Consider the following 72,089-nt stretch of genomic DNA (forward strand, 5'->3'; position numbering starts at 1 on the left):
TATTAATCAAGTTTAAAAACTACTTTCATGCTAATGGTCAAGAATACTTTAAAAAATAATTAATTAATAAATTAATTATGTAACTGTAAATCATATCTCATATAAAATAAAATTTTCCCTAAATTTCGTATTTGAACATTTCAAATTCTTACTTCACCTAGTTCTTCAATTTTGTCTGTAATGAGCTAGCAAAGAGTTCCGATGGACTACAAATCACTCCAACGATATGAGACTAACTGGTCAAACTCTTTAACCTAGTTAATCAACATTTGTTAAGTAATAGGATTGTCCACTATATCCTGTAGTTTCACTCCCCTCACTATAGATATATTATGTGTCCATTTGATATAACCGTCATCAATAAGTTGATCCTTCATAGGTTGTTTGTTACCTCAACTAGATCAAAAATCGAAATACCCCAGAGTTACATCTTTTCTCCTGAAGTACCACTGTCCCTTTAATGAACAATTGATTTAGGATCATAAACACTAAATCCATTCCCTCTCAGGGCAACGAGAGGATGAGGCCCCTTGTTCAAAACCCGGGATCAGCTCTTAAGGGAACAACCTTTATACTATCCCTAAAATGGGTAGGAGTGAATTCCATCTTGCAAATTCTATGTTCCCAACCATCTACCCGGTCTTATCCCTGAAATGGGAGGCATGCTAAGTAGCTATGTTGAGCTTACCCTCATCTATGTAGATCAAGGGACAATCACGAATAAATAGGAGTTCATAGACAGCTGAGGATTCAAATCAAGTTATCTAGGTCATCAATAAGTGAAATTAATCAATGTTAACTGTAAACGGTGTTAATACGTCATAGTGATTATTTCATGGTCTGTCTTACACAATATCATTGTGTAGAACACTCTCGTTCACATGTCTTTGCATGAAAAAACTGATCACATCGTTTATGAAACTTTATAACATTTTTAACAATCATAAAGTGGGTCGTATTCAATAGTATCATAGGTACCCAATCTAATCCAAGTACTATAGACGGCTTAGGCTCTTTTACTCGAACTTGATCTAGTTTATGTCTCCACATAAAGTCCAATTATTTATTATAATAGCCAAAGGTTGAAATTTTATTGGATTTAGAGTTATTAAACAATCAACAATATTTGTCTTAATAAACTTTGTATGTTTACTATTTACAAACTATGAATTTTAGGACATACAACCCAACAAACTCCCTCTATGCATGCTTATTCTTGTTTTTTATGTAATTAGAATGTTATCAATCATTGCTTCCGTTGTGCATGTGTTCTTTATATTCCAACAAAATCACTCTCACCTATGCAGATCAAAGGATAATCCAGAATAAACAGGAGTTCATAGTTAGCTCAGGACTAAAATTGAGTTACCTTAGGTCATCGATTTGAAATAGTTAGTTTTAATAGTAAATGGTTATTATAAAGAAAAATGACTATTTTGTGGTCCAGTCTTATGCAAACGTCTTTTGCATATGATGCCCCCACTCCCATGTCTCCACATGAACGATTTTGGGTTCACATTGTTTGTGTGAATATACAAAGTGGGTCACATCTATAGTGTCCACAGGATGAGGTACCTAATCTCATCCATATACCTATAGACCTTTTTGGCTATATACTAAAACTTGATCCTCTTTTATGTCTCTACATAAAGTTAAAGTATTCATAGTATAGCCTTGGATTTGTCAATTGGATTTTATAATAGAATGCAACTTCAATAACACTTTTATTGAATGAAGTCTCAATAATTCTTTTATTACAAAATAGAATATGTTTAAACAATATGAACTGCGAGCTTTAGGACATTCCCAATAATTTTTCCCTCGAGACATGATTCATGTGGAGGTAAAGAATTATTTACTAGATTTAGAAGTCCATTCTTTACTAATTTCACAATCCTGTTGAGATTTATGTGTCCACGTCTTAAGTACCAAAGATAGGCAGTAGGAGAAATTTTTTGTTTCTTATTTTGAGTTTCAATTGTTTTAAACATCTCAATATTTAAAAGTTTTTGCCTAAGTTAGTTTTAACACATATAAGTTATTTTTAAGTTTAGCATAACATATTTGAATAACTCTAGAACTAATGAACGCTTCATTTATATCAAAAGTAACTCCGTACATATGCTCTAATAAAAAAGAGATAGAGATCAAGTACATTTTCATATCTGGTACAAAGTATACATTTTCCAAAAAAATGTTACTATCTCCAAAAAGTACCTTAAGATCTCCCACTGCTCGAGCCGAAATGACTTACCTATTCCCACCTTGAAAGTCATCTCATTCTCTGTTAGCTACCTCGAGGAACTAGTTTCCTGAATGAAAGTGCGAATATGATTAGCGGCGCCTGAATCCAGTATCTAGATTAAATGAGAACTTTCCACTAAACATGTTTCAATTATAAGTAAATGAAATTTACCTTGGTTTGCCTTTCCAATGCCCATCCTCTTTGCAATGGAAATATTTTTTTTTTTTTTTTTTCAACTTTTGTCTTGCTTTTCTTAGCAGGAGCTTTCTTCTTCCCTTTTCCCTTCTTTTCCATTTGTATACTCTTATCCTTTGAAGGACCAAACTTCTTTTCAAAAGGTTTCGTCCCAGATGTCAATCCCTTCTGAAATTTCTTTTGGGTAACAACATTTGCTTCCCCTTCTTGATTTTATTTTTCATCAGTGGTTGGTAAGTCTGGAATTCATTGAAAAGAGTTGTCAAATGTATTTGATCTTATTCATCATAATGGCTGTGTGAAAGGTTAGGAAACTCTTCGGAAGAGATTCCAAGATCATTCTCACTTGACTCGTTTTGTCTATGACAGCACCGATTGCTTTTGCTATATTGAAGTCGTTGGGAATGTCCTAAAACTCGGAATTTGTAAACATTAAACATATTCTATCCACAATAAAGATATTATTGAGATTTCTTTCAATAAAGATGTTATGGAATTGCATTCATTCCTAAATCCAGTAAACTAACCCATGGTTATAACATGAATACTTAGACTTTATGTTGAGACATAAAAGAGGATCAAATTGTAGTATATAGCAAAAAATGTTTATAAGTATATGGATAGGATTGGATACCTTATCTTGGGGACACTATGGATATTTCCTGCTTTATATAATGATATAAATGATGTAATCCCAAAGTCGTTCATGTTGAGATGTATCCTATGCAAAAGATGTTTGCATAAAAGCGGACCACGAAATAGTCATTTTTATTTATAATGACCATTTACTATTAAAACTGACTATTTCAAATTTGATGACCTAAAGTAACTTGATCTTAATCTTGATACAACTATGAACTCATGTTTTTTCGGGGTTATCCTTTAATCTACATAGGTAAGAGTGGTTCAACATCACCACTCTATAAGCCTCACATTTTAGGGGTAAGATCGAATAGATAGCTGAGGACATAGTTCTCTAAGATGAAACTCACTCTTACCCATCTCAGGGTCAGCAGATAGGTTGTTTCCTTGAGTATTGACTTCTAGTCTTGAACAAAGGGGCTCCGCCCTCTCATGGCTGGGAGGGATTTGGTTTATTGGTAGGAGCATAAACCAATTGTTCATTAGAGGATTAGTAGAGACTTGAGGAGCAAGATGTATTACAGGGATGAAATGGTAATATTGACCTAGCTATAAATATGAATGACCTGTGAATGATCGACTTATTGATTATGGTTAAATCAAGTGGACAAAAATATATCTACAATGAGAAGAGTGCAACTACTGAGCTATAGTGGTGTGTCTCGGTAGTTAACGAATATTGATAATTCAGTTTAAAAAGTTTAATTAATTAATGATTAAACCTTAGAATAGTATGTTGAGAGAATTTGAAATGTTCAAGCTCAGTTTAGGGTTTGGATTATTGTATTTGATCTAATTGTTTAATTATCAAATTAAATGTTACAGTTTTAGATAGTTGACAATATTTAAATATGATTTAAATATTTTAATGAGGTGTTGCATTAATTTAATATTTGATATTAAATTAATTGATTTAATTAATTATCCAAATTAGATTATCAATTTTTTAATTTATGAAATTTAAAATTGTGAAATTAGTTTATTATTTTTGAATTTATGAATTTTAAAATAATAAAATTTCTTTAATTAGTTTTATTTTTGAGAAATTCAGAATTTTAAAATTGATTTTGTATTCAATTTAACCCAATTTCACATTTAAAATATTAGGATTAAATAGAAAGTAGGATAATCCCACATTTTCCCTTACAAAAACCACGTACCTCATGCTACTAACGGAATGGAATATTAATTGACATTTTCATATTAATTCTGATTTGCATAGTAAAGAACTATAAATTGATATTTTGATTTCAATTTCGGGGTTCATGCAATCAAAAATCAAATATTAGAAAAATCTGTTTTTTCTTCTCTACTTCAACTCTCAAAACAACATCAATAGCTTCTGCATGTTGAATGTCAACTCCATTAGAAGTGGACCATCATATCCAAGATGTGTTCTCTAACAGAGGTCCCTTCCTTCATATGGGAATTGTAAACGTATTTGATAGCATCGTGTCATACTAATGAGGACGACTTTCCAAAAATCGCCTGTAACAACTCCATGATCTACCTAGTGGTAACCATGTTTTCATGCTTTTTAGTAAGCACATCAGATATAGTCGCTAAAATATAGGCTCGGGCCTTCTCATTAGCCCTGAACCACCTATCATAGGTATCCTGAACACTTCAGTTTGCATTAGAACTGAGAAGAGGAGGAAATTCCTCTGTTAAAATGAACCTCAGATCATCTACAACTAGTGTTGTACTAATGTTTGATTTCCAATTTGAGTAACCCTCGCATTGAATTTATCGGAAGCTAATAGTTGGATAATCAAATTCGACATGTTGAAACATAAATAAATTCTATTAGAAAAGTGCATTTAAATCCAAATTCGTATTAGCAAATATAATAATGTACCCATATTTCATTGTTTATTTACAACGATGCTTTACGGAGTCAGAATAGATGCTATAGAGGGGCGGTCATATAATCCTTCACTGAAGCAAGACATTCTTGATTAAATACTAATTCCAGAATAACTCTTTATTCTATTAGTTATTTAGTTACCATTTTCGATCAAGAACTTACTAACTTTAGTAACTCTTGTAAGTGTGACCCTCCATTTTTAGTTTTCATAGAACAGTATCAACAAGCCCATGAAGTGAAAGACAATGTTGAAGACGGAACTAAGAAGACTTTATTCATTCCCGAAGTTTTAGTTGTTTTGAATCCTATGTTATAACCTGGCGAGGGGATAGTCACAAAAAAAAGACTAACTAATGCCGCTTAAAAACGATAGCAAGCGCAACATAAGAATCTTACTGTTCAAACTAATGGAAGAGACTGTAGGATATGCTGGCATATTTCCTGCACCCACTTACTATGAACTACTTCCCCTATTCACCTTGTTATTGATCCATGCAAACACTTTCTGAATGAAGTAGTCGCGATAAAGGCAACAAGAAGTCAAGCACGGATCTCACGGTTTAAACTCTTATGGATGTGAGAGCTAAAAATAATATATCATATATATTATTAATCTCCCATTGAAGTGTTCAGATCATTTTGGTATATTACTTAGGTATATTCCGGCTAAAGAAAACATCTTAAGTTTAGGTGGTTTATCCAAGTATAATGTTTATATTTGGATTTTAGCATACAATGTCTACATGCTAAAACTATTTTATTACTTTATACTACTCCCGCTTGCTCATAAAACAAGGTTAATAATGCTCAATAATTCGACTATAATCCCTAGGTAGAAGGTGTTCCATAAACCATCAACCTAAGTACCTCTAGCCTTAGATAGGATAATAGACCGATTGAGTTTGTAACCAAAATTTTATAAGAAAACGACATATTCTAAATATTAAAATAAGTTGTTATTCGTTAACCCTAAGTGGGTATGCTTCTTATCTTTGTTATAGATTTTAAATGTCTAACCCATTTTATAATACTTTATAAAACTATAGACATGCTATAACATACATCTAACATTCCACATTTTAATATAACAATTATATTAATTAGATGATGAAATAGTAAACATGCAGAAAACCAAAACTAACAAAATCACTAGGCACTCTAATTACATTAATTTGAGTGATAAGCATGTAGAAAAACAAAGTTTTAAAGAAAGAGAGTTCTAGTTATACAACCTTTGTAAAAATCCACAGAATCCTTGCAAGTTTCACGAAATTGACCTTCAATTTCTTCAGTAGACCACAAAGAGTATCTTCTCTACTGTTCCAAGCCTTGGATTGAGTGGTGGAGCTCTGAACTGAAAGAAAAATTGAGGTGTATTGGAGAGGGTTTGAGAACAAAAAATTTCTGCAGAATTTTTCTCTAAAAAACTGATTACATGCCCTTAAATCTCTTCAAATTAGAAGTATTTAAGCATCTTGATCATGCAAGCACCCACTTCATTAGCCATTTGACACCTCAAATAACATTAGCAAAGTGGTCTAGGTATTGATTTAGGGAGAAATCCACTAAGAAATCAAAAATTGGATAAATCCACTATAAATCTCAATTTTCAATTTTAATTATATTTAATTTAAAACTAAACTAAATTAAATATAATTTAAGTTCAATTTCAAATATTTGAATTTTTTTAAATTAAATTAAATTAAATTAATTAAATAATAATAATTTAATATCAAATATTAAATTGATAAAATACCTAATTAAAACATGAAAGCCTATTCGTGTAATCATTATTTAAATACACGAACTCTCCAAAAACGTTAAATTTCAATCAATTTAAATGTTTAATTATATCGAATATAATTATCCATACCCTAAATTGAATTTGAACATTTCAAACTCACTCAATAGTCTAGTTCAAGGTTTAATCTTTTACGAGCTAATAAATGAACCTTATTGACCTACAGATCATGGGCTCCAATGATTTAAGATTAATTGACTAAACTCTTTAAATCAAACTAATCGATATTTGTTAACTACCGAGTCATATCACTATAACTCAATAGTTGCACTCTCCTCACTGTAGATATATTTCTGTCCACTTGATTTAACCATAATTAGTAAGTTCATCCTTCACAAGTCGTTCGTATTAACAGCTAGGTCAAAATTACTGTTTTACCTCTATAAATATATCTTGCTTCTTAAATCTTCACAAATCCTCTATTAAACAATTGATTTATAGTCCAACCAATAAACCAAACCCCTCTCTACCATGAGAAGGCGGGGCCCCTTTGTTCAACACTAGAAATCAGTACCTAAAGGAACCAAACCCCTCTCTACTATGAGAAGACCTCTTTGTTCAACACCAGAAATGAGTACCTAAAGGAACAACCTATCTGCTAATCCTAAAATGGGTAGGAGTAAATTTCATTTTTAGGTAATTTACATTAAATTATCTTGAAATATTTGGGCATAATTTTGATAAATTGGGGCTAAAATTTTAATTTGGGAGGCAAAACAATTAATTTTAAAAATATTTGTAAATAATTGGAATTTTAATTCAATTTAAGGGAAAATTAGATTAATTTATTTTGGGGAAGTGTGTTTTTAAATTGATTAAATATGTCAAAGGATGTAATTTATCTCAACTATTGGATTGTATGTTCCATTTAAATTTAGTTTGGAGGAAAAATTAAGTTAATTGGGTTGAAATTAATTTGATAAGAAATTTGAAACTTTTGGATTATTTTGGATAAAGATTTGAAAATAAAGAAAAGGAAAGAAAAGAATATTTTGGAAATTAAAATGAATATGAAATTTAAGAAGGAAAGGGGACATTGTGGTTCTAAATTTTTCATATTTAATTTTGGAGTTCGGATCCAAATTATAGAAGATAATTAATTTAAATTGAGTTGACAAGAGAAAAATAGATTTAATTTAAATTAATTAGACGGTGGATTTTCTAATTAATTAAAATATGGATTTCCTAATAAGAGAAATATCTTATTCAAAAAGGAAATCTAATCTATCAACTACTTCCAAGTTATGAAATCTCAAATAATTTAGGATTAGAAGTATTTTTGCTCTAAAAATACAACCATCCACTTCATTCCAAAGGGATGTCAATTAGAGAGAAAAAATCATGTTACTTTCATATTTTTTTTAACTATTCACTCTTGTGCATCCGCTGGTGCTGGGAATTTTTATTTAGTGAGTTATTGATGATTTTTTATTGGATTTCTTGATTGGTTCTTTAGTACACATTGAATTTTTGGGCAACTTGATTTACCTATATAATTTGGAGCATCGATTCAAGTTTTCTAAAGTAGTTAGTGTACTATTCGACAAGTTTCAGAGCCTTGGAGTGCATAATTGGTGAGTATTAAGACTATGAAACTTTTTGGACTAGTTATAAATGTTGAAAATTGGATTTTAATTCCTAAATTATGGTTTATGTATAGATTTAAATCTTTGAACGAAATTCGGAATAAATTTGGAGTAAACAAAGTGTTTGCAACATTAATTAAAGTTTTCATTTGATGTTGATTTCTTGGATTAAATTTAGAAATTTCAATTCGAGGTAAGTAATCTTATTACTGGAATCGTCTATGTGCCAGAAAATAGATTTAAGATTAATTTTGAGGATTCTAAGACTTCTTACATAAAGATGCATACGGATAAATAAGTTGACCTTAGTTATGTTTTGAAGTATGTTATGACTACCAGCATGAACTAAATTAATTTGTTATTATGATTTGCTAGATGAACATTGAGCTTGATGATACGTATTTGCATGTTGTGGGACTTCGTTTTATGTTGCATGTTATGTTTATGATAGTGGTAGTTACCTCTACCCATAATTAAACATCCACCAGAGGTGGTGATCTCCTTCGGGATTTCACTAGTGAACAATGTCCTAAGACATCTCAAGATGTTGAGGAAATAAGACAGATTCCCTATGCATCTATAGTAGGTAACCTTATGTATACCATGTTGTGTAGTAGGCCCAACATCTACCATACAATGGGAGTGGTCAGCAGATATCAATCCATCCAAGATTTGATCACTGGACAATGGTTAAAAATATTCTCAAGTATTTTAGGAGAACGAGAAACTATATGCTTGTGTATGGTGCTAAGGATTTGATCCTTACAAGATACACTAACTCTGATTTTTAGACTAATAAGGATTCTAAAAAATCCAAATCAGGATTAGTATTCATTCTAAATGGAGGGGCTATAGTATGGTGCGACATTAAGCAAGGATGTATTGCGAATTCTACTATGGAGGCAAAATTTGTAGCTGCTTGTGAAGCTACTAAACAAGATGTCTAGCTCAGAAAATTTCTGACGGATTTGGATGCCATTCCAAACATGACCTTCCCATCAACCTCTATTATGATAATAGTGGTGTTATTGCAAATTCCAAGGAGCCTCGAAGCTACAAACGAGGAAAACATATTGAGTGCAAATATCATCTCATTAAGAAGATTGTGCAATGAGAAGATTTGCTGGTCACAAAGATCGCTTTGGGGCACAATGTTGCTGATCCATTTACAAAGGCTCTCACGGCTAAAGTTTTATAGGGTCACCTGGAAAGTCTTGGTCTATGGGATATGAGTCATCTAATCTAGGGCAAGTAAGAGATTTTATTGTGTAAATTGTATACCCTAGTTTATTGTATTGCATTTGAAACTGCACAGCCGACTCGATTTAGAATAATGGGGAGATTATTGGACTTAGTGTCCTAAATCTTGTATATCTTGTAGTTTGTATTTTAAAAGTACATATTACTTATTTAATAAAATAAGAGGTATTTTATTTGACATTCAGACTACATTAATTTAATCCAATAAACTAAGATCCAATGTTATGTGATGTCATTTGAATAATATATGGTAGACATACAAGTGGTTCATGTTCAAGTTATAACCTAAAAGGTCTACAGTAAATGGATAAGGTTAGGTGCTTTATCTTGGTAACACTGCGAATACGACTCACTTTGTAATTGTTACACGGGTTATAAATGTTACAGACAATATGAGCCATATTGTTCATGTGGAGACATATGAGTAGGGTATTGATATGTCTTGAAAAGAGCTATGTGTTAAATCCCTCAATTTTACTTCAATTGTTTGTTTAAAATGTCTATTTTATAGGTAAAAATCCAATCCCAACATGTTTGGAGTCATCATGAGAAATTTAGAGCTTAATAGAGTCAAAAGAATCACCTAAGAATAAAGGAGTTGAAAAATTACCATTCTACCCCTCAAAAGAACCAATTTACATACTTTAGCATCACTCGGACCATCGCAACGCTCTCACTATAACATGGTCTAATTCTAGCTCAACGCTGTAAGACAGAATGCACCAAAATGCTGCAAAATAGGACATCATTGCAACGTTATACCCAACATTGTAATGCTTCAGACATTGATGGAAAAAAATAAATAAAACGTGTGTGCCTTTCGCAACGCAATGCTATAGTAAGTGTCAGCCTAGGGTCACAACACTGTGACCCTCAATAGATAAAAACTCAAACTTTTCAAGATTTCTAGAGGAGGAAGATTTTAAATTTTTTATAGAGAAGGGATTTTCAAATTGAATTTTGAGAGAAAACCCACGAAATTTCTTTTGCGTTGAGAGATTTCTTGTAAAAACCACAAGTCTTTTTGTGAATTCCTTAATGTATTTTATCAATTCTTCAATGGATTCTTTCAAGATTTCTCCAATTTTTGTAATTTTCTCGGAAAATCTTTAGCCTAGGTTTAAATTCTTGAGATCTTTTGTGTAATTTTCTTGAATATTTTGCATTCTTGAATGTTCTTGTGTTGAATATGAAGAGAATTTAATGGAAAAAAGTTGACGTCTTGATTCTGTTAGTTTGTTGTTAGCAATTCTTGCTTGGCATAATTATATAATACTAAGATAGATTGCAAAAATTAAGATTTCTTGTTTTAATTAGGACTTCTTTTCCAAAATCAATTCTTGGATTTCTTAATTTAGAGCATTCAGACAATTGTTCTTGAAATTTACTCTAATATGTTTCTTGAATGTGATAGTCACAAGAATCCTAGTTTCTAAAGCAATCTATAAGAACATGAATTTGCTGAATTTATGTTTTTTTACTTAGATTATGGCTAATTGATATGGTACGTGTTTCTTGAATGTCATAATCACAAGAACCCTAGTTTCTAAAGCAATCTATATGAACATGAATTTGCTGAATTTATGTGTTTTTTACTTAGATTATTGCTAATTGATATGGTATATGTTAATTAGCTAACTGGGTCTTTAGGGTTTTTACCCTATTGGATTATGGGATGTTTAATTTTCATGTATTTGTCGAGATCAATGAAAGAATTAATCTAGCTAATAAAGATTTCCCAAGAATCTCTCTCTATCGAATCTTTACTCTAAAAAAAAAAAAAAAAAGGAAGGTTTGTGTTACAATTCTAGTTACAATTGCTTTTATTTTAATTTTACTTAGTTCTTTAAAACCAACAACCCCCCCTTCCAATACCAATTTGTTATAATTTTGAATTCAAAAGTCAAATCTTACTAATTAATAGAGGTTCCTTGTGGATCGATCTCTTACTTTCGCTATAACTGCGTGTTAGTTTTAGTTGTTGTTTTAGTATTATAAATTTCATTTTTCTTGAGTTAAATTGAATTAACAACACCGGTTTTATCTTGGACAGGTATCCTGTATAAAGAGTATATACAAGACCGCACCACAAAATGATTCACTTCTCTTTATAACACCATTACTTGAAGAAACCAATATTTCACTAGGATGACCATATGTGACTTGACCTTAATCCTGATTGATTTGTGAACTCCTATTTTTTAGGATAATCCTTTGATCTGTATGGGTAAGAGTGGTCATGTTAGCCAACCCAACAAGCCTACCATTTTAGGGATTTGTTCGAGTAGAGAGTTGGAAACACACCTACACAAGAAGGAAATCATACCTTTCCAATCATAGGGAAAATAGATAAATTGCTCCCTTAACTACTGATTCTGGGTCTTGAACAATGAGGCCTTAACCTCTCACCGACCCGAGAAGTGTTAGTTTATAGTTGGACTATAAACTGTTTGTTCATTAGAGGAATCAGTAATATGTAAGGTGTTCGATATAACTACAAAGGTAAAATGGACCCAACTGTAGTTATGAGCAATTTGTGAAGGGTCGACTCGCTGTTGATTGGTTATATCCATGGACTCATAAATACATCTACAATACAAAGAGTGATGTTATCGATTTGTAATGGAGTGACCGGTAGTTAATGAATATTGATTGATTTAACTAAAAGAGTTTAATTGAATTATTCTCATGTCATTGGAGTTTCTAATTTGTCGGTCCATAAGGTCATTTTGTTAGCTCGCTGAGGATAGTAAAAAGAAATTATTTGAATGTTTAAAGTAATTAAAGAAATTTTATATTAATATGATTAATATAAAGTATAGTGATTTTTTATAGATATGATCTGTAATCCAAACTATATTATAAGAGAGATATATTTGAATAAGATTTAAGTATTAGATTTATATGAATTGAATCCATAAAGAGATATGCACGTACATATGTGATATTTGTATGTTAATTACTTAATTAACTTTACATTAAATTTGATTTAATATATAGTTATTTAATTTGTATGCTAATTAATTAAATAATAGTTAATTAATTAATTGGCTAAAAGGTGAAACTAGAAAAGCTCGGAGAAGGGGTTACCCTCTCTCCCTATAAATGTACTATTATAACCTTTTTAGAGTAAGGTTTGTTTTTGTGAAAAATGACCTAGCCTCCACTCTTCCTCTCTAATCTCTCTTCTCCAAAAAGAATTTCTCTTTAAAAATTTCTCCATCAAAAGGTCTTGGATCCCACACTTCCAATCCAATCCAATACTTTTGTTTTTTTTAATTCCAAGAGAATAACAAGGTAGCTTTAGAGGTGTTGTTCTTGTTTGTTGAGAAGCTTGAGATTGTTCGTGACCTTTGGAGGGGAAAACGTGAAGACGGAAAAGAATCCACAAGAGTGAGTTCATTTCTTCCCTTCTTCTTCATTATAAGCATGCTTAGGTCCTTTTGTATGTTTATCCTTTGAATATTTCCACGAGTTCACTAATTTTAGTATCTCACAAAATCGTTTTTCAAAATTGTAAGTCCATCACACGCTTTGAGCAGGAATTAAATTCCCTTCAATTGGTATCAGAGATTAATTCTTGTAATTTTTATTTTCGGCTTTTAGAAGCAAAAATTAGAGAAAATGGTGGGTTGTTTTCACTGCATTATGAATGTGGGTTTGCAAATAGACATTTTTGAATTTGGCACTTTAGATTACTATTTTTACTTGATTTGATCATGTAAGGGCCCATTTATTTTTGGCATTTAATTAGTAATCGAGTCTATAAATCTAGGCCACAAGTTTTGCAAGTGTTGCTGATGATCGGGATGAAAACAGAAGATTTTGATGTAATTTTGAAGAAAATTGTTGCATTCCATTCAATAAAATGTGTTGTGTAGTTGAAAATGTTTGAAGCATAATTTCATAGAGGGAAATATAATGGTAGAACAAATATATTTTTGTAAATATTATACATTAAGTTAAGATTAAATAAGGAGATTGTTGAAATGCCTTGAATCTGTTTATGACCCTAGGGTTTAGAGTAGTCCGCTATATAAACTCTCTAACTCTAGAGGCGCCGTTATGATGCAATTTTTCTGAAAATATTCTCTCTAATAATACTGTTCTCCCTTTGCCCGTGGACATAGCTAATACACTGTTAGTGAACCACGTATATCTGTGTGTCGATCTTCTTTATCTCTACGTTTCTTTTTGTGTTCTTTAATTGTTAAATTTCCAACAAACTGGTATCAGAGCCTTGTTAGGGTTTCTTCAAAATTCTGCATTTGTTTGACAATTGAAGATGTCTGGCGTAAAAATAAAGATCAAAAAATTTACCGGGAGGAACAGTTTTGGTTTATGGCAGATCAAGATGCGATCCCTGTTAAAGCAGCAAAGGCTGTGGCCGCCGCTGACGGGTAAGTCAAAGAAGGCTACCGTGGATGACGAAGAGTGGCATACTCTTGAGGAGAATGCTCATTCGACGATCATGCTATGTTTGGCTGATGACGTCATCATCGAAGTCGCAGATGAAGAAATTGCCGCCGGTCTTTGGTTGAAGTTGAAAAGTATTTACATGACAAAATCTTTAACCAAGAAGTTGTTTTTGAAGAAACGTCTGTATGATCTACGTATGCAGGAAGGTATGTCTCTAAGAGACCATCTTGATCAATTAAATAAAGTTTTATTAGATCTGTGTAACGTATAGGTTAAGGTTCATGATGAGGGTGCTGCCCTAATTTTGTTGACATCTTTGCCCCCATCGTATGAGACTTTCGTTGACTCGTATATTTGAGGGAAAGAAACTCTGATCTTAGAAGATACAAAGTTCATGTTTCTTATGAGAGAGGACTGTCAGAATGCAGGAAGTTCAGTTACAGGAAGTTAGGCATCTGGGTTAGCTGCTATAGGGAGCAAGGGACATAAGAATTTTGGTAAGTAGAAGTCGAACCAGAATAAAAAGTCTTTGAAGTCAAAGGGTTCTAGGTCAGATGATATTTGTAACATTTGTAAAGAAAAGGAACATTGGAAAACCGAATGTCCTAAGATAAAAAGGAATTAGGAAAAGAAGGAAAAGAGTGACAAAAGGGAAGCATCCGCCTCTGTTGCACAAGTTGAGATTGATTCTGAAGAAGTCAAGATCAATTCTAAAGGAGATCTAGATTTAGTTGTGAATGAACATTCACATTCTGATGATGTGTAGGTTCTTGATTCTGGGGCATCTTATCATATGTGTCCAAATAGAGAGTGGTTCTCAACCTATCAATAAATAGATTGAGGGAATGTTAGCATGGCTAATGGTGTTGTCTGCAAGATAGTTGGAATCAGCTCAGTCAAGATACGAACACATAATGGTTTCTTCTACACTTTAAAAGAGGTTAGGCATATTCCACTAATGATGAAGAGTTTGATATCCTTTAGTGTAATAGCAAGGGTTACAGTTTTGAAGGTAAAGGTGGAGCAATGTATGTTTATAAGGGTTCTAAGGTAGTTCTGAAAGGAATAAAGAGTGAAACACTGTATTTTCTATTAGGTTCCATGATAACAGGTTATGTTGTTGTTGAATCGTCGGTCGTTCATAAGGATGATATGACTAAGTTATGGTATATGAGACTTGGTCATATGAGTGAAAAAGGGATGCAAATTCTGTCAAAAAGGGATCTTCTTTGTGGGCACAAGGTGCAGGATTTTGAATTCTGTGAACATTGTGTATTTGGGAAGCTTCATCACAGCAAGTTTCCAAGAGGTGTTCATCATACAAAAGAGACACTTGATTATATTCATTCAAATTGTTGGGGACCTTCCAAAGTTGAATCTATTGGAGGTAGTAGGTACTTTTTGTCAATAATTGATGATTACTCAAGAATGACTTGGGTTTTTATGATGAAACATAAAAGTGAAGCCTTTAAGAATTTCAAGTAATGGAAGATATTGATTGAAAATCAAACTAGGAAGAAGATCAAAAGGTTGCAAACGGATAATGGTCTGGAATTCTATGGATCTGAATTTAATGAGTTCTGTAAAGCTGAGGGGATTGTTCGTCATCTCACTATTAGGGATACTCCACAACAAAATGGGGTTGCAGAACGTATGAATCAGACGTTGTTGGATAGAGCAAGATGCATGCTCTCTAATGCAGGGCTGGCTAGAAAGTTTTGGGCAGAAGAATTAAATAGATCATGTTATCTGATCAATCATGGACCTCACACAACTATTGATTGTAAAACACCTTACGAGGTGTGGTCTGGTAACCATGCAAATTATTCTTTATTAGAAGTTTTTGGTTGTACTGTCTATTATCATGTTAATGAGGGTAAATTAGAACCGAGAGCTAAAAAGGGTATATTTGTGAGTTTTGGAATGGAGTTAAGGGATATAGAGTCTAGTCACCTTCTGAGAATAGAGTCATACTTAGTAGGACTGTGATATTTGATGAAAATTCCATGCTTAACTCAACTGTAAAGCCTTTTGTGATGTCTATTGATGTGGGAGAAAGTAGTAGTGTTGATAAATAGGTGGAGATGTAATTCACTTCGGCTGTGAATGAATTATAACATCAAGGTGGAGAAGATCAACATGTTACAGAAACTGATGTGCAACCAGAAATTAATGTGCCTAGAACGTCAAAAGTTTCTTTGCCTAAGAATTCTAGATCACTCGTGATAGAGCTAGAAGAGTTAGTGTTGGACCTCCTATGAGGTATGGTTTTGAAGATATGGTTACTTTTGCATTGTAGGTTGCTAAAGAGGTGGATCCTCATGAGCCATCCACCTATAGAGAAGTTGTGTCATATGGTGAGTCTGCTCAATGGCTTGCTGCTATAAGGGATGAGATGAAATTTCTTGACAAAAATCAGACTTGGGAATTAGTTAAATGACCTAAGGAGAGAAAAATTGTCACTTGTAAATGGGTCTTCAAGAAAAAAGAGGGAATATCACATTCAGAGGGCATTAAATATAAAGCTTGAGTTATTGCTAGAGGGTTCACACAAAGGGAAGGAGTTGATTATAATGAGATCTTTTCACCAGTAGTCAGACATACTTCTATCAGGGTGTTACTAGCTATAGTAACACATCAAAATTTGGAACTTGAACAACTAGATATGAAGACAGCTTTCTTACATAGAGAGTTAGAGGAAGAGATTTATACTACCCAACCAGATGGGTTCCAGTGTCCAGGTAAAGAAGATTATGTTCGCAAGTTGAAGAAACCTTTGTATGGGTTAAAGCAGTCTCCAAGGCAATGGTACAAACGTTTTAACAACTATATGATTGGACTTGGCTATAATAGGAGTCCGTATGATTGTTGTGTATATCATAACAAAGCTAATGATGGTTCGATGATTTATCTACTTTTATATGTAGATGATATGCTCATAGTTGCAAAGTCCAAGTCTAATATTCTGAAATTGAAAAATCTTCTCAGTGCTGAGTTTGATATAAAGGATTTGGGTATTACTCAGAAAATTCAAGGTATGGAGATTTATAGGGACAGAGATAAGAATAAGCTCTTCTTGTTGCAGAAAGGATATATTCAGAAAATATTGTCCAAGTTTGGTATATCATCAGCTAAGCCTATAGATACTCGTAGTGCTGTAAATGTTCATTTGTCATCTGTGCTTTTACCACAGTCTGAAGCTGAGAAGGAGTACATGTCTCGAGTCCCTTATGCTAGTGTAGTGGGAAGTTTAATGTATGCTATGGTCTGTACTAGGCCTGATCTTGCCCATGCTGTTAGTGTTGTCAGCAAGTTCATGGGTCAACTTGGGAAGGAGCATTGGCAAGCCGTTAAAAGGATTTTTCTTTACCTTAGAGGTACATCTGATGTTGGTCTTGTTTATGGGAATTGAATAGAGTGTTTGGTGATCGGTTATTCTGATTCTGATTATGTTGGAGATGTTGACAATAAGAGGTCTATGGCTGGCTATGTGTTCACTCTTGGTAGTTCTGTTGTTAGTTAGAAGGAAACCTTATAGCCTACAGTTACTTTGTCTACTACTGAAGCAGAGTACATGGCCTTGACAAAAGCTGCTAAAGAGGGACTATGGCTGAGGGGGTTAGTGGGTGATCTTGGTTTGCATCATGACCAAGCTATTGTATATTGTGATAGTTTGAGTGCAATATGCCTAGCCAAGGATCAAGTTCATCATGAGAGAACTAAGCACATAGATATAAGATATCACTTCTTAAGAGGTGAACAAAGAGTTAAAGTGATGAAAATTGGTACTGTTGATAACCCTGCTGAGGCATGAGGGAGAAGTCTGAGTACGTCAGGCAATATTGATTTATGTTGCATTTGGTACATCTGTTATCTGGGAGAGAATTTAAGTCAAGGTGGAGATTTGTTGAAATCCCTTTAATCTATTTATGACCCTAGGGTTTAGAGTAGTGCGCTATATAAATTCTCTAATCCTAGAGATACCGTTGTAATGTAATTTTTCTGAAAACATTCTCTCTAATAATATTGTTCTCCCTCTGCCCGTGGACGTAGCTAACACACTGTTAGTGAACCACATATATCTGTGTGTCGATCTTCTCTATCTTTACGTTCCTTTTTGTGTTATTTAATTGTCGATTTCACAACAAAGATAAAATGGAGAAATACATTTTTGTTTATATTTAAATGATTTTTAGTAAAAATAAATTATCTATAATAATATACACTAGAGATTTTTATGAGAAAAAAAAAAGGACCAACATTGTATCATCTAAAACATGGTGGTAGTTTATAGATTGGACAATTTTTCTTTTTTTCTTTTTTTTTTTTTAATGAAAAATTAATAATTCAAAAAAAAGGAATTAATATTTCAAACAAAATATTTGAGGACAAAATAAGAATCGTTGAAGAACAGAAGAAGAATGCAAAATTAAATGAAAAAATAAAAAGAAATGACGTGAAAGGTAATATGGTAAGAAACAACTTGCAAAAGCTTCTAACTTACAACCTCCTCATTCCTGAAAATTAAGAATGAAACCTCCATGAAAACTCATACTTAAAAGCTTAAATAGCTCAAGATTTCTTTATAAATGACTTACCAACACAAAGTATTCGCCCAATCTTCATTCCGTTTTTTTTCTCCCGAATTATCCATATGAAATGCTCTGATTTTGTGTTTATTATTATTATTTTTTAATTAAAACAAATTAGCTTCATTATTTATTCATTTATATAAATTCTTATTCAATTCTACCATCAATTCCTTTTTATTTTACCAAAATTGTTTAATCAAAAAGTGGAAAGACAAATTTATCGTTAACATTATGGAAATTCCCCCCTTTTTGTCCCCTTAGCATCAATTTTTTTTTTTTTTTTTTTTTTACTTTTCATTTCTAATTAATTACAAACTCTTTTCTTCCAACAAAATATTTCAAAATTATGAACAATCCAAAATATACCAAGTTGAGTAGGTGATGGTAAAAGTAAGTCTTACAAGTTAAACCAAATTTTGATTACTGATAATTAAATTATCTCCTCTCGTATGAATACTTAATAAATATTAAGCAACCAAAAAACGATATAAACAAACACATAACACCAACAATTTTTAATGTGGAAAAATTTTCCCAAATTGCGAAATAAAAAACTACGTGACCATGGTCAGAAATTCCACTATCAATATTAATAGTCGGTACACTACATATATATATATATCAATTGAAAATATTACATTAAAAAAAAAAAAAAAAAGACAATATTACTTGAAAGAAAATGAAAAAAGAACAGTCTGTTAAAAATGGCACCCAATTACTATCATCTCATTCATTTACTTTGCTTTGAGTTCCTTCCTCCACCTATGCTTCTGATATAGAACAAATGACTTTATCCTCCTTAATGGAGCACTGTAAGACTAAAAAAATTGAACAAAAAAAAATTGAACTTAGTAATCCTTCAATTTCATTGTTAGATATTTGATTTAAAGTTTACAAATAAACACCTAAGCCAAAATAATTTCATTCTAAATTGGTAGGTTGTTAATCTAGAGAAAAAAGATGAGCAATTTTATCATTAACCACCATTTTGTGTTTGTTCTCAGATGACTTTTTAAATGTGAAGTTTTGGGATTTGACTTGTGCTGATGAAATCGGTCAAAGAATCAATACTGAATATTGCTTGGTGTATAAACTTTTTAAAGAGAAAAAAAAGGAAAAATGAATGAGAAGAAACATTCCATTGAGGAAAAAAGGTAGAAATTCTTAAATAACCAATGAACAAACCTAGTAGGTAAAGATGAATTTAATTATATATCACCAACAAAAATTATAACATGGTGTGAGTTGGAAGAGAAAGCAACGAGATAGACTATATATGTGCGTACCTTTATTCCTTATAGTGGTTAGATACACCAATATTGTTTGTGCCTGTAATGTGAGTAAAAAATATTGATAAAAAGGAAATGATTGTTTATATAAAGAAAGTAATTATAATAGGAAATAAATTTGCATTACCTACATCCCGTCAATAGATGGGTGATTTCAGTCCAATCGTCTTCATCTTCCTTTTCTTCATTCGTTTGAATCCGCAATTTGGGACAGTTTGAAATTCTCAACCCTCCTCCTCGTAAGGAGTGGTGGTGGAGAAATCCTTCCGGCAACGAGGTTAAATTGGGACAATCTTCAATAAAAAAATCTGACAGTGAAGTGAGGCGAGTGACTCCTTCTGACAACGAAGTTAAACTAGGACAATCCCAAATATGCAAGCGTGATAGGGAAATGAGGCGGCCGATATCTTCGGACAACAAAGGTAAATTTGGACACCTCAGAATTTCCAAACGTGATAGTGAAGTGAGTTCGCCAATTCCTTCAACACTCACTAAATTTGGACAATTTGATAGTGTCAAAGATTCAAGAGCTGGGATATATTTCAAACTCTTGGGAAAATACTCCAATTTGGGAATGTTTTCAAGCCGAAGTGTGCGGAGATTACTGAGTTTCTTCCATACTACATCATTATTATCCTCATCAACGTGATGGGAAGAAGACAATTGTAAAATTTTGCAACTTTCTATCGTAAGATACTCGAGATCTGTCATATTGCAGAATAACTCTTCTGGCAAGAGCTCGAGATCAATTTTTCCAATCTCCAGAGTACATAATTTAGACCGGGTTGAAGAAGAAGAAGAAGAATCTGTAGCCATTCTTATTACCATCTCAAAAAGTTGCACACTAACACCACATATTCTCAATGATTCCAAAGATGGATGTTGGGGAATAGAAGCCAACTGAGGACAATAAAAAATACATAATTGTGAAAGTTGATGAAATTTTGCTGGAAATGAGATTTTTGCCTTCCACCACCCTTTCAACTGAGGCATGCTCTCAATCCGTAGTTTCTCAAGGGATGGAAAGGAAGCTGATGAAGAAACAGAATTGCTGTTATCAATTATGTATTCGATATTGGGTAAGTATCCAAGTAGAAGATGCTTGAGATATGGAAATTGATCAAATCGAGGGAGATGCTGCAATTTTTCACAGTGTGAAAGCTCTATGCTAACCAAACCTCCCAGGAAATCAAAAGATACCCAATCACATAACTTCATTCCTCTAAATCCTTGTATACCCATTTTGCGAAGATTTGGATGTGGTTTTAAACAGTCCAAAACCCCCTCATCTTCATCATCATCATCATCTAAGGCATCAGCATCCGTGTCCCAATGTAATTCCAACTTTTGAATTCCAGACTTTTCTTCCAAGTATTTTGCATATTTTAAAACAGCAGTTGTGCAAAATTGTAAGTTTCGAATACATAATGATCCCTTCAAGCTTTTAAGTCCATTCAATTCACTTAAATCACCACCAATCTTATCCCTTCCTAATACAAACAAACTCAGTGTCTGAAGGTTAGTCATTCCACCTAATCCTTTAGGCATGTGCGTCAAAGCGAGGCAATTATATATATCAAGATGTCTAAGATTGATCAAATTATTAATATCTCTCGGCAATTTTCTTAGCCAAAAGCAGTAGCGAAGGATAAGTGTTTCCAAATTATACAATTTGGTAATAGAATTTGGTAGGAAATGTACATACATACCAGAAAGATTAAGATATCTCAAATGTTTCAACTTATCAATAAACTTGGGAGGATGACAACAACATCTGTCCAAATTCAATGTTCGTAATCGAAACAGGTTGTTATGATAAGTTTTCTTGAAAGAACGGAAAGAAGCACGACTATCAATATCCAATGTTCTCAGACTCTTTGCCTCAGTGAATGATTTTGGTACAACTTCCCTTGATACTGACCCTGAGCTTAAGAGAAATGAGACGTGTCGAGTCCTTTTGTCAATGGATCCAACGCCATCACTTACAACCACACATTCATTTTCTACTATTGAACATGCAAGATCATGTAACAAATCATGCATCTTGCACTTCTTGATGTCTCCCCATTTGTTTTTTCTTATGTCTTGAAAGAGTGACCTCCCCACTAACTCTTTAAAATAATCATCACCAACATCTTCAATTTCCTTCGTATTATGTGGTTGAATGAAACTTTGTGCCATCCATTGTTTTACCAATTCATCCTTTTGAAACTCATAATCTTTGGGAAACAAAGCACAATACATAAAACATTGCTTCAAATTAGGCGGAAGGTGGTTAAAACTTATCTTCAATATTGGTTGAATTTGATTATCTTGTTGGAAAATTGTGCCGAGTTCGTTGTCCTTTAATGATAACCACTCTATTTCCGTGTTTTTGAAATATAACAGACACCCAACTATTCTTATTGCAAGAGGAGAACCTTTCAACTTTGCTACAATCTCCTTACCAATTTTGACCAAATTTGAATTCTCAAGCTCTTCTTGGTTGTTCAAGAATGTCATTTTTCTAAACAAAACCCAAGAGTTGTCCTTGTCAAGTTCTTTTAAATGATGAAACCAAACTGTGTCAGAAGTCTGTGCAACTTGTTGGCTACGTGTTGTGATCAAAATCCTACTTCCGTTGGCACCACCCATTAGAAATCTTTTTAGACCAATCCATTTTTCATGGCTTTCATTCCACACATCATCCATGACCAACAAGTACTTTTTTCCATTAATTTTCTCTCGAAGCATACTTTGTAATTTATCCAACTGAAGGGGCTCAGGTTTCTTTTCTTCGATAGACTCTAAAATCTTTTCGACAATTACTTTAACATCAAACTCTTCAGAAATACAAACCCATAGTTTCAACTTAAAATGTTCGTTTATCTTGTTATCATTATAGACAGATTGAGCAAGTGCGGTCTTTCCTAATCCTCCCATGCCAATTATTGAAACCACTTCAACATTATCCTTTTTGGTGCTTGTATCCAATAGAAAATCTATAATAATCTTCTTATCATCATCCCTACCAATCACTTCTCCCTCAGAAATAAAAGAGGAAGTCTCTGGTATCTTCCTTAACTCAGTATCTGGAATCTCCCTCATACGCACAGAAAGGTGGAGTTGAGCTTTATCAGCAGCAATAGCATCTAGTTTCTCCCTAACTTGTTTAATTTTTTGACCCATTTTGAAACCAAATGAAATCTGATTAGATTTGGAGAAGAAGATACGTACTTGTTTGGTGATTCTTCTATCTTTGGTAAGAATTTGTCTTCTCAAGGTTTCATAGGAGAATTCATCAATCAAATCATCAATATCATAGAAAACCTCTCTAAGCTTTGAAATCCAATCCTTGACTGCGTGGCTCATGGATTGCTGCTCCTCTGCATCGAGAAGCACAGCTTTAATGACCGAAAGAGTGTTTTGGAGTTTGTCAAACTCATCATTGACTCCCCACAACGATGCAAGCTCTCGAAGTGCAGAAGAACCCACTTTGGTTATAACATTTGCAGCAACATTAAACAGAATAGAATCCGCCATGAATGAAAACTGATCCGTTTTAGGTTGTACAGATCAAATTTTGGAGGAAGGCCGAGAAAAGGTTATGGAGTGGGAATGAGGACTTTAGGCTGGGCAAATATTTGTATTGTGCAATTATTGTTGCAAGGCTAAAACAAAAGTCTTGGTCTATTTAAAAATGTGCGGTGGGGTGGATACAACAAAAGTCTTGGTCTATGCACACAAATAATAATAATATTGTTCGTACACCACTTCTGTGAGATGCTTTTCTTTTGTTTGGGCATCTTTTTGTTTCTTTCCAAAATGGAGATGTTGGTTTAACTAAGCACATTTAAATCCCTCATGTTTGAATTAATTTTTTAAGAACTTAAAAAGCTAATCCAAACAAATTCTTAGGAAAAAAATTTTAAATTATTACTTCGATACGAAAATGGTTTCAATACAATGGACTTAAAAGAACAAATTAAAATAATATTTTTAAGTAAAACAAAGTCTGGCTAAAGAGCCGAATCTGACGAATTAGCCATGGATGAAAAACAAGTGATCAAGACACGTGAGGTTGAGTTAATATTTGAAGTATAATTATTATTATTTTTATTTTTAAAATGGTGTAATTATTATAGGAACAATAGAGTAGACTTATGTGCATCTCACTTTAATTATATATAAAAAAAATTAAAAATATTTTAAAAAGAAAGTGAGAAAGGTATCTATTAAATAATATTCATATGAAATTATGATAGGACAATTGAGTGAATACACCTACAAAATACACTAAAAATTTTATTATTATTATATTACAAGGATACTTGGATTTAGCTGATTTTTTAAAAATATGAAGTCTCGGTTCATGCACTTAAATAATGGTCCTTCTTTTAGAAGTGGATGTGTTAGATTTTTCAAAAATAAATCAATTTCAATATTTTCCATATTTTCCAAAGTGGCGGCTTTGTGCATATGACATACTTCTCTCTTTCTTTCAGCTTGGTCTCATGGACAAACGATATTTTTTCATTGTCCAACAAGAAATTAGGAAGTAATAATTATTATGGCCAAAGAAAACAAACAAGCCAACTTTAAATAATGAAAAAAAGATTAAATCATTATCAATTAAAGTAATAGAATAAAGTGTTACTTTCATAAAAGTCTACAATAAAAATAGTAACGTCTACAAAATAAACATAGTTTTAAAAATTCTAACTATTAAATGAGTCTAAGTTAGTTTTTGAAGTTTTTTTTGTTATTAATTCTATAAATTGCTTCACATTTCCAATGATATGCAAACTATTTTTTATGATTTTTTAGTATAATAGAGGTGGAGATTCTAACCACATATCTTTTGGTCGTAAGTATATACTATACTAGTTAAATTAAGTTATTTTGATGGTTATTATTTATAAATTATTGCATCCAAAATTAGTCTACCATTTGATATTGAATTAAAACAAATTCGACATGCGTGTGAGAATTAAAGAAATTAAATATAGAACCTATTGATATACCCTAGTAACCTACATTGGATTCATTTCTTTTAACAAATTCATTATTGGTTATTAATATTAGACTGATTTATCTATTATAGTACTTCAATTTTTTAAAAAATACAATTTGAATTTTTTAAAAAAAACAACTTGATAATCAATTTAACATAGTTAAAGAATTTTTAGACAAAAACAACTTAGACAATTTTGATGCTTTTGATAACTGCAAAGACATGTTGCATGATATTTTGTCAATAAAAAATCAGTCAACTTTATCTATAGTAACAACATGGAATTGAGTCTTTACGCCTAAAATTTGACTTCATTTTTTTCCTTTTTAGAAATTGCCGTTCCTTCGACATTAATGGGTTAAATTGAGAAAAAGGGGAAATATGGATGCAAAGCTAAGAAACTAAATAAATAGCATGCGTTCTAATTTTACCATTCCTTGGACTACCTCTTGCATGAGTTAAACCAAATTTAGCTATTAATTAGATTATCTCTTCTCGTGTGAATATCTAATAGGAGTTAAGCAACAAAAAAAATGATATAAGCAAATACGTAACACCAACAATTTTAACGTAGAAAACCGTCTCCAAATCTCTTTCCTTCCACCATCTATGCCTCTGTTATAGAGCAGATAATGGTCGTCTCCTCCCTTTATTTAGAAACAAGTGCAAAAGCACTGAGAGATTCAAACACATAACACCAATAATTTTAACGTGGAAAAACCTCTCCAAATTGAAGAGTAAAAAAACCATGTGATCGTAGTCGAAAACTCCACTACGTCATTAAATAATAATAGACAATACACAACACATATTGACAATGTTACGTTCTCTTTTAAAGAAAAGAAAAAAAAATTACAAAATTAATTGAAAGGAAATGAAAAAAAAATAGGAAAAAAAAAGTCTGTTAAGGTGGCACCTAACTATACATCTGATTCATTTCACTTTATGCTTTGGGCAAATCTCTTTCCTTTCGTCACCTGTGCCTGTGTTATAGAGAAGGTAATGGTTGTCTCCTCCTTTTATTTAAAAACAAGTGCAAAACATTGTGAGATTCAAAAAAATCAAACTCAATCGTCCGTCAATTTCAATGATAGAGACGTGGGGTAATATTTAAAGAATAAAAAAAAGCTAGAAATTGTATATATAACAAAGGTGGGGTTGTGTGAATTTGAAGAACACATATTCAAGGTAAGAATGTATGCATACCTTTATTACTTCTAGTTGAGGTAATATCAAGCTATCACTACTACAAAAACCACATTACTTGACATTTGAAATTTTTTAGTACTTGATGTTTCTTGTCCCAGATAACTATGATCTTCTCTTTCACAGTCACAAACTACTAAGAATTAACGGTCAGGACTCAGAGGAGGCTGTATGCTTAAGGCTTGAAAACTCTTCTGTTGTTTACCTGATGGTAGCTCAATCGTGTAGACAAAGCTCCAAAGATGTAGACGATAGTTCAATTATGTAAACGATAGAATGAAACACTAGACGATCATGTAGACGACAGTTGATTAGAGCTAAACGATTGTATAGACGATAACTAAAGAGCTAGACAATAGGACGCAGACCTAAATGATCTTGTACACTATGCAATAGGAACTAAGAGATCGTGTAGAAGATACCTAAGTAAATGCTAATTGATCGTAGAGTAAGAAAGGAGGAATGCAAGAGTCTAAGTGGTACGGCCAAAGGCCTACGTCCACTGTGCAAATTGGGAGGGTCTCTTTTATTACTTCCTCTTCAAAGTTATTACAAAATAAATGTCTTACTCTCTCTCCTTTTTTCTTACGTTCTTCTCACATTCGTTTTCCTTTTATACATAGGCATTCAAGGTTAACAATGAAGCTCTAATGATTACAAGAATATAATGAAAAGAAGACGAAAACGTTTCAATTACCTGCAATCTTATTTTCTTGTCTTCGGTTCCTTCTATAACAATCTCCACCTTTATAAGCATCTAGAGTACCTTTCCATCTTTTCTTGTTGAGCTGACTTGAGCTAACCTTTTTCATGTAACTCAAATCAGAGAAGGTACAAGTATCGACCAAGCTTGCTTAGTGGAATTGTTTTGGTCAGCATACCAGCTGCATTGTCTCAGGTATGCATCTTCACTACCTTAACTTCCCCTTTCTCAATCTCCTGTCTGATAAAATGATACTTAATATCAATATGCTTGGTTCTGTTGTGAAACTGTTGGTTTTTAGATAATTAGATTGTGTTTTGGTTGTCACAATATATTCCGACCTTTGTTTGTTGATAATTAGTAGAAATGCAAGTTGTTATACCCTTTTATTTAGAATTATGAGGGCTAGCAAGTAGAATATGCGGTGATTATACTAAGAATTCATATGAAAAGTGAGCTTGCGTCGATCAGCATCGAAAGTCTCAACTAACCCAATATTATGCGTTATTCTGCGTCAAAATATCTATCTTTTGTAGCTATCTCAGGAATTGATCGCATATGGAGTATCCTGCCATTGCAAATGCGATCGCATATGTTCATCGAATGGATGTTGTGGCCATTAACCGGATGCGTTCATCGCATAGAGGTTGCAGCTACAGAGTAATAACCATAATAAAGGGATGAATGCAAGGGTGGTGGAATGCGATGGTACTTCGGAAAGCAAGCATGAACACATACCTTGGGAGTATCAAAAGATGATGTTGCCATTTCACCTATCACGCCGTTAGTAGCAGAGATTCAGAGCAGGACCATTAATTCTATCGGTGATCGAGCTTTATAAATAAAGCCTTTGAGCCCAATTTCAAATCATCCGAGCTTCTGCCTTAAGGCAGATCCTTGTGATCACAGATGAGAGCGTGAGAAGACATTCTTTAAGAGTTCTTCATTCCTTCAACCATTTCGAGTGACGACCAGAGCTTTTCCGGAGATAGATCTCGAGAGAGACTACTCCACCGCCCTTCCATGACACCACCGGCATCCTTGACACACATTTGATGGAAGCAAGATATTGCCTACATCTGGCCCTTCATCTCTCTTCTATCTCTGTATTGTATTACATTTTGGCTTAAGATATTAATACATTTTGTAATCAATGCATCTCTTTATTTCCTTTATTTCCATCTTCATTTACCTCTTCTTTATCATCTGTTACTTTCATTACAACGACTAAGTAAGATTGCTAGAGTATCGCATACTTAATCATCCGACATAAACATATGAAGCATGTAGCGAACCACCGAGAGGTGTGCGTTGCGCGAGTATAGTGAGTAAATCCTCTTTGCTTGGTGTGAGGCTATAGCAACGCTTGTCTATGAGCGGTCGCAATGTTTGTCTATGAGTTGATCATCGGCAACTAACTGCCTGAGAGGGTAAGTAGTGGAACTCACCGAGCAAAGTAAGCAGTGTTTCTAGAGATAGGAATAATCTTATGTCAACCATGCTTTATTTGATCATCTTGTCTTATGAGTGCATCATTCATCATTTGGACATACTTGAGAGAGTAGTCTAAAAACCAAATCTAGGCTTGAGAGAGTCAGATTGGATTGCATGAGCAAGAGTAGAGGCTTAGGAATAAGTTCTATTTGCTATTACATAGCGCATGTGCCCTAAAACGAGGATATGGTGGTATGCGGTCACCTTATCTTATGTGTGTTAGCTCGCATAAGCAAGAATAGAGACTTAAGACATAAGTCCTATCGACATTATCGCATATGCATCGCATGTGTCCTAGACAATTGTATATAACATGATCGCATAACTTGTGTTGGCTGGGGTTACTCTTGCGATCAAGCTTAGTGATGCGGTGAAGTCATCCCCACCACCATTTTATCTATTTTTCCTTGCATCTTATTACACGTTAACAATTGTCGCGTCTCTACCAACTTTCATAGTCTTACTTCCATTGCTTAATCTATTTAGTTAGGAGTAGGAGTAACGCATAGTCCTTAAACTTCATTATTCTTTTATTCTTCGCCGCAATCACATCACTTCACAACATTTAGCCACAAATCCCTGAGCTCGACATCGGATCACCTGAGAAACTTGCGATCTCGTGATACTTGGCGAGAGAGTAAGAAAACCTATGGCAGGAACACATGGTCATCGCATAAGTTCTTAGACGCATATTGCATATCCCTTAGTCCAACGCATGACCAGTGACGCATGGAGAACGAATGCATACACATATATTTACTCTCCATTTTCCATGCATCATTTGTATAATGGCAAAATCGTTTATTAAACCTTTCAGCCACAAACCTTCTTTCACAGCTTCAGACCACTACAAGAATTTTGGACTTCAATGTCGGTTGGAAAAAGTGAAACCAGATGTATAATGTCGGTTTTATTTTTTTTTTAAAAAAAACGGATGTTTAATGTCGGTTTTAAATCGACACTGTAGGTATACCTTTAATGTCGGTTTAAAACTGATATTAAAGATCCACTTTTTTTTTTTTAAAAAAAAAAAAAACCCACTCCCCCCCATTTTTTCATTTCCCGCTTCCCCACCCCAATTTATTTTTCATCTCTTTTCTAAACCTATTTTCCCCATCAGCCACCTCCTCACTCCCTGGACCTCGCCACACCTTAGATCTAGTCGTGGAAGATTTGTCGTTCTTCACGTGTAGCCATAGTAGATCTAGTTGTCTTCTTCTAGGAGATCTGCCATCCATTACGTTGAAGCCCAACGTTCGTTCCGTTGTTGAAGGTACAAGCCCAGCCGTCCATTCAGTTGAAATCGAGCCATTAAAGTACGAGATCAGACTCATCAGATTCAGAATAAGTTAACATTTCAGGTGTTGGAGAGCTTACTGGTATGTCGTTCTGTATTAAAATTTGAGAGTATTATCAATATCTGCAAGTTTGATTATGTCTTTACAATCATTCCATGAATGGCAGAAATGTGGCATTTTTGCTTGTATCAGTGCACTGAAGCACATTTTTACTTCATGATATCTCTAAAGTTCTTGCAGTTGCTGTTTATTAGGAAGATAAAGTTATCATTACCATATTCAAGATTGATTTTGCTCCTAATAATTTGTTTTCAAGTTTGATCTCTCTGGAAAGTGTCAAGTTGAAGAAAAAGAAGAAACACAAGAGTACAGAAAGGCCCAGGTTAGTAATTCTTTTGACATTTTTCCAGCACCATTTGTTACATAAGTGTGCCATATTCAGATATTCCAATCCTGCAGACCACAACATATATTTCTCCGCCCAAATCCCTCTTGCTCTCGCTCATAAAGGCCAAATCCCTCCCCTCTCGCCCAAGTCCATCCCTCTCACTCTCACTCATAAAGTCCATCGCTCTCGCTCATAAAGGCCAAATCCCTCCCCTCTTGGCTCTCGCTCAAGTCCATTGCTCTCGCTCTCGCTCATAAAGTCCATCGCTTTCGCTCATAGTCTCTGTAGCACAGCCGTCTCGCTCTCGCTCGTCCCTCGTCCCTCCGCTCGCACTGGCGCTCGATCTCGCTCATACCTCCCCTCTCGCTCTTTCACATAAAGTCCCCATCGCTCTCGCTCATACCTCCACTCTCGCATATTGTGTGGTGGTTTAATATTTGGTGAAATTTTTCTAAAACATAAACGTCAAGTGAGTATCCCTTATGCACATTCCCAATAAACACGGTTAGTTGAATATGAATTCTTATAATATTCACTTTCAATCCTTTGTCTTAAACCTTTTTTGTTTGTATATTTTTTAGGTGTTTGGAAGGGATGGGGAGGAGATGGATTTCTTGCAACAGTAAGGGATTCAGGTGAAAATTGTTCTTGGTAAGTGCATTTTTGAATGCTTGCAATTTGTAACAAAAAGGCTATTGCTGATCGAGAGCGCCATGTTGCACCAAAAAAGGAGATTTGTGTTTCTATTGTTTTGTTCTAAGTAGAAGCTTTCATGAACATTGAGGCATATTAGTATTTTCCTGCTTTTTATTTGAAGAGCAAGGATGTTAGCTGTTACCTGTTCATGAAAAACAAGTTTATAATGTTTATAATGTTTTTTTTTTTTTTTGGGATTGATTAAGGCATTTGGATCAATTGGGGATGACTGCCACATTTAATCATCAGTTTTTTTTTTTTTTATTATTTGAAGAGCAAGGTTGTTACTTGTTACCTGTTAATGAAAAACAAGTTTATAATGTTTATAATGTTTTTTTTTTTTGGGATTGATTAAGGTATTTGGATCAATTGGGGATGACTGCCACATTTAATCATCAGGTTTATTGTAGACAAGCCTTGATTGGTGGAAATTATGCTTTGCTTAATACCATTTCTTTTATCACTTCTTTTATCCCTAATCCTGATTATTTTATTGTGAAAATGTGTCAGTCGGAAGATGACAGTCATGGAGGGAGGAGGAAGAAGGGGCTGAAGGAGGAGGTAAAGGAAAAGATGCCAAGACATCATCATGAGCCCCAGGTAATGTCATCCACAACGCTGGGCGGTTATTCATCGGCCCAGTACGAAGGGCAGCATGAGAAGAAGGGAATAATGGAGAAGATCAAGGAGAAGCTATCGGGACATCACTAAGGACTTGCACTCCTCATGTTTGTGTATACTAATAAAGTAAAGTTACTACTGTGAATTTTAGAAAGGAATGGACTAAATAATTTGGTGGTTATGGTTGTGTGTGTTCGTGTTATGTAATTTCTGGGTTGTGAGGTATAAAGTATTTTTATTATTATTGTCTTCATCTTTGTGTGTGTACATTTATTTTGTTTATCTGGTTATTTTTTTGGGGGGGAAAAAGAACCTGGTGATGTGTCAGTTTTATTTATTGCACCCTTGACATCTCATTTTCTTTTGCTTTTAATGACATTATGCTTTTAATGTCGGTTGCAACCAACAGACTTTAATTACTAAAGCCTTTTAATGTCAGTTGCAACCGACATTAAAGACCTTCAATGTCGATTGCTTGAAGCCCTTTAATGTCGGTTTAAAACTGACATTAAAGGGCTTTAATAACACTATCTTTAATGTCAATTGCCAACCGACATTAAAGCCCAAATTTCTTCTAGTCGACAGTGTTATAAACTTAGCCTCTGTTGCGGAAAGGGCCACAACAGATTGCAAACTAGCCTTCCAAATTATCAAACTATTTCCCCATAGGAAAACACAGCCTGGTAGTGCGTGCCTTCTGTCCAAATCCCCTGCATAATCTGCACCAACATAACCATACACTTCATCATTGGATGACTCATTCTTCCTATATAAGACCCTTTCTTCCTTTGATAAACACAAATACCTCAGTATCCATTTGACTGCTTCCCAATGTCGTTTACCAGGGTTTTCCATGTACCTACTGACCATACTTGTAGCATAGGACAGATCTGGTCTTGTTGAAGTCATTAGGTACGTCAGAGATCCCATTACTTGGGAATAGGGAACAACCTTCATATGGTTTATGTGATTTTCATCAGTACTTTTAGGACTGTTTGCAGCTGAGAGCTTCAAGTGAGGTGCAAGAGGAATGCCAACTCGTTTAGCACCCTCCATTTTGTACCTCTCCAATATTTTTCCGCAGTATTCTGATTGACTCACTTGCAATCTACCATGTTTTTCGTCTCTTTCAATCTCAGTGCCTAAAATCCTTCTTGATTCCTTTGAGTCTTTCATATCAAACTCTTTCTTTAGGAGCATCTTAACTTGCCTCAACTCTTCTTTGGAACAATCGAGCAACAGCATATCATCTACATAAAGGAGTAGATAAATCGATTCCTTGAAGCTACTAGAGTTTGTATACATACACCAATCATATAAGCTTCTCTTGAACCCTATTTTGGAGATCACTTCATTAAACCTCTCATACCAACACCTTGGTGACTGCTTGAGGCCATAGATAGACTTATTTAGTAGGCCCACCAAGTCTTCTTCTCCTTTCTTCACATATTCTTGAGGTTGCTTCATGTAAATGGTCTCATTCAATAATCCATGTAGAAAGGTTGTCTTCACATCCAATTCGTCTAACCCCATGTTCTTTTGAACAACTAAGGAGAAGAGTAGCTTAATGGATGTGTGCTTCACCACTGGAGAAAAGACCTCAGTGTAATCTATACCTTCCTTTTGTGTGAACCTTTTGGCAACTAGCCTTGCCTTGAACCTAGACTTTTGTACCATTGGAATTTCTTTTTTAAATTTGTAAATCCACTTATATGAAATAGGTTTGTACCCTTTAGGAAAAGGTACTATTCTCCAGGTATCATTTTGGTTGAGGGACTTTTTTTCATCATTCATTGCCTCAATCCACTGTCTAGCATCAGGGCTATTTGTTGCTTCCTCAAAGCTGATGGGTTCATTGTTGCTTAATGAAATGGCAGCACTTAAAGCAACAATAGGAAAATCATATTCTTGATATCTTGTCAGTGGCACAATAGTTCTTCTAGTTTTGTCTCTTGCTAATGAATAGTTTTGTAAGTCTTCATGTGTCTCTACTTGTTCACTCGACACATGTTCACTAGTTTTAGTAGTGTTATCACCTTCAATTTCTAGATTTTGAGAGGAAGTAGAAGCTCTATGATCATTTTAAGGCTCCACCTCGAACCTTGTGCTACTAATCTTTGACATAGATGTAGTTGGTTGCTCATACATCATAAACATCTTATTCTCTATGAATACCACATCTCTACTGTTTACTACACATCTCTTCTCAACAAGATGCCGCAACCTATAACCATTCACTCTCTGTGTAAAGCCTAAAAACATGCATTTTACAGCACTAGGTTTCAACTTACCTTGGCTTTGATGCACATAGCCTACACATCCAAACACCTTCAAGTGTTCAAGCTTGAAAGGCTGTCCTGTCCACCTTTCTTCATAAGTTTTCAGCTCTATGGACTAATGCAGGATCCAATTAAGAGTGTAGATTGTGTAGGAAACAACTTCAGCCCAATACTTTTCAGGCAAAAGGGCATTGGACAGCTGACATCGAACCCTCCCAAGCACAGTTATGTTTATTCTTTTAGCTACTCCATTTTGTTAAGGTGTATACCTCACTATTCTATGCCTCACAATGCCATTCTCCTTACAAAACAAGTTGAACTCCTCTCCACAAAACTCTAAGCCATTTTTAGTTCTTAAGTGTTTAATATGTTTAGAGGATTGCTTTTCAATCAAGGTCTTCCATTCTTTGAATCTACTAAACACTTCATCTTTGGTTTTTAGAAAGTAAACCCAACTCTTCCTTGAGTAATCATCTACAAAGGAAAGAAAGTACCTTGCTCCACTTATACACATATTCAAGGATCTCTTTGGAGGTGTGCTGTCTATTGTGGTATTTTCGGAACATGTAAACGTGTTAACTTAAGGATAAGCTATACGATGCACACAAGATATGATACAAGTTCCAATTATGTGATACTACTTTGGCCTATGCGATATTTACTTAAAATGCGGTAGTATGCCCTGTTGTGTCACAAGTTTTCTTACGATGAAACCAAGTGTAATTCCATCGCAAGTTTCTCGGTGTGATCCGAGGTCGAACATGAGGAAATACAGTACCAGTTTAATGCGGTGTTTTCAGGCTGTTATGCGACCGGTTTATCAATTCGTTGGTTTTGAGTGTGTAATATTCAAAAGCGGTAAAATAGAAGTAAAGTAAAGTAAAGCCGTAAAGTAAAGCAGTAAAAATACAGTAAACCTAAGCTAGATGTATTTGATACAAGCGCAATGTACAAGACGCTAAGAATTGGGCTAGCTATGAAGTCTGTGCAAGGACATGGATTGTGGTGGCAAGGCTTGTGGTGAGAAAAGAAAAGAAAGACAAGTATACAAATCATTGCAAGTTCTTAATGAAAGTAAAGAGACGAATACTGTTCTGCTCTTCTCATGGCGTACACCTCTCAGTGATCGGCCACGTTTCCCACATGTCTGTGTAGAAACTAGAGTTAAATGTAATGAACACAAGGTTGCTTCCATGTCTAGAAGTACTACTCGCTTTAGTTAACGCGTTCTCCTGACCTTCTCTCGATAGATCAGATTGACATCTTCACTTCTGCTCTCACAGGTGAAGACGCCGTCCAGCATGCTTTAGCTAAACATATTTAGTAACTTTAATTTACATTAAGTTCTAGAATGTTTATAGTGCTCATCGAAAGATTAAGAAAACATGATGAAGACAGTGTATATAAGGGAAACAGTGAAAGACAAAATATGAAATATGGTCATAATCAAAACAACTAATATTTCTAATAATTGTTTGATACATGATGAATGAATACATAGACGATAAAGATATGGAATACAAAGAAAGGGTAGAGTAGAGACGATCAGTGCCAATGTCTTGGTCACTGATCGGTGGAGATCTGCTTGCCGCTTATGGTTGACAATGGTAGGAAAAGCTCCCCTCTCGGGCTGGCTTTCCGGTAGCAGAGTCCTTGGACAGAGCTTCGCTCGGGGATGGTGATTTATGGCTCAGAGATGCACCTTTGGGCCTTATCTCTTCTTCTTCTTCCTGGATATAACGTTAAGCACTCAGCTAAGCTCTCTTCTCTTTTGAATCTTGCAGCACTTTGCCCAACACCAAATAGCATATCTTTCATTGAATTTGTTGGGGTATTTATAGGCAGAATAGCTTTGACTCCGGCCAAGTGGTCCCACATTCAGTTATGGAAATTCCAAAGATGGATGGATTTTATTCCTTCCGTTTTGCAATCAGACCGTCAATTGTGCACAGCCGTTAGCTGTACACGCGTCGTGATCTCCTACACTTGTGCTGCTTATTCACATCACTCGATCGTTGGTCCGCATGTGGCATTGGTTTTTATAACCGCATGCGGTCGTCATGAGAATTGGGATCGATTACCACCATGCGTCGTTTCTTCAGTGATTGTTTGGTGCGTTAACATTCTATGGGCGTAATGGTGACAGGGATGCATTGATAAAATTCTATCGAGTCTTGATCATAAGTGTTGACTTCGATTTTCCTGCAAAACAGAGGAAATGTTCGCCATATTCTCCATCTTTTGGCATTAGTGGGTTTTCTTGCAAGCATTTGAAATTATTAAAAAACTAAGCTAATTTTCATACAATCGACGCATAATCCTTCACTTTTGGCCGCAAATATCTAGATGAAGTGGCATAAATAACTTGTATTTCTACAAGTTATCACACCCCTAAATTTAGATATATTCTTGTTCTCAAACATATCCTCTACTAAGGAAATCATGCTCCAAATTTATTCTATATTTTTATGAAAATATCGGTTGCTTCGAATGTAACCCTTAGGCATATTTCCAAACATTGCATTTTCCTCCTATCCTTGCTAACTCATAGCAAGCCCTACTTTATTCTTTCACTTGACAAAATCCTGCTAAAAAATACTTTTCTAATTTTTTAAAGTAGAATGTTCATCTCTTCATGGCAAAACAACTTGATAAAGCCTATATGTTGTGAACAAAAACTTGTGTCATTTATTATTATTATTTTTTTGTTTAGGAACAGTTGGTCATGGTTACACTTCTTCATTTTTGCTTGCCCCCATGGGTTTCATGCGAACATCCAACGACGGTGGTTTGCCAATTTCAACTTTTTCCTTTTTACAGAGGAGTTGTCCCTTATATATTTTTTTTTCTCTTTTTCCTTTTTTTTTTCTCTAATCATGCTGTGTTTTTCCTGGTAACCTACCTTCGTTTTGGCTTGTTCCTACGGGTGTCATACGAACATCAAACTACGAGCAAGTTCCTTTCACAACTAAACTCTTATCAGGTTGGGAACAATATTTTGAAATCCCTTGCGCTGACAGTGGAGTTTGTCATAAAAAGTTCATTATATATTTTTATGTTTTTTTTTATTATTATTTTTTATATATAAAATAGATGCTAAATGCTAACCAAAGAACGCATTTTCTTTTATCACTACTCATTTGTGCATCCATCTGCTCAGACCTTCCCCACCCCCAAATTTAAAGATGAGCAAGGTCCTCATTGCATTGTTTGGATAGACTAGACAAACACTTAGAAGAAAATTTCAAAAAGAAGGTTTGAGCAGGACTTTGAAAAGTAAAAGCTAAAGTACTGCTAAACTAGAAGTTAACTAAGTGTTAGTCAGAATCTATAAAGTAGAAGAATTTTTTCTAAGTATCACATATTATACATCATAGCAACGCAAGAAGAACGTGAAAATATAAGAGTAAAATGAAACATCAATTTACAAAGGAAGATAAAAGAAAGAGGCGAAGGCAAAACGTAGAAGTGACTATGTACCTGAATTTTATTGAAATTAAATAAGTTTGCAACTAATTACAAATGATCGCAAACGTAGCAATTCATGGCCTGTACAAGAATCAAAGAATGGTAAGCTACAAGATAAAGAATTTCAAAACTGTACAAAAGAATGCGCACAAAAAATAAAAGAATACAAAATTGATACATAGAAAGAAAAGAACTAGGTTGGTGGAGCTGGAGGGCCTTGCGGCGGTTGAGGCGTTAAGGTTGAACCATCATAAAAAATGAATGCGTGCCTTAAGTGGGGAGGCACCATTGGTCCATGCAGATAAGTGGTTAGAAAGTTGAAGTACTCGTGATTCCGCTCCGCTATCATGCATTGGTGTTGGAACAACCGATGGTAGCTATATTGCACATTGATTAATGCCTCTCTCAAAACAGCAGCACTGCGTTGGATATCTTCTATACATTCCATAACAACCTCAAACTGGTGGTTGAAGAAGAGTTGTTGCTGATTGACGAGCTCTTGTTGTTGGGCAAACAACTGTTGCATTTTAGCGAGCTCAGTAGCTATGAAGGTGAGTGGAGGTTGCGCCTGCGAAGTCTTGCTAGCATCAGTTTGAGGTTGGGCTGATGTGCCCTTGCCCAAATTGTGTGGGTCATCAACTTGCGGTAGTGGAAGGATGGCAAGTGGAAGGGGGGTTGTTGGTGGACTTGAAGCTGCTAGCTGAGGGGGAGAATCTAGGTAAAGAGGAGGGTTAAAAGGCTCAGGAGGAGAAGGCGGTGATAAGGGTTGCGTTGGTGAGTTGGGGTGACCGGGAGAACAAATTCTCAATGGGCGAGGTCTTCTAATCAAGGGCATAGGTTCTGGAGTCTCAGATACCTTTTCTTTTCCTTTATCCTCTCACCTTCATTTGGGCCTTAGTTTTGCGGTGAGTTTAGGTCGATCGCAGGCCTTTTAGCAGGTAAGTCTGAGCAGTTGGGGGAATCTTTGAGGAGCATCCTCAAGATCTTCAAGTTGATAAGGCCGTGGACTTCTGGCATAGGCTCATCTTCAGCGCCTACCCCTGAGCTTATGCATAAGCTTGAGATAATCCACAGGAAGAAGTACTACCCTTAGATGTGTCCCACCAAAGCTCTGATCTGCCCTGCGATCAATCTACCCATGTCAATGGGGATACTACGCGCAATGCAGTATGCGGCCATCACCCGATCCCTTGAGACTGTGCGATCGTGTGTTGTAGGGATGACCCCCTTCTTAACCAAGTAAACCCATAATCTTCCTTCCGACAGCAATAATTTGGACTCCAGCGTATGGATTCCCTTAGAGGAAACATTCCATTTGGCCCTAGGCTGTGCTAAGACCCTCAGCGCATCTTCCATCAACTCTTCTAATGGGTCATCAATGATTGCATTGCCAGGTGCATCTTGATTCATCCTCATGTGGAAGAGTTCATTGATCTCCCTTGTGCAGAAGAACACAGTCGTTCCACTAAGAGTCACCACATCTTTGTTCTCGTGCAGTTGCCCATGGTCAACATCCCGCACTACCTGAGGTACTATGATGGACGGGCATTGGCAGAAGGTGTCCCATCCATGCTTAACTATTACGCTTGTGATCAGGTTAGGTAGTGGGTTGGGCGCAGGGATGAAACCCATCTCGATCAACATATCGTCATTCTCCTTTCTCTTGATGGATCTCTTCCTGGCCGTTATAGGCGCATTAACTGTTGGGGCCTTTACTCGCGCTTCAGCAAGGCGGGAAACTTGTCTTTCTCTTCTTACCTGTTCCTTGCGTCGTTCCTCCTCCTCGCGTTCTGCGAGCCATTTTCCTTTACTCTTGCGTAGGTGCTTCTTACTAGCCTCGCACTTCCTCTCATTTTCTTCCTTCAGTCTTCTTTGCTCTTCTTCTTTCCTTCTCCTCTCATTCACTTATTCTTCTCTTTCTTCCCTTTCAAACTCCTCTTCAAATTGCGCCGAAACCAGCAACAGGTGTTGATCCTCCTCACGCTTTTTGATTGCCTCCATCCGAGCAAGCTCGTTATTTCTCTTCATTTGCTCATATTCAATGCTTCACCGCTTCTCCCCTTCGGCGATTATGAGCTTGCCCCGCTCCATTTTCTCTCTTCTCTCTTTTGCTTCTTTTCTTCTTCTTTATTCTTCTTCTAAGGCCAAAATTAACTTTTGAGTGTCAATCTCAGACCCTTGCGGTGCATCCTCCCTGCGATGCCGCATCAACGGGGTTCCCTCTTGTTCTTCATTTTCTTCCACCGCAACCACTTGCGCTGTTTCCTGTTGCGGTGGCTCCATTGGTTGGACAGGTTCCCCTTGATCTTCTCTCATGGGCATTGATTCTCCGTCCATCACAGGGTTAGCAACCTGTTGCACTGCCTTTGTTTCTTCTCTCAGGCACCTTCTCTCCCTCCGACACATCCTTCTTTCTTCTTTTTCTTCTTTCTTCTTCTTCCTGGCTTCCTCGTCTTCGTCATCGCGTTTGCTTTTCTTGGATTTGTGATGACAGGAAGACTCAGCCCGTTCTTCCTTTTTCTCCCGGTTTCTCCTCTTCTTTTCTTCTCTCTCATTCTCTGTGGTCTCCTCCATGACCGCATCCTTTGGTTCAGATATATTTTCCTCCGGCAGTGCCTCAGTTGCCACCTCAAACACTGCAACTTCAGGTGCGGGCATTGCAACCATCATGTCCACTCTTTCTTCTTCTCTTGCGATCTCAGCATTGATCGCTTCCCTAACCGCCGCCTCCACAGCTTTGACGATTTCATTTTCCAGCTTTGACCGTCGCCTCCACAGCTTCGACCATCTCAGCATTGATTGCTTCTCTTTTGGCCGCAAATATCTAGATGAAGTGGCATAAATAATTTGTATTTCTACAAGTTATCACTGTCCTTTAGGGAAGCATTGCCTTGTTGCCTTGCCTAGTATGCAATGTTCACGAAATTTTAAGCTGTCTTCAACACCCTTAGGAAGAATCTTCTGTTTTGAAAGAATTTGCATCCCCCTCACACTGATATGAGAAAGTCTTGTTTGCCATAATTCATCTTCTGTGGGTTCTTTTGAAGGAACTCTTATAAAAGAGAACTCATGAGTGGAAGCATGATCAATCCAAATTCATTGTGGCAGAATTACAAGCATTCACAGACATACAAACTAGTTATGCATTTTCTAACAAATTACAACATGATTTAGTAACTAATAACAGAAGGGACGAGAGATATACCTTTGAAGAACTTTTCTTCTACAGATCTCTCACTCTCGTGAAGAATTGGTATAGCAACCTCTCGTTGTCTCTTAGATCATGAGCAAACTTCCCCACGAACAAACAACTCAGACACCATCACTCGGCAATCTCGGTATCCTCGGAATGAGAATCCAGGAGGTGTGGGCTCTGTTGGATTTGGTAGAGGGTTAGAGGAAACAATGATCGAACCCTACGAACAAGCAAGTGGGAGAGTGAGTTGTTTATCATATAGACTGTGGTGCTTGATGATACGTGGTGTACGCTATAAACTTGTTGTGTAAGCGCTAACGCTAAGGTATATGATGTTCTATGCACGAAATGATGAGATACTACTTCTAGACATGCGTTAATTATGACTGTTCACGTAGTATACCATGCATTGTCATAAGTTTCCTTACGATGAAACCAAGTGTAATTCCACCGCAAGTTTCTCGGTGTGATCCGAGGTCAAACACGGGGACTGATTTGGGTTATTTTGGTATGTTCATGACATATGCGACCAGGTTTTTCAATCATTAAAAATGGGTTTTTACAAGTATATAAAGTTGCGATAAAATAAAGTAAAGCGATAACAATGCGATAATAAAATAGAAACACAGTAAACCTAAGCTAGATGATACATGATACAGGTTTCATGTTATAAGATGCTGAGGTCAAGGCTGGCTGTAAAGGTTATGCAAAGAACGTGGGATGCAGCGGCAAGTCTTATGAACAGAATAGAAAGAGAAGGATAAATAATATAAACAGCGCAAGTTCTCAATTGCGTTGAAGTTACAAATACTGTTCCACTCTTTTCTTGGTGTACACCTTTCAGTGATCAGCTGCACTCCCACATGTCTGTGGTGAAACAAAGATTAACGTAATGAATGCAAGGTTGCTTTCATGTCTGGAAGTACTACTTGCTTTAGTTAACGCATTCTTCTAACCTTCTCTCGATAGATCAGAATGGTATCTTCACTTCTGCTCTCACAGGTGAAGATGTTGTCTAGCATGCCTTAGCTAAACGCATTTTATATCTTTATCACAAATTAAGTACTTGTTTAATTCATATTAGTTATCAGGGAATTAAGAAGACATCATGGAGAAAATGACTAACGGGTGAACGGAAATAGACAGAGAGTGGAATATGAAATCTATCGAAACATTTAATATGTCTATTAAGCATTTGATACATGGTGCATGAATGAATAGATAAAGAGAAAGTGAAATACAACGATGAAAGAGATAGAATAGATACAAACATGTGTCAATGTTTTGGCATTGATTCGATGGAGATCTGCTTATCAGATAGGATGGATCTGATGGTAGGAAGAGCTTCCCTCTCAGGCTTGCTCCACCGGTAGCAGAGATCTATTCACAGAGCTTCCAATTGGGTGTTTGGCAGATTAGATCTAAGATTCACCTCTCGGACTTATCTCATCTTCTTTCCGGATTTCTTCACTTAAGCACTTAACTCAGCCTTTTCTCTCAACAATTTTGCAGCAATTCGCCCCGTATCAAGTAGCATAAGTTTTCTCTGAAATCTATGGGGTATTTATAGGTGCAGATCTTTGACTCCAGCCTTGTGGTCCCCACTGATTGTTATAGTAATTCCGAAGATGGAGGGATATTATTCCTTCTGTTATGCAATTAGACCGTTAATTATGCACATCCGTTAGTTGTACACGTGTCTCAATCCTCCGCTTTTGCATTGCTCAACTGCATCTTTCGATCATGGATTTGCATGCGGTGTTGTTTTTATTACCGCATGTGGTTGAAATACAGCTTTGGATCGACTGTCGCATTGTGCCATCATTGCGGTAATCGTCTCTTCATAGTTGATTCATGGGCGCAATGTGACAAAGATGCGTTGATCAGTTTCTCGTGAGCCTTGAGCGCAAGCGGTTACTTGGTTTCCTGCAAAACAGAGTAAAATTCTGCTTGTCTTCCATCTTTATTGTGTTAGTGGGTGTAATTGCAATCATTTATAACTATTGTAATTCTAAGCTATTTTTCATACAATCTGCGCATATTCACTAACTTTTGGCTGCAATATCTAGATAAGGTGACATAAATAACTTGTATTTCTACAAGTTATCACTTAATCGTTTAGTAAAACTCAGCAGGTACACGATCGTTTAGAAAAACAGGCATGATCGTTTACAGGATCGTTTAGAGAATCTCGGTAGCGCAATCGTTTAGTAACACTTTACATGATCGTTTAGATAAAAGCACCTACACGATTGTTTAGGCTGTCTCTTAGGAGGCTATCGTATAGTCTCTCTTCAGTTAAACGATTAGTAATGCTCTTAATGAAGCAATTCTTTACAAAATGAAAAAAAAAATTCATTTTATCCTTCAGTTATGAAAACTGAACATAACCTCCCACTTTCATGCACGGTTAAAAGGAGAAACCACCCATAGTTATTGTATAATTGTTTTAATTATAAATAAATATAATAACTAAATTATCATATTATATTTATAACTTATAGTTTTAATATTACATCATATGTAACATTTAAACCCTAGTCCTTTTTTCCTTTACTTGATATAAATCATCTTTATATCAAATTCCTCCAATTAATGTATCTCATACATCATATCAATTATATCACATATAACTGAACCAGTTTAATCATATCATATATAATCAAACTCCCTCTTGTCAATTTTAACACTTCAAACTTACCCAAAAACTGATTCTCAACTTGAATCCATTGAGCTACCAAGGGGATCTCATGGACCTGTAAGTTGAAATTCCAATGGTACGTGAATAGCTTAATAAACTCTTTAATCACGAGATCAACCATCCGTTAATTATCGGGCACTCCACTAAAGATCGACAACTGCACTCTTCTCACTACAAATATATTTCTATGTCCATCGGATACAACCAGTCAACAATATGATAACCCTTCACAGATCGCTCGTTAAGTACAGTTGGGCCAATTTATCATTTTGTCCCTATAGTTACATGTAACTCCTTAAGTACTACTGATCCCTTTAATGAACATTACATCATAGTCCTACTATGAGTGGACACCTCTCGGGCCATGAGAAGCTGTGTGGCGCCACATCATTCAAGCCCCAGAATCAGCCTTTAAGGGAGCAATCTATCTACTTAACCCTTGTTCAGGGAAGAAGTGAATTCCATCTTGTGTAGTTGAGTTCCTAGCTCCTCAATCAGACGAATCCCTAAAGTGGTAGGTTTAAGTCGGCAATCTTGCCACTCGCACCAATGCAAATAAAAAGACCACTCTCATAGGCAGGAGTTCCCAATTCACTCAGGATTAAGGTCATGTTACCTATGGTCATCTTAGTGAAATGAAATTCTCTGTCATGAACAATGTTATATTAACAAGACTAAACACTTCGTGGTCCGGTCTTATACAAACTCCTTTGTATAGGACACCTCCGCCCGCATGTCTCTACATGAATGATCAGGATCAGACCATCTGTAGCACGTCACAATACCTTGTAACTATCTACTGATGGAATACGAGACATACGCAATGGAATTAGGATCTAATTGCTCTTAACATAAAGGAAATTTAGCATGCAATTGAAGGAAAAACAGTGAATAAAAGTGATAAGATGCTACCTTTGAAGCTCCCAAAAATCACTTCTCTTCGTTGAATCTCAACCCGAACTCTTTCAAACCACCACTAGAGTTGACCTACTATCCTCTGGACTCAGAACCGAGTTGTGGGACCCAGTGGATAAAGAGAATCGAGAGAGAGAAAAGAGATGAAAATAAGATGGAATTTTGTGGTTTGGGTTTTCCTTTTTTTCAGCCCAAATTTTAGAAAACAATTTTCAAAAATTGGCCAAACTTTTTTCATTCACAATGAAAGCCCAATTTATAGAAAAATCCATGCAACAATTGCATGAACCAAATGCATGAAAACCCAACACCTATATTCCACTTCCTTAGTGGGTTTAATGTATCCGCTATAAGCCAACACCTTGCCCACTATTTTGTTAGTGGATTTTCCTACTAACTTTAGTCAAAGGGCAAAATAGTCATTTGGTCAAAATCAAACTTCGACCAAAAAGTCAACATTTTGACTTTTTATGATTTTTTCCATGTTGACTAATTTTGACCTCCCGAGCATGAATCCACATTCATTTTCTCGAAATTCAAATCACATTTGAATATAAGGATGGTCAAAGTTTGACTTTTCAAAGTCAAAAATCAACTCTTTGACATTTTACAACTTTGACCATTTCCATTATTTCCAAGCTTCCTAATATGAACATATTCATATTTTTTATATTTAAATCACATTTAAATATTAAAGCTGTATCTCTAAGCTGAAAAACCTGACCACTATATCACATATACTTGTCGGTTTCTCTCTCTCTACCTAATTCGAACAATTCGAATTATTCTATCATACTGTTCTAAGTTTATTCCATATGAGCTAGTAAGGGAACGTAATGGACCTATAGATCATGGGCTCCAATGATCCGAGATTAGCTAGCTAAACTCTTTAGACGGAGCTAATCAACATTCGTTAACTAACGGGTCATTCCACTAAAGTCCCGTAGTTGCACTCCCCTCACTATAGATATATTTGTGTTCATTTGATATAACCATTATATGTAAGTTAATCCTTCACAGGTTGTTCATAATCTCGGCTGGGTCATAAAAACCGTTTTACCCCCAAGACTACATCTTGTTCCTTAAGTTCCACTGATCCTCTAATGAACAATTGGTTTAAGGTCCAACCTAACCGAATCCCTCTCGAGCCAAGGAGAGGTGGGGCCCCTTGTTCAAGACCTGGATTCAGTACTAAAGGGAACAACCTATCTACTATCTCTATAATGGGTAGGAGTGAATTTCGTCTTGCACCCTATGTTCCCAGTAATCCACCCGATCTTACCCCTGAAATGGGAGGCTTATTGGGCCAGCGATATTGAGCTACCCTCACCTATGCAGATCTAAGGATAATTCTGAGTGAACAAGAGTTCATAGTTAGCTCAGGATTAAGATTAAGTTATCTAGGTCATCAATTAATGAAATAGTCAATTTTATACATAAAACGACATTTAGAACGTAAAAAGTGACTATTTCATGGTTCAACCTTATGCAAACTCTTTACATAGGATGCCCCTCTCACATATCTCTATATGAATGATTCGGGATCACATCATTTGTACTAACTACAATGTGGGCCGCATCCATAGTGTCCCTAGAATAAGGCGCCCAACCTTATTCATATACTATAGACCATTTTGGCTATATATTTGAACTTGATCCACCTTTATGTCACTACATAAAGTTCAAACTACATTAAATAGCCTCAGGACCTTAGTTTATTGGATTCAAGATTACAATTTCAATAACAACTTTATCGAAAAACAAAATACAACATGTTTATTAATTTACAAACTATGAGTTTTAGGACATAAAATCCAACATCTACAAAGCGGGCCATGTCCTTAGTGTCACCAGAATAAGGTTTCCATCCTATATCCATATACTACAGACCATTTTGGTTATCACTTAAGGCAGGATCCACTTGTATGTCTCCATATACATGCTTAAGTTACAACGACAATCAGGGATTTAGTTTATTGGTTTGTTGTAAATGAAAATAAAATATTTCATATTTCATAGACAACAGTAAAGAAAATATCTCATATTATTACATCACAAGCATTTGTTCATACAGGTGTTTACAAACTACAGGACTCTACGAGAGTTTAGGGCATAAATGCCAACAATCTCTCACTTGTCCTAAAGTGAGTGGGTGTACAAGATAACAACAAGCACAAAAAAATAAACGAGGGCACTAAGGCACAGTACAAAAGTCTCCCACTTGCCTTAGTCTAGCCGCGGGCGGTCCCATAGACCCATGCTCTTAAGTTGACCCTTAAAATCTATAACTATAAGAGCCTTCATAAACAGGTCAACAATGTTGTGCTCCGAAGCAATCTTCGTGACTATAACGTCCCCTCGATGCACTATCTCATGGATGTGATGATACTTCCACTCTATATGTTTGTCGCGCTTGTGACTCCTAGGCTCCCTGAAGTTCGCCATTGCACCACTATTATCACAGTAAAGAGTGATGGGCCTAGACATGTCTGGAACAACTTCCAGATCAGTTAGGAACTTCCTAAGCCAAACAACTGATAACGGGCAGAAATACACGTTATTACAGTACTAAGTTATAAAACAATGCAGGGTTGTTGTAACTCGTTTAGGATTGTGATATAAAGTGCTCGCAATGATGTGATACTATTTCTAGTTATGGGTTAATTATGGATGTTTATGTAGTATGCCATGCATTGTCACAAGTTTCCTTATGGTGGAACCAAGTGTAATTCCACCGCAAGTTTCTCAGTGTGATCCGAGGTCGAACACGGGGAAATGGTTTAGGTTATTGCGGTATGGTCATGGTATATGCGACTAGGTTTTCAATCTTTTAAAAATAAGTTTGTACAAGTATGTAAATTGCAATAAAATAAAGGAAAGCAGTAAAGATGCGATAAAATATAAAAATACAATAAATTTAAGCTAGATGTTACAAGATACAGGCTTCATGTACAAGATGCTGGGATTAAGGCTGGTTGTGAAAGTTGTGCAAAGACGTGGGATGCGGCGATAAGTCTTATGAACAGAATAGAAAGAGAAAGATAAATAATACAAACAACACAAGTTCTTAATCGAATTGAAGGGACAAATACTGTTCCACTCTTTCTTGGCGTACACCTCTCAGTGATCGGCCGTGCTCCACATGTCTGTGGTGAAACAGAGACTAATGTAATAACACAAGGTTGCTTCCATGTCTGGAAGTACTACTTGCTTTAGTTAACGCACTCTTCTGACCTTCTCTGAATAGATCAGAATGACATCTTCACTTCTGCTCTCACAGGTGAAATGTCGTCTAGCATGCTTTAGCTAAACGTATTTTATATCTATAATACAGATTAAGTTCTTAGTGATTCATATCGCTCATTAGGGAATTAAGAAGACATCATGAAGAAAGTGATTGATGGTGAACGGAAATAGACAGAAAATTGGTAAATGGAATCTATCGAAACATTTAATATTTCTATTAAGTGTTTGATACATGATGTGTGAATGAAGAGATAAAGAAAACATGAAATACACAGTGAAAGAGAGTTAGAACAGATACAAACAAGTGTCAATGTCTTGGCACAGATTTGATGGAGATCTACTTGCCGGATAGGATGGTTTTGATGGTAGGAAGAGCTTCCCTCTCAGGCTTGCTCCACCGGTAGCAGGGATCTTTGCACAGAGCTTAGATCGGGTGTATGGCAGGTTGGATCTGAGATTCACCTATTGACCTTATCTCATTTTCTTCCTGGATTTCTTCTATTAAGCATTCAGCTCAGCCTTTTCTCTCTACAATCTTGCAGCACTTAGCCCATTATTAAGTAGCATACCTCTTCTCTAAAATCAATGGGGTATTTATAGGTGCAGATCTTTGATTCCGGCCTTGTGGTCCCCATTTTATTGTTATGGTAATTCCGAAGATGGAAGGATATTATTCCTTCTGTTATGCAATCAAACCATCAATTCTGCACAGCCGTTAGTCGTACACGTGGTGACTTGGTCTCTTCATGGTGGATCGATAGGCGCAATGTGACAGAGATGCGTTGATTAGTCTCTCATGAGCCTTGAGCGCAAGCGATGACTTGGTCTCCTGTAAAATAGAGTAAAGTTCGGCTTGTCTTCCATCTTTTTGGCATTAATGGGTGTAATTGCAAACATTTATAATTGTTGTCATACTAGGCTAATTTTCATAAAATTGGCGCATAATTACTAACTTTTGGCCGCAATATCTAGATAAGGTGGCATAAATAACTTGTATTTCTACAAGTTATCAGTTGTAATGATGAAAATATGCATTATTGCGTCCAAAAGCATTAAGCGCACAATATTGAGGTCACATGCATCCAGCGCATGAAAACAGTTAACTTATGTATTTTTTGTGCAGAAAATGCATTGACGCAAGGTAGAAAATGCGATCCAAAGAAATCAGAGTTTAATAATTAAAAATAGTGATGCGAACAACGAGGCTATCGCATCCCTTCAAAGCCAAATGACTGCGATGATGAGTTTGATACAAGGCATCGCAATTAATAGCACGGGAGCGCAAAGAGGGCAGGTCGACACAATTGCCCAAACAACCACAAGTTGTGTCATCTGTGGAGAAGCACATCCGATGGAAGAATGCCCATGAAATCCGCAGTCAGTATGCTTCATAAAGAACAACCCCTACTCTGATACGTATAACCCCGGGTGGAGAAACCACCCAAATTTTTCGTGGAAAAATCAACAACAAAGCTTTCAACCAGTGGCACAAAAAGAAGGGCCACCCGGATTTTTCCCACGAACCAACGGTCCAACGCATAACCAAGCCAGCAGTTCACAGACACCGCAATCTTCATCCTTAGAGAGCTTGTTGAAGCAGTATATTGAGAAGAACGAATCAGTGCTTCAAAATTAAGCATCGTCCATCCAAAATCTCAAAATTCAACTGGGACAAATTGTGAGTGAGCTCAAAAATAGACCGCAAGGAGCTTTACCGAGCTTAACTAAGCTCCTTCGTAACACTGGGGGTACGAGGAAGGAACAGTGCTTAGCAGTTTCCTTGCTAAGCAAAAAAATGACTGTGGAAGTAGGGGAGGAACCTAACACGACCAACTTGAATGCGGTAACAACCAAGGACTCGTTGATTTATAATTCAGAAGAGCCCGAGAAGATGAACCCTGAAGTTGTGTCCACCCTTAAGCCTTTAGAACATGAGGTAGAAGAAGTCTAGCTACCACCATTCCCGCAAAGAATGAAAAAGAAACAGAATGATGAAGAAAAGATCGCGATATTGGCAGTAACTCAAAATGCTATGATCCCACCAAAAATGTGCGACTCAGGAATCTTCACGACACCATGTTCAATTGGAGGGATCTACACTGGTCAAGCACTATGCGATCTTGGGGCGAGTATAAACATAATGCCGCTATAAATCTTCAAACGATCGAATATGGGCATACTCATGCCCACGATGGAGACTCTCCTACTTGCAGACAGATCCTGAATGCATCCTGAGGGAGAGTTGAAAGATGTCGCAATCTCAATTGATAAATTCATCTTGCCGGCAGACTTCATCATTTTGGAGTATAAAGCGGATGAAGATATGCCCATCATATTGGGACGACCATTCCTCTCGACCGGTCACGCTCAAACTGACGTGCGCAAGGGGGAGATTGTGATGAACACTAACAGGGAAAAGCTCTGGATTAAGGCAATCAAGATTCCAGAAGAACGAGAAAAAAAAAAAAAAGAAAAAGCCGCCGTGGATGTAAAAGGCCCATCTTGAAATAAGCAGTCCCTGAGTTACTATGCAACTAATCAGGGACGCATTCCTTTTGAAATATCCTTTTTATATCAATGCTTCATGAACTTTCATTACCCTTATTTTAACTATTATCGTTTATTCATATCTAAAAAAAATGGGGCGATCGTGTTGAACGATCGTGGTAAACGATTTTGTAACTTTGTTTTTGTATTTGACCCTCTCAATGTTTTCTTGCGAAGATCGAGGTAAACAATTGTGGAGGCACTACATGAAGACGAAACTACTTTATTTCGTCATCGCAATTAAAGGGAAGTCTTTAGCTTATGCTTGAGGACATATTTTTATACTCAGTGTATCTGTCCCATCATCAATGTTTTCTCAAATCCGCCGCATACTTTTTATACTTCAAACAATAACCAACCAAACCATTAATTTATTTGTTACTATAAAGCTATCTTAAGAATCACCACCGCATATCATTTTCCTTAGTCCCTGAGTTCGACCCTGAACGTACCAAGAAACTCAGTAGGATTTATACTTGGGCTCTGTTGAGAAAACTTGTTGCACAACGCATTTTCCATCACTGCAATTCCTTCATTATTTCATCACATAAAATAACGCATCAACGACTTCCTTAGTAGCTTCACAAGCCGCTACATACTCGGACTCCATCGTCAAGTCAGCAATGCACCCTTACTTATTGCTTCGCCATGCTACAACTCCTTCATTAAGAGTGAACACTGAGCCTAAAGTGGATTTTTGAGAATCCGTATCAATTCGAAAGTCAGAGTCTATGTATCCAGTAAGGATCAAATCCTTAGATCCATACATGAGATACTTGAGGATATTCTTGATGGCGATTCAATGACCCTATCCTGTATTAGACTGATATCTACTGACTACCCCATAGTGTAGCAGATGTTCGGTCTAGTACACAACATCGCATACATTAAACTGCCAATGACAGATGCATATAACTCCATGCTTGAAAGGTAGTAGGCCCCTTTTAGAGTTTTGCATCGAGTGCTTGAGCAACATCTTGCAATGTACAATGCCTGAGACAACGTTATCATTTTGTTCCTTTAATCCCTAAAGATCTTAATACCAAGAACAAACTGAGCCTCTCCCAATCTTTTATTTGGAATTGGGTCGCTAGCCAGTTCTTAACTGATGTCAGTAAACCAACATCATTCCCAATGAGTAGGATATCGTCTACATATAACTCTAGGAAAACTACTGAATTGTTGATGATTTTCTTGTAGACATAAGGCTCATCAATGTTGTGGTCAAAGTCGTACAATTTAATAGTGATATCAAATGAAATGTTCCAAGATTGAGACGCCTGTTTCAGCCCATAAATGGACCGATTCAGTTTGCAAACCTTTTGTTCTTGACCTTGGGCTATGAATCCCTCGGGCTGCACCATATAAATGGTCTCCTCAAGATTATCATTCAGAAAGGCAGTCTTGACGTCCATTTGCTATATCTCATAGTCATAATATGAGGAAATGGACAGAAGGATGTAGATAGACTTTAACAAAGCAACAGGTTAGAAAGTCTCCTCATAGTCGACTCCCTCACCTAGGTATAACTCTTTGCCACAAGTCCAGCCGTGAAGGTTTGAAAATTCTGATCAGCACCCCGTTTCCTCTTTTTGATCCATTTACAACTGATAACTTGTAGAAATACAAGTTATTTATGCTGCCTTATCTAGATATTGCGGCCAAAAGAGAATAAATATGCGCCAATTATATGAAAATTTGCTTAGAAATATAATAATTAGGAATTATTGCAATTACACCCACTAACATCATCAAGATGGCAGAAAAGGATATTTTTACTCTTTTTTGTAGGAAACCAAGTCACCGCTTGCGATCAAGGCACAACGAGAAATTGAACAACGCATCTCTGTCACATTACGCCCGTCAATCAGCAATGAAGAGACGATCAACGTAATGACGGCGCAATGCAACAGTCGATCCAGAGCTGAATTTCAACCGCATGCGTTAATAAAAACAACACCGCATGCGAGCACACAATCGAAAGATGCAGCTTTGCAATGAGAATGCGGAGGATTGTGACACATGTACGACTAACCGTTGTGGAGATTTAACGGTCTGATTGCATAACAGAAGGAATAATATCCCACAATTTTCGAAATTTCGATAACAATAAGTGGGGTCCACAAGCCAAGAGTCAAAGCTTTTTAACCTATAAATACCCCCATAGAATTTAGAGAAGATATACTTGATACGGGGCTAATTGATGCTAGATTATGGAGAGAAAGGCTGAGCTGAGTACTGATTGGAAGAAATCCAGGAAGAGAAGAGACAAGGCCGAGAGGTGACTCTCAACGCTATTTTGCCAAATCCTTGTCATGATTAGATCCCTGCTACCAGTTGAACAAGCCTGAGAGGGAAGCTCATCCTTCTGCACGATCCATCCAAGCCGGCAAGCAACTCTCCATCCAGATCGGCGCCAAGACATTGGCATTTATTTGTATTTGTTTCTAACTCTATTCATCAACTAGATTTCACCTTCTGAATCTCTTTATTCACAAATCATGTATCAGAAGCTAAATAGTTTTATTGAATGTTTTGAGCAGTTACATCTCCACTTTTTTGTCTATTTCCGTTCCTCTGTTAATCGTTTTCTCATGAAGTTTTCTTTATCCCTAGGTAATTAATATGGATTAAACACGTGACTTAATCTGTGATAAGAGATAAATGCATTAAGCCAAGGCATGCTAGACGACATCTTCACCTGTGAGAGCAGAAGTGAATATGTCATTCTGATCTATCGAGAGAAGGTTAGAAGAATGCGTTAACTAGAGCAAGTTCTTCCAGAAATGGAAGCAACCTTGCGTTCATTACGTTCGTCCCTAGTTCGCCACATAGATGTGGGAACACAGCCGATCAGCGAGAGGTGTAACCATGGGAAAAAGGGAACCGTACTTATATCATTAACGCAGTTAAGGAACTCACGTTGTTTATATTAGTTATCTTTTCTTTTTCTGCTTCGTACATAAGACTAACACGATCTTTGTGTAATCTTCACAGTCAGCCTCAACCTCGGTATCTTGTATGATGAAACCTATATCTTGTATCACCTTAGCTTAGGTTTATTCTACTACACTTTATTTTATTATCGCATCTTTTCGCTTTACTTTACTTTGTCGCAATTTTAAATACTTGTACACAACACTTTTATAAATTGAAAAACCCCTAGTCGCATGTATCGCAAGCATAATGCAATAACCTTAAACAGTCCCTGTGTTCGACCTCGGATCATACCGAGAAACTTGCGGTGGAATTATACTTGGTTCCAATGCAAGGAAACTTGTGACAACGCACAACATACTACAAGAACATTCATTAATAACACATATCTAGAAGTAGTATCGCATAAATTGAATCAAGTCAGGTCATCATTGCATATCAGTGGACTTGTATCTTGCGTGCATTATATAGCATATCTTTTATGTCCAAAAGTTTATGGCGTCGTTGTCGGGGATTGGTTAATGGTTAGTGTTGAATATTTTTGTGATATGTGCAGGACAGATCTCTTTGTATTGGCTGCTCAACGGGAAGAGCAGTCTGACGACTTATGAGTGCTGGAGTGATTCAAAAATTCTAAGCAGACCTAGAGATCGTGTATTATTTGCCCAAGAGTTCATCAGGGACGAATTAATTGGTGAAGAAGCATGGCTAATGAGAATGTGGCACCCGCAGGAAACCAAAGGGAAAATTTGCCAACGCAAGATCCAGTTTTTCTTGCTGCTAACCATAACATCCCTATGAGGGATTATGCGGCGTCAGATTTTTACAACTTCTCACCAGGAATTTCAAGACCCATGGTTGAGGAGAATGTAAGCTTTGAGAGAAGACCTATTATGCTGCAGATGATTCAGAATGTGGGTCAATTTGGAGGATTACAAGGAGAAGACCCACACGTTCAGTTGAAAATTTTTGTAGACATGTGCAGTGCATTCTCCATGCCTGGTTTAGCTCAAGAAGGGCTTAAACTATATTCGTTCCCGTACACACTACGGGATGAAACAAAGAGGTGGGCTCAGTCGTTAGAACCAGACGAGATTAATGCATGGGAGTAGTTGGTTGATAGGTTCATGAACAAATTCTTTCCTCCAGTTATCAACGCAAGGAGACGGAGGGATGTGTTGAATTTTTAATAAAAGGGTTATGAAACCTTGAGCACTACCTAGGTGCGATTCTGACAGTTAGTGAAGAACTGCCCGCATATCGGAATTCTTGATAGTATTTTCATGGAAACCTTTTATAATGGCTTAGATCAATCAACACAAGCAATTGTCGATGCCTCCGCAGAAGGGGGGATGACAGTCGTCACCAATGACAAGAATGAATTAATTCCTACAAGAACGACTATGGGGTGGAGAATTTGCATGGACTATTGCAAGTTAAATCTGGCCACTAAAAAGGACCATTTCCCACTCCCGTTATTTTTAGATGTTAGACAGACTTGCGGGGAATGAATTCTTCTATTTTCTTGACGGCTATTCAGGGTACAACCAAATAGTAATCGTGTCGGAGGACCAAGATAAGACAACCTTCACGTGCCCATTTGGTACGTTCGCATTCCGTCACATGCCATTTGGACTCAACAATTCGCCAGGCACTTTCCAACGATGCATGATGGCAATATTCTTAGATTACTTGGAGGAGTCAGTCGAGGTATTCATGGATGATTTTTCAGTCTTCGGCAATAATTATGACTCCTGTCTATCTATCCTTGAAAAGGTCTTGAAGAGATGCGTGGCAAAAAATCTTGTTTTGAACTGGGAAAAATGCCACTTTATGGTGGAAGAAGAAATAGTTTTGGGTCACAAAATCTCTAAAGTAGGATTGGAAGTTGATCAGGCAAAGATCGACACAATTTCCAAGTTACCCCCACCAGTGAACGTAAAAACACTTAAGAGCTTTCTGGGACACACTAGGTTTTATAGAAGATTTATTCGCAACTTCTCCCAGATCGCAAGACCCCTAAGTGCACTCCTCGAAGCTGACCGAGAATATAATTTTGATGATGCATGCACCAAAGCATTCAACACATCGAAAGATGCGCTCATCACCGCACCTATTTTGATTGCACCGAATTGGATGCAACCATTTGTGTTGATGTGCAATGCTAGTGGATATGCTGTGGGCGTAGTTTTGAGTTAGCACAAGGACAAGGTATTGCATCCTATTTATTATGCAAGCAAAACATTGAATGATGCACAGGAGAACTACACAACCACAGAGAAGGAAATGCTCGCAGTAGTATTTGCACTGGAGAAATTCCGACAGTACTTAATCGAAACAAACGTTATGGTGTATACCGATCTCTCTGAGATCAAGTATTTGATGACAAAGAAGGATGCAAAACCAAGGCTTATATGGTGGGTGTTGCTACTGCAAGTATTTGACCTAGAGATCAAAGACCGGAAGTGCTCCGAGAACCAAGTCGCTGATCATTTGTCAAGATTGGAGAATTACGAGGTTCAAGGGAAAGAAAAATATATTGAGGAAAGATTCACTGATGAGCTGCTGATGGCAGTAGACATTAATGTTCCCTGGTATGCGGACATAGTGAACTTCATCGTTTGTGGTCAAATACCAGATGACTACACTTACTAGCAGAAGAAAAAGCTAAGACATGATGCCAAATTTTATTTCTGGGACAACCCATTCCTATATCGACTTGGACCTAATCACATATTACGTCGATGCGTTCCTGAGCACGAAATCAAGCACATTTTAAAGATTTTTCATGAGTCCCCATATGGAGGACATTTTTGGGGGCAGCAGACCGCAATAAAGATCCTACAATGTGGCTATTTCTGGCCAACATTGTTTAAAGATGCCCATGCCGACATTGTGCAATGCAACAGATGTCAGAGAATGGGGAATATGTCGAAAAGGAATGAAATGCCATTGACGTCAATCTTAGAAGTGATATTATTTGATGTCTGGTGAATTGATTTCATGGGCCCATTCCCACCATCAAAAGGTCATCACTATTTCCTAGTCGGGGTTGATTACGTATCAAAATGGGTTGAGGTCATTGCATGTGCCAAGAATGATGCGGTCAAAGTGGCGAAGTTTCTGAAGAAGAACATTTTTGCTCGATATGAGAAGTCACGGGCCTTAATCAGCGATGAGGGCTCTCACTTTATCAACCGCATAATTGCCAACCTGTTGAATAAATTTAACGTCAGCCGTCGAGTTGCAACTGCTTATCACCTATAAACTAATGGGCAGGCAGAGATTTCTAATCGAGAGATCAAAACTATCTTGGAAAAGGTAGTCAATACTTCAAGGAAGGATTGGTCACCCAAGCTTGACGAAGCACTGTGGGCATACAGGACTGCCTATAAAACACCAATTGGCATGTCCCCGTATGCCCTGGTCTCTGGAAAAGCTTGTCATCTACCGCTCGAGTTGGAACATAATGCGATGTGGGCATGCAAGAAGCTGAAGTTTGATTTAGCTAGTGTGGGGAAAGTCTGGAACCTGCAACTGAACCAACTAGTCGAATGGCAAAGAGATGCCTATGAAAATGCAAAGATCTATAAGGAGAAAACCAAGAAGTGGCATGACGATCGCATAAATGACCGAACATTCACCGAAGGTCAACAAGTATTATTATTGATAACTTGTAGAAATACAAGTTATTTATGCCACTTTATCTAGATATTTGCGGCCAAAGTAAAGGATTATGCGCCAATTGTATAGAAATTAGCTTAGTTTGTTAATAATTCCAAATAATTGTAAGGAAACCCATTAGCGCCAAAAGATGAAGAAAATGGCGAATATTTGCTCTGTTTTGCAAGAAAATCAAAGTCACCACTTGCGACCAAGGCTCAACCGAATTCTATCAACGCATCCCTATCACCTATGTGCCTTGATGTGTGTAAATGCATAAAACAAGTTGTGAAGGAGCGGCGCATGGCGATAATCAATCCTGTTTTTCCTGACGACCGCATGCGCTTAAAAACCAACGCCGCATGCAGACCAATGATCGAGTGATGCAAATGAGCAACGCAAATGAAGGAGATCACGACGCGTGTATGGCTAACGGCTGTGCACGATTGACGAATTAATTGCAAAATGGAAAGGAATAAAATCCCTCCATCTCCAGAATTTCCATAACTAAATGTGGGACCACTTGGCCGGAGTCAAAGCCATTCCGCCTATAAATACCCCCATGGAATTCATTGAGAGGTATTGGGCAAAATTCTAGTGAAGGGAATTTCAGTGACAGGGGATTCCATTGAACTGGGTTTTATCCAGTCACATGCTATTTAGTGCTAGGTAAAGTGTTGCAAAATTCTAAAGAGAAGAGAAAGCTTAGCTGAGTGTATAACGATTCATCCGGGAAGAAGAAGACGAGATAAGGCCGAAAGGTGCAATCTCTAAGCCTCAATCCATCATCCCGGAGCGAAGCTTTATTCAAGGACTCTTCTATTGAAAGGCCAGCCCGAGAGGGGAGCTTTTCCTACATTGCCAACCTTAAGCGACAAGCGGATTTCCACCGATCAGTGACCAAGACATTGGCGCTGAACGTCTCTATCTACCATTTCTTTGTATTCCATATCTGTGTCATCTTTATATATTCATTCATCATGTATCAAACAATTGCTAGAAATAATAGTTGTTTTGATTATGACCATCTTCTGTATTCCGTCTATCATTGTTTCCCTCATATACATTGTCACCATCATGTTTTCTTTATCTTTCGATAAGCATTATAAGTATCCTAAGACTTGATGGAAATTAAAGTTACTAAATAAGTTTAGCTAAAGCATGCTAGACAGCATCTTCACCTGTGAGAGCAGAAGTGAAGATGTTATTATGATCTATCGAGAGATGGTCAGGAGAGTGCGTTAACTAAAGTGAGTAGTACTTCCAGACATGGAAGCAACCTTGTGCTCATCATGTTTAACTCTAGTTTCTACACAGACATGTGGGAAGCGCAGCCGATCACTGAGAGGTGTACGCCATGAGAAGAATGGAACAATATTCGTCTCTTTATTTTCTTTAAGACCTTGCGATGATTTGTATACTTATCTTTCTTTTCTTTTCACACCTTAAGCCTTACCACCGCCACCCTCGTCCTTGCACAGACTTCACAACTAGCCCACTCTTTAGCATCTTGTACATTGCGCTTGTATCAAATACATCTAGTTTAGGTTTACTGTATTTACTTTACTGCTTTACTTTACTTTATCGCAACTTTACAGCTTTTGTACCATATACACACCTTTTAAAGAATTGGGAAAATCGATCGCATAATAGCTTGAAAAAACCACATTAAACTGGTACCATATTTCCCTGTGTTCGACCTCGGATCACATCGAGAAACTTGTGATGGAATTACACTTGGTTTCATCGTAAGAAAACTTGTGGCACACAAAAAGGGCATACTACCGCATCAAAAGTGAATATCGCATAAGGCCATAGTAGTAGCGCATAGTAGGGACTTGTATCTTGCGTCATTGTATAGCATCTATGACACGTTTGCATGTTCCGAATACATCGCATTGTAATCAATCATAATAGACACTGAACAAGTTTATGGCGCCATTGCCGGGGCAATAACTGGTCAACGATTTATTGTTTGAGTGTTTTCTTTTTGTTATGCAGGATAGATCTCTTTGTACTGGCTGTTTATCGTGAAGAGTAGTCTGACGGCTTATGAGCGCTAGAGTAATCCAGAAATTCTAAGCGGACCCAGAGATCAGGTGCATTTTTCGCGCAAGAGCACATCAGAACCAGAACATGCACCGGAATTTCAAAACCTTTGGTCGCGGAGAATGCAAGGGTTGAGAAGTTCAACGCATTCCCCATATCTGGTGTGACTTCCTAAGGAATTAGATTGTATCTCTCCTCGTATACATTGTGGGGTGAGACCCGAAAAGGGTCAATGTCCCTAAGGGATTTGGGCAGGCAAGACTGGATCGCCTGCAGAGATGTGGATGGCGCTCATTCAAAGAATTCACTTTTTGGTCCATATCTCACATCTATGTTTAATCGCTTTCTTTACAGCTTTCATTTATAGCTTTCTAAATTCCATTATTTACTACTTATTAGAATTAGACCTTAATGCTTTTGAAATTGCATATTTCATTGATGTTATTTCAATAAAATAGCATTTGTTATATGTTTGGGTGAATGATAGATGTAACACTCTTGTTAATTTCAAATCAGAAAGGGAGAAAAATAAGCTAAGAAACAATGAAAGAATTGGTGTAGTTCATAAACAGTTGCTATGCTTTAGGTACACCCAACTACATTACGATGAGAGGTGTGTATGCGCATATGCATTCTTTGCCCCACCTCGGTCAATGCACAATGTTGAGGCATCCTCCAGAAGGCATTGGTCAATGAAGTGTGTTGCAAGGGTGTATATGTATGGCCCATCCTTCAGCAAATATGTATCTGTGTCTATTCAAAGCATAACAAGAATGTACTTCATAAACCAAGATAATTCTTCTTTTTGTAAATTACAATTCTTTGACTCTTGTACAGGCCATGTAATACTGCATTTGTGATCAGTTGTAATTAGTGGCAAACTTATTTAATTTCAATACAATTCATGTACATAATCACTTTCACATTTTGCCTTCGCCTCTTTCTTTTATCTTCCTTTGTAAATTAATGTTTTATTTCTACTCTTATATTTCACGTTCTTCATTGCATTGCTATGATGTATCATATGTGATACTTGGAAATATTTCTTATACTTTGTAGATTCTGACTAACACTTAGTTAACTCTTAGTTTAGCAGTACTTTACTTTTTATCTTTCAAAGTCCTGCTCAAACCTTCTTTTTGAAATTTTTTTCTAAGTGTTTGTCTAGTCTATCCAAACAACTTAATGAGGACCTTGCTCATCTTTAAATTTGGGAGTGGGAAAGGTCTGAGCAGATTGATGCAAAAATGTGTAGTGATAAAAGAAAATGCGTTCCTTATTTAGCATTTAGCATCTATTTTGTCCAAAGAAAAAAAATATATATATATATATTTATATATTTATTCTTCATGAAAACTCCACTATCAGCACAAGGGATTCCAAAACATTGTTCCCAACCTGATAAGAGTTTAGTTGTGAAAGGAACTTGCTCATAGTTGGATGTTCGTATGACACCTGTAGGAACAAGCCAAAACAAAGGCAGATTACCAGGAAAAATGTAGTATTAAAAAAAAAAAATTATATATGGGCAACTTCTCTGTAAACATGAGTTATGTTGAAATTGGCACACCACCGTAGTTGGATGTTTGCATGAAACCCATGGGGGCAAGCCAAAACGAAGAAGTGTTACCATAACCAACTACCCCTAATTAAAAAAAATAAAATAAAATAAAATAAAAGATGCAAAGTTTTGTTCACAACATATAAGCTTTATCGAGTTGTTTTGCTATGAAGAGATGAACATTCTACTTTGAAAACTTAGAAAAGCATTTTTTAGCAGGATTTTGTCTAGTAAAAGAATAAAATAGGACTTGCTAAGAGTTAGCAAGGATAGAAGGAAAATGCGATGTTCGGAAATGTGTCTAAGGGTTACATTCGGAGCAACCAGTATTTTCGTAAAAATATAGAACAAATTTGGAGCATGATTTCCTTAGTAGAGGATATGCTTCAGGACAAGCATATATCTAAATTTGGGGGTGTGATAACTTGTAGAAATACAAGTTATTTATGCCACTTTATCTAGATATTTGCGGCCAAAGTAAAGGATTACGCGCCAATAGTATATAAATTAGCTTAGTTTGTTAATAATTCCAAATAATTGTAAGGAAACCCACTAATGCCAAAAGATGGAGAAAATGGCGAATATTTGCTCTGCTTTGCAAGAAAATCAAAGTCACCACTTGCGACCAAGGCTCAACAGAATTCTATCAATGCATCCCTAACACCTGTGCGCCCTGATGTGTGTAAACGGATAAAACAAGTTGTGAAGGAGCGGTGCATGGTGATAATCGATCTTGTTTTTCCTAACGACCGCATGCAGTTAAAAACCAACGCCGCATGCAGACCAATGATCGAGTGATGCAAATAAGCAACGCAAGTGAAGGAGATCACGTTGCGTGTATGGCTAACGGCTGTGCACGATTGACGGATTGATTCCAAAATAGAAAGGAATAAAATCCCTCCATCTCCAGAATTTCCATAACTAAATGTGGGACCACTTGGCCGGAGTCAAAGCCATTCCACCTATAAATACCTCCATGGAATTCATTGAGAGGTATTGGGCAAAATTCTAGTGAAGGGAATTTCAGTGACAGAGGATTCCATTGAACTGGGTTTTATCCAGTCACATGCTATTTGGTGCTGGGTATAGTGCTACAAAATTCTAAAGAGAAGAGAAAGCTTAGCTGAGTGTATAACGATTCATCCAGGAAAAAGAAGTTGAGATAAGGCCGAAAGGTGCAATCTCTGAGCCTCAATCCATCATCCCCAGCGAAGCTTTGTTCAAGGACTTTTCTATCGAAAGGCCAACTCGAGAGGGGAGCTTTTCCTACATTGTCAACCTCAAGCGGCAAGCGGATTTCCACCGATCAGTGACCAAGACATTGGTACTGATCGTCTCTATCTACCCTTTCTTTGTATTCCATATCTGTGTCATCTTTATATATATTCATTCATCATGTATCAAACAATTTCTAGAAATAATAGTTGTTTTGATTATGTCCATCTGCCGTACTCTGTCTATCACTGTTTTCCTTACATATATTGTCTCCATCAAGTTTTCCTTATCTTTCGATAAGTTTTATAAGTATCCTAAGTCTTAATGTAAATTAAAGTTACTAAAATACGTTTGGGTAAAGCATGTTGGACGGCATCTTCATCTGTGAGAGCAGAAGTGAAGATGTCATTCTGATTTATCGAGAGAAGGTCAGAAGAATGCGTTAACTAAAGCGAGTAGTATTTTCAGATATGGAAGCAACCTTGCGTTCATCACGTTTTGCTCTAGTTTCTACACAGACATGTGGGAAGCGCGGCCGATCACTAAGAGGTGTACGCCATGAGAAGAATGAAACAGTATTCGTCTCTTTATTTTCTTTAAGACCTATCAATGATTTGTATACTTATCTTTCTTTTCTTTTCACACCTTAAGCCTTGCCACCGCCGCCCTCGTCCTTGCACAGACTTCACAGCTAGCCCACTCTTTAGCATCTTGTACATTGCGCCTTTATCAAATACATCTAGTTTAGGTTTACTGTATTTACTTTACTGCTTTACTTTACTTTATCGCAACTTTACAGCTTTTGTACCACATACACACCTTTTAAAGAATTGAGAAAACTGGTCGCATACAGCATGAGAACACCACATTAAACCAGTACCGTATTTTCCCGTGTTCGATCTTGGATCACAACGAGAAACTTGCGATGGAATTACACTTGGTTTCATCATAAGAAAACTTGTGGCACACAGAAAGGCATACTACCACATCAAAAGTGAATATCGCATAAGGCCATAGTAGTAGCGCATAGTAGGGACTTGTACCTTGCATCATTGTATAGCATCTGTGACACGTTTGCATGTTCCGAATATATCACATTGTAATCAATCATAATAGATAGCCGAACAATTATTTAATGCATGTTTACGATTGTTCCTAGGAAAGTTGAAGTCCCGCTGGTCTGAGCCATTTCGAATCAAGACAATCTTTCCTCATGGCGCAGTGGAACTAACAACTTTAGATGGGAACAGAGCGTTTAATGTCAATGGTCAACAGATTAAGCCTTACTATGGAGGCGACTTCGAGCGACACATGTACACCATTGACTTGGGCAAGTAGGATTAAATCACTTACGAGTGAAGCGATTGCGGTAAACTCTAAGAACTTCTTTCAATCAGCATCCCTATCTATGTTTACTTGCTTTCTTTACAGCTTTTTGAATTCCGTTATTTACTGCTTATTAGAATTAGTCGTTAATGCTTTCTGTGTTTCCTTTCAATTTAATTTCATATGTATTTCCATGGATACCCGTAGGAACAAACCAAAACGAAGGTAGGTTACCAGGAACAACACAGCATAAATAGAAAAAAGAAAGAAAAAAGAAAGAGAACAGAAATAAGGGACAACTCCTCTGTAAACACGAGTTAAGTTGAAATTGGCACACCACTGTAGTTGGATGTTCGCATGAAACCCATGGGGGTAAGCCAAAACGAAGAAGTGTACTGTCCCTAAATAAATAAATAAAAGACGCAAAAGTTTTTGCTCACAACATATAGGCTTTATCAAGTTATTTTGACATGAAGAGATGAACATTCTACTCTGAGAATTAGAAAAGCATTTTTAGCAAGATTTTGTTAAGTGAAAGAATAAAGTAGGGCTTGCTAAGAGTTAGCAAGGATAGGAGGAAAATGCGATGTTCGGAAATGTGCCTAAGGGTTACATTCAGAGCAACTGGTATTTTTGTAAAAATATAGAATAAATTTGGAGCATGATTTTCTTAGTAGAAGATATGCTTGAGGACAAGCATATATCTAAATTTGGGGGTGTGATAACTTGTAAAAATACAAGTTATTTATGCCACTTTATCTAGATATTTGCGGCCAAGAGTGAGGTATTATGCACTGATTGTAGGAATATTAGCTTAGTTTGCTAATAATTCCAAATGCTTGCAAGAAAACCCACTAACGCCAAAAGATGGAGAATATGGTGAATACTTGCTCTGTTTTGCAGGAAAATCGAAGTCACCACTTGCGACCAAGGCTCGGGAGAATTTCATCAATGCATCCTTATCCCCATTTCGCCCATAGAACGTTAATGCACAAATCAATCACTGAAGAAACGGCGTAAGGCAATAATCGATCCTAATTTTCATGACAACCACATGCGGTTATAAAAACCAACACCGTATGCAGACCAGCGATCGAGTGATGCGAATGAGCAGCGCAAGTGTAGTAGATCATGACACATGTATAGCTAACGACTGTGCACAATTGATGATCTAATTGAAAAACAGAAGAAATAAAATCCCTCCATCTTCGAAATTTCCATAACAAAATGTGAGACCACTTGGCCGGAGTCAAAGGATCTGCGCCTATAAATACCCCAACGAATTCGTGAAAAGAAATGCTATTTGGTGCTGGGCAAAGTGCTACTAGATTCAATAGAGAAGAGAGCTTAACTGAGTGCTTCAATGTTAGATCCGAGAAGAAGAAGAAGAGATAAGGCCAAAAGGTGTAATCTCAGAGGTTATCAATCATTATCCCCGAGCGAAGCTCCGTCCAAGGACTCTGCTACCGGAGAGCCAGCCCGAGAGGGGAGCTTTTCCTACCATCCTGTCAACTACAATCGGCAAGCAGATCTCCACCAATCAGTGACCAAGAAATTGGCACTGATCATCTCTACTTTACCCTTTCTTTGTATTCCATGTCTTTATTGTCTATGTGTTCACTCATCATGTGTCAAACGATTATTAGAAATATTAGTTTTTTTTTATTATGACCATATACCATATTCTATCTTTCACTGTTCCCCTCATATACATTGTCTTCATCATGTTTTCTTAATCTTTTGATGAGTCCTATAAACATCCTAGAACTTAATGTAAATTAAAGTTACTAAATACGTTTAGCTAAAGCATGTTGGACGACATCTTCACCTGTGAGAGAAGAAGTGAAGATTACATTCTGATCTATCGAGAGAAGGTCAGGAGAGTGCGTTATCTAAAGCAAGCAGTACTTCTATACATGGAAGTAACCTTGCGTTCATTACGTTTAACTCTAGTTTTTACACAGACATGTGGGAAATGCGGCCGATCACTAAGAGGTGTACGCCATGAGAAGAGCGGAACAATATTCATCTCTTTACTTTCATTAGAAACTTACGATGATTTGTATACTTGTCTTTCTTTTCTTCTCTCACCACAAGCCTTGCCACCGCAAACCACTTCCTTGTATAAACTTCATAGCTAGCCAATCTCTTAACATATTGTACATTGCGCCTGTATCAAATACATCTAGCTTAGGTTTACTGTATTTTTACTGCTTTGCTTTACTTTATTGTTATTTTATCACTTTTTGTATATTACACACAAAAAATCCAATGATTTGATAAACCGGTCGCATAACAGCATGAAAACACCGCATTAAACTGGTATCATATTTCCCCGTGTTCGACCTCAGATCATACCGAGCAACTTGCGATGGAATTACACTTGGTTTCATCGTAAGGAAACTTGTGACACAATAGGGCGTACTATTGCATTATAAATAAATATTGCATAAGCCATAGTAGTATTGCATATTAGGGACTTGTATCGTGCATTCTATTCATCCATGCATAAGACATGTCCAAAACAAAACCAAACCCAACAAGTTTATGTTCAACAGTGTGCTCTTTGCCCATCCTTAGCTAGATGCACTATGTTGAGGTAATGATGTGCTAGTAGAAATACCCTGCGCCCAATCCTCCAGAAATGTGTTTAGTTAAGGGGTGTGTTGCGGGAGTACATGCGTGTTGCCCATCCTCAACAAAAATGTATCTTCATTTAATGGAAGCGTGGTGTGAATTTTTTTAATTGTGCACCCTTCTGAATCAAATTTGAAAGAAAAATTCAATTCATTATTTTTCTAAGTTAGTCAACTTTCTTTGATTCTTGTACAGGCAACAATTTTTGTATTTGTTAATATTCAATACAACGTAGTACATATTCATTCCTTTTTGCCTATGCCTTTCTCTTTATCATCCTTTGTCAATACTTGCAATGTTTTTAATCTTCTATTTTTATGTTCTTCATTGCGTTGCTATGATGTAATATATGTTTATACTTAGAAACATTTCCCATACTTTGTAAATTCTAACACTTAGTTAATTCCTAGTTTAGCAGTACTTTACCTTTTATCTTTCAAAGTTCTACTCAAACCTTCTTTTTTAAATTCTTCTTCTAAGTGTTTGTCTAGTCTATCCAAACAAGAAACGAGACCTTGCTCATCTTTAAATTTAGGGGTGGGGAAGGTCTGAGCAAATGAGATCAAGAATATGCAGTATTTAAGAAAACGCGTTCTGTTAAAAAAAATTTATTCAAAACTCGAATGTTAGCGCAAGGGAAAACCTCAAAATGTTCCCAACTTGATAAGAGTTTAGTGGTGAAAGAAGCCTGCTCGTAGTTGGATGTTCGTATGACACCTATAGGAGCAAGCCAAAACGAAGGTGGGTTTCTAAGAACAACGCAGTATGAAAATGAAAAGAAAAAAAAGTAATAAAAGAATGCAAGAGACAACTCCTCTGAATATCATGAGTTAAAGTTGAGATTGACACCCAACCATAGTTGGATGCTCGCATGACACTCGTGGGAACAAGCCAAAACGAAGGGTGTAACCATGACCAACAATCTCTAAATAAATGACGCAAAAGTTTTGACCATCGCATATAGACGCATCAAGTTGTTTTGAGAAACAAAAGATAAACATTCTATTTTAAAAAACTAGAAAAGAATATTTGAGTAGAGTTTTGTTATATAAAAGAATAAAGTAGGGCTTGTTAAGAATTAGCAAGGATAGGAAGAAATTATGTTGTCAAGAAATGTGCCTAAGTATAACATTCGGAGCAATCAATTGACACAAAAATACAGGAAAGGAATTGAGCATTATTGCCTTAGTAGAAGATATGCTTGAGGACAAGCATATATCTAAATTTGGGGATGTGATAACTTGTAGAAATACAAGTTATTTATGCGCCTTATCTAGATATTGCGGCCAAAAGAAAATAAATATGCACCTATTGTATGAAAATTAGCTTAGAAATACAATAATTATGAATTATCACAATTACACCCACTAACATCATCAAGATGGCAGAAGAGGATATTTTTACTCTATTTTGCAGGAAACCAAGTCACCGCTTGCGATCAAGGCTCAACGAGAAATTGAACAATGTATCTCCGTCACATTACGCCCGTCAATCAACAATGAAGAGATGATCAACGTAATGATGGCACAATGCGACAGTCGATCCAGAGCTGAATTTCAACCGCATGTGGTAATAAAAACAACACTGCATGCGAGCACACGATCGAAAGATGCAACCGAGCAACATGAATGCAGAGGATTGTGACCTGTGTACAACTAACTATTGTGCAGATTTGACGGTCTGATTGCATAACAGAAGGAATAATTATCCCACCATCTTTAGAATTTCCATAACAATAAGTGGGGTCCACAAGCCAAGAGTCAAAGCTTTTTCAATTATAAATACCCCCATAGAATTCAGAGAAGATATACTTGATACAGGGCTACTTGATGCTAGATTATTGAGAGAGAGGCTGAGCTGAGTACTGATCAGAAGAAATCCGGGAAGAGAAGAGACAAGGCCGAGAGGTGAGCCTCAGCGCTATTCTGCCATATCCCTATTGTGAAGCTCTGTGCTTAGATCCCTTCTACCGGTTGAGCAAGCCTGAGAGGGAAGCTCATCCTTCCACATGATCCATCCACGCCGGCAAGCAACTCTCCATCCAGATCGGCGCCAAGACATTGGCGTTTATTTGTATTTGTTTTTAACTCTATTCATCAACTGTATTTCACCTTCTAAATCTCTTCATTCAAAAATCATGTATCAGGCGCTAAATAGTTTTATTGAATGTTTTGAGCATTTACATCTCCACTTTTCTATCTATTTCGTTCCTCTATTAATCATTTTCTCCATGAAGTTTTCTCTATCCCTTGGTAATTAATATGGATAAAAGATAAATGCGTTTAGCTAAGGCATGCTAGACGACATCTTCACCTGTGAGAGCAGAAGTGAAGATGCCGTTTTGATCTATTGAAAGAAGGTTAGAGAAATTCGTTAACTAGAGCAAGTAGTACTTCCAGAAATGGAAGCAACCTTGCGTTCATTACATTCATCCCTAGTTCGCCATAGAGATTTGGGAATGCGGCCGATCACCAAGAGGTGTACGCTAAGGGAAAAGCAAAACCGTACTTATATCATTAATGCAATTAAGGAACTTGCGCTGTTTATATTAGTTATCTTTTCTTTTTCTGCTTCGTACATAATACTTGCCACCGCATAACACGATCTTTGTATAATCTTCACAGTCAGCCTCAACCTCGGTATCTTGTATCATGAATCCTGTATCTTGTATCACCTTAGCTTAGGTTTATTCTATTGCACTTTATTTTCTTATTGTTTTACTTTACTTTATTGCAATTTTAAATACTTGTACACAACACTTTTATAAATTGAAAACCCCCTAGTTGCATGTATCACAAGCATAATGCAATAACCTTAAACAGTCCCTGTGTTCGACCTCGGATCATACCGAGAAACCTGCGGTGGAATTATACTTGGTTCCAATGCAAAGAAACTTGTGACAACGCATAACATACTACAAGAACATTCATTAATAACGCATATCTAGAAGTAGTATCGTATAAATTGAATCAAGTCAAGTCAGCATTGCATATCATTGGACTTGTATCTTGCGTGCATTGTATAGCATATCTTTTATGTCAACAACAACCTATAGGTTTTACCTCATTAGGTTAATCTACAAGATCCCATACTGATTTGAAGTACATAGACTCTATCTCGAGATCCATGGCTTTGACCCATTCATCCCGGTCAACATCCTCCATTGCCTTTTAATAAGACAACAGATCCTCAATCTCGCCATTGACTACCATAACAAGAATTTCAGTGAAACCCATGCAGCGAACAGGTGGGTTTTGTAGCTCTCCCACTACGTTGAGGTTCCCTCAACTCTTAAGGTGGAACTGACCTACTAGATGAACTTCCATCAATAACTCTTGTTGACGGAGCAAGCCCTTCAACAACTCTTGTTGAAGTTTCAGTAGTTTCGTTGGAAAGTTCACGCAACTCAATCTTACTACGTGGACTATGCTCCCTCATATGATCTTTCTCCAGGAAGGTATAGTTCGTTGACACAAACAATTTGTTTTCCTTAGGATCATAAAAGTAACCATCTCGTGTACCTTTAGGGTAGCCTAGAAATAGCCACAACCTCGAATGTGGTTCCAATTTCATTGGATTAGCCTCAAGCAGATGTGTTGGGCAACCCCATATGTAGAAGTGATACAAACTAGTTTTACGCCCATTCCACAAGTCCAAAGGTGTTCTGGTAACACTCTTGAAAGGAACATAATTGAGGATATAAGCTGTAGTATCCACTACAAAACGCCAAAATGAGTCCGGTAAGGAAGTGTAACTCATCATCGACCAAACCATGTCCAACAAGGTTATGTTTCTCCTTTTTGATACACCATTTTGTTAAGGTATACCTGGTGCTAAGAGTTGAGAAATGATTCCATGTTCTATCATATATTTTGGAACTCATAATCCAAAAACTTTCCACCCCAATCCGATTGAACTTTTTTAATCCGTTTATCCAATACGTTTTCAACTTCAGTCTCTGAACTTTTCAAAGGATTCAGACTTCCGTTGCATCAAATAAACATACCCATATCGAGAGTAATCATTAGAAAGTGATGAAATACTCATAGCCTCTTCTGGCTCGCACATACCACAAAGGTCTTAATGTACTAACTCTAGAGGCTCTTTGGCTCAATTACCTTTTTCAGTAAAAGGTCTTTTAGTCATCTTGCCTTCAAGGCATGACTTGCACATAGGTAAAGAATTTTCTTCTAACTCCCTTAGAAGTTCATTCTTCACCAACCTCTTAATCCCATTGAGATTGATGTGCCCTAATCGAAGGTGCCAAGGATGAGCATTTTCCTTAGGAGAAACCTTAAGTCATTTATTTTGAGTTACGACAGTTTTAAACATCTCTATGTTATGGAGGGAATTTGAGTCTTAGCACATACAAATTGTTTTCTAGTTTTACTGAACAAATCTCAACAACATCTTTTAGAATAAACACTTTATTCAATGAAAAGTGATGAGTAATATTTACATTCTATTAGACACTTTATAGAAATAAGTTCTACTTTAACTCGAGAACTAAATACACATCATTCAAAATGATAATTTCTTCTGTAAAGTCAACTGGAGTCCTCCCACTACCACAGCTGAGACGATGTGCCCGGTGCCTACCCGCATCGTCATCTCTCTAGCCTCAAGCTGCTGCCAGGATCTAATCCCCTGAAAATAAGAACAAACAAGATTAGTGGCCCCAAAGTCAATACTCTAGGAAAAATCATCATTCTCCACTAAATAGGTTTCCAAAACTAATAAATCATATGTACTTTGTTTTGCCTTGGCCTTAGCCTTCTTCTTCTTCTTTATCCAGCGAGGATAGTTCCACTTCTAGTGCCTATCCTGGTTGCAATTGAAACACTTTCCTTTGTCAACTGGCTAGGTGGCCTTCCTCGCTGAGCGACAGGCTATGGGTTAGGAAGTGTCTTCCCTTTCCCCTTACCACCCTTCTTCTTCTTCCACTTAGAAGTGTTAGAAGCTGAAGGTGCAGACTTAATCCTTGAGGCTGAACCCCCGATGGAACTTCTTTGAGGATGAAGTAACATTTTCCTCACCTACTTTATTCTCCTTACTTCTCAGCGGGGATTGGAATGTCTGCAACTCGTTGAGGAGAGTTGTAAGGGTATAGCCAACTTTGTTCAGTATAGCATTACTGACAAAGTGCAGGAACCTATCTGGCAATGAGTGCAAAATTATGCTAACCTGGCTGCCGTCATCGACACATGATCCATTCATCTCTGCCACATTGAAGTGGACCATCATGTTCAGAACGTGTTCATGAACAGATGTACCCTCCTCCATTTTGGAGTTGAAAATGCATTTTAGAGCTTCGTGCTGGAGCTGCCTATATGGTTGTCCGAACATTCCCTATAGTGACTCCATGGTCTCACCCATTGAGACCATAGGCTCATACTTCTTGGCCAAAACATTGTTCAGGTTGGCCAAGATGTAAACTCAGGCCTTCTCATTCGCCTGTGTCTATCTCTCATAAGCCTCTCAAACATTTCGAGTAGCGTTCTGAGTCGAAATAGGAGGACACTCCTCCGTAAGGACGAACCATAAGTCATCGATGATTAAAATTGTAGTTATCGTGTGTTTCCAACTAGTGTAATTCTCACCAGTTAACTTATGTCAATTAATAGAGCTAATGTGGTTGTAGCCATTTTTACGTTTCTAAAAAAAAAAGACTTAATAAGTCTGCATTACCACTTTTAACACCAATTTTAGTTTTAGCAAGATAGATCCCATGTACCCTAAGTGAAAAGACATCTATTTCGCAATGATGCCCTAGCAAGGTAGGACAAAAGTCACCGATGGGGTGATCAAATGTTGATTCTCTAGGATGAGACATTCTAAACCATTAGGCAGAAACAACTCTTGTAACCGACACTAACAGTCACCATTTTTTGGTCCAAAACTGTTAACCTTAAACAATTTTACGTAAGTGTAACCCCTTATTTTCTCCCCTAGAGTCTCATCTTAATGCGCCCATCGTAGGGAAAAAGCATATTAAGACAAGAGACTAAAGTGACCTTATCCTATAAAGGAGATTAGATAAAGAGTCGTGCAAAACTGCCGTCCTATAGGGGGACACTCCCAGGGTGCCTCAGGGCGATGCACAGAAAAGTTATCCAACCTAATGAGAGAGACCGTGGGATATGTTGTCACATATCAACATATCCCACTCCCACTTACCATGAACATTCTCTCCATTCCCTTTGGTATTGACCTACCCAAACACTATCCTTTAGGGGGACACTCTTAGGGTTCCTCGAGGCCAAGGATAGATCTCACGGTGTAAACACAACAAAGAGATAAACGTGAAGAGGTTTAAGTGAAGTATCATATACCCCAAGTACCTCTCACTGAATGTTCTACCTAAGGTTCATTAACTTAGATCATTCGGCTACTGATTTTATCTAAGTGTGTTTGATTTTCTAACAGAAAAATCTTTTCTTTGATATTAAACAAGATCAAGTCAAGTCCCATTAAACTCTTTAACGGATTATCTTCAAATTTGCATGCATGTATCAAATCCATCTAATTCACCTTTCTTAGTAGGTTCCCAGGTGGGGGTGTTCTGTTTCCATCAGCTTAAGTACCCCAGCCTGAACTCACCTTAAACAAAAGGTCCCCTAAAGATAGATTTGCTACATATTTAATCTTTTATTAGTCAATCTAATCCTATTAAATTGATTAAAAGTTTAAACCTTAGGATTCTAATCTCATTAGAACCACGATCTTAGGTCTATCTCCAAATTTTAAAACTCTTTTAAAACATGATTCAACCCTAAGTTCACATGCATGTCTTTCTTATTGATTTTAGTTCTAATTTCCCTTATAACACTTATAAAAGAAACAACCAAAACCATTCCCATTGCTAAGCAAAACTAGGTAATAACTCTTATAAATTTAACCTATGTGTCATGGTTCATGCAATGTCCATTCATTACTATATATAACACATATATACTTTGTAATGAACTAAGCATACATGCTTCCATACACCCTTATACTACTTATAATATAAAGATGATGCATGAATATGCTTAATGCATATATATATAACTCT

The 72,089-nt window shown here is 36.6% G+C and overlaps 2 protein-coding genes across 3 annotated transcripts; one reads left to right on the top strand and one right to left on the bottom strand.

The window, feature by feature from the left end:
- Positions 1–19,146: 19,146 nt before the first annotated feature.
- LOC120085499 (putative disease resistance protein RGA4) lies at positions 19,147–23,569 on the bottom strand. 2 transcript variants are annotated; one of them, XM_039041500.1, is made up of 3 exons: positions 20,028–23,569; positions 19,894–19,936; positions 19,147–19,425 (listed from the first exon to the last, which is right to left on the bottom strand). In XM_039041500.1, exons 1-2 carry the CDS (start codon positions 23,416–23,418, stop codon positions 19,896–19,898), a joined length of 3,432 nt encoding a protein of 1,143 aa, XP_038897428.1. In that variant the 5' UTR covers positions 23,419–23,569; the 3' UTR covers positions 19,147–19,425; positions 19,894–19,895. The 2 variants fall into 2 exon arrangements, with proteins under 2 accessions (XP_038897428.1, XP_038897429.1); XM_039041501.1 differs by having other exon boundaries at positions 20,024–23,567.
- Positions 23,570–27,356: 3,787 nt separating this feature from the next.
- On the top strand, positions 27,357–31,385 carry LOC120084568 (dehydrin Rab18-like). Its single transcript, XM_039040372.1, has 4 exons — positions 27,357–27,444; positions 30,560–30,629; positions 31,031–31,073; positions 31,185–31,385. Exons 1-4 carry the CDS (start codon positions 27,357–27,359, stop codon positions 31,383–31,385), a joined length of 402 nt encoding a protein of 133 aa, XP_038896300.1.
- The last annotated feature ends 40,704 nt before the right edge of the window (positions 31,386–72,089 follow it).

Source organism: Benincasa hispida, chromosome 9 (genome assembly GCF_009727055.1).
Source record: "Benincasa hispida cultivar B227 chromosome 9, ASM972705v1, whole genome shotgun sequence".
Taxonomy (NCBI): Eukaryota; Viridiplantae; Streptophyta; class Magnoliopsida; order Cucurbitales; family Cucurbitaceae; genus Benincasa; species Benincasa hispida.

Coding starts and splice junctions, on each gene's coding strand:
- LOC120085499 (XM_039041500.1), bottom strand. CDS start 23,418: ATGGCGGATTCTATTCTGTTTAATGTTGCTGCAAATGTTATAACCAAA. Junction 19,937..20,027: donor CACCCATCTATTGACGGGAT/GTAGGTAATGCA, acceptor CTCACATTACAG/GCACAAACAATATTGGTGTA.
- LOC120084568 (XM_039040372.1), top strand. CDS start 27,357: ATGGAGTATCCTGCCATTGCAAATGCGATCGCATATGTTCATCGAATG. Junction 30,630..31,030: donor TCAGGTGAAAATTGTTCTTG/GTAAGTGCATTT, acceptor GGATTGATTAAG/GTATTTGGATCAATTGGGGA. Junction 31,074..31,184: donor CTGCCACATTTAATCATCAG/GTTTATTGTAGA, acceptor AAAATGTGTCAG/TCGGAAGATGACAGTCATGG.